Below are 72,089 nucleotides of genomic sequence, written 5' to 3' on the forward strand. Positions count from 1 at the left end.
GCAATATCATAGATTAAAAATGTAAAAGCCTAAACGTGCAATTGTAATTCTAATGAAGCACAGTTCAACAAAATGTCTCTCAATATCAGAATGGGTTTGAGGAAAGTCTTTAAAGGGCGGAGAGGTAGTGAGGTGGAGAGGTTTAGGAAGGGAATTTCTGTGCACAGGGCCTTAACAGCTAAATGCACAGTCAGCAATGCAAATGGAGGCTCTTTCTCTATTAAGTTGACTCATAGGATGCTGAAGATGTGGAATGAAAAGCTAAGGGTAGGCAATGGAGAGTATGAAAAAGTTAAAGAGAATTGGATAGATATTTATGCCAATGGGTCACCTTGAAACTTTCATTTTTGGGACCAACCAGAGACACTAGAAAGTATTTCAAAAGTATTTACAATACAGAAACAAACCATTCAGCCCAACAAGTCCATGCTCCAGGGACAGATTAGTCTTTTCTGACCCTGTTCTTTCTTATGTTTCAATTGTGTGAGCATTGAGCAAACTGGTGCAAAATTAATTTCTCTGCCACCTTGATGGAGGTGTTAACATTATAAATGGATTAACATTTCATTTAAAATTGCAGAAAGAAGCATTTGTCATGAGTTTGTAACATCGCCAATATTTTCCACCAATGCATTTTTATGTAAAGTGTTTTTGAATATCGAACGTTTACTATTCCAACACAGATTCCATTGCCAAGAGCTAAACCAGCTTACAAAAGAAAGCTGCAGAATAAAAAGATAATTGGCGGAAAGTAATTAAATGTGGATTGTGTTTTAATGTCATCAATGTGGATGAAGCGCAAATAAGGAACAGAGCAGCTGCTGGAGAAGGTGATCTTCGAAGATTGAATCCCAGGACCATTGTCTACTAACTATTCCGAGATCTACTAAAAATTCTTGTTATAAGCTATCACCAAGAGCACTGACTATCCTATGTGGTACTGAGCCACTCACACTGCAATGGCTTCAGTGTTCACTCTCTTTTCTGGGATAAGTTATCTGATTGCAGCCAGAAAGGCAGTAGAAGTTTCCTGGTCGGCTTCAGGACACCCTGCCCTGAGGAGAGGAGTTAAAAAGAATCAGCTAGATCTCCCACTGCTGATTACCGTCCGGTATTCCTTCCACGTAGTGCACACCAGCGGAGATTAAGTACCAGGCCCAGAGGTGATCCAGGATTTCCACCCAAATTTCTATCAAAGTTATGGTCAGTGGAGAGGGAGAATCCTACTGGACGGCCAGACTTGACACCTGGAGAACGTTTCTTATTCTTTGGAATTCTCTACCCCAGAGGGGAGTGGGTGCTTAGTTATTTGAGGCTAAGGCTGAGAGATTTTTGAACACTCGGGGAATCAAGGGACATGGGGGTAGGTCAGGAAAGTGGAGTTAAGGTCGAAGCCATAATCTTATTCAATAGTGGAGCGGGCTTGAGGGGGCATATGACCTATTTCTGCTCCTATCTCTTAAGTTCTTATGTTCTCCATTGCTCTTCCTTGAATAGTGCCATACGATTTTGTTTTGTGTCCTTCTCAGTTTATTACTTCATCTGGAAGACAGCATATCCGATGGTGTAGCACTCCTTCAGTACTGCACTGGATTGCCAGCATGGATTGTGTCTAAGTCGGAACGTCGGACGAGATAGGATTGGCTGGATTTTCAGGCAGGAACTTTCAAGCAGATTGGCAATCTGACTCAGTTCCCACACCATCAGAAGTTACAGCCCAAAGTATCAAGAAGAGAGACAACGTACAGGGAAAACCACACATCTGCCAGGATCCTCATAATTTATCTGCTCATAGCACAGGGAGACAATTGAGGAAAAGTGATCATCTGCAGGGTTCTGGGAGAGTGAGAAAGCATGACCATTAATATCTACCATGGCAACAAAATATTACATTTATATAGCATCCTTAGTGGCAGTGTGTTACAGTTCACTCAGGGAATCTGAGTTGCTGTGGCAGCTTGCACTTCTACATGCGTGTTGTAGCTTGGAACTATGGATAATGATGGTAGAGGCTCCAACATTCTTCCCATCACACTGGTGCGTGTTGGAAGGATTTGCCGGTTGATGCTGTTTGGCCGGGTTATGAACACACCTTCCCTAGCCATCAAGTCTTGGGTTGGGATTCAAACTAGCAACTCCTGGCTCAGATGCAGCGGTACAACCCAGTGCACCACAAGACCTCCTCCTCACACAGTGAAACACTCCCAAGGTGCTTCACAGGAGCATAATCAGATGGAATTCTTCAAAAAGATCCTGGTATTGAAGCAGGTTTCTGAGAATGCAGCAGGGACTGTGCTTTGATGTGTTATACAGTTGGAAAGAGCAGAGAGCAGAAGACAGGAAAGGTAAGGGATTGTGGATTGAAAAAGACCCATTGCCATTGTCTCAGTGTTGCCAGATCCCTGTAGACCATTCAAAGTCATTGGAGAAAGGAGTCTCTAGAGAACCTGTGTAATCTGGACTGTCAGGACCTGAGTGAGAGTGGGTTAACAGATGCCTGGAGACTTCAGATGGAATACAGTTGCTGGTGAATGCGACTCAAGGGCAGAAACATTTGAGTGAAAGTGAGAGATCCTGCATAGCGGAGACCGATTTGGAAAGACTGTGAGGAAGTAATGTGGGTACTTGTAACTATGTGAGGCGTATCTTTGTTATATTGACTATTTAATCTGAAATTTATTGCTTTATTTGAAATATCTTCGTCTGTTAATTAATGTTTGAATTATGTTGATTTCAGTCAGCTTGTTACAGTAAATGTTTTAAAAAGTGAAATCTTGACCCCCGGTTTTCTTTCCGTTGGCATCGTTGGGATTCCTTTCTTTTGGATAAGTTATTGGTCTCTACGGAGAGCATAACAGGAAGCTAGGAACACCACAGGAAGTGAAGGATATATGTCTAATAATTTCCACTCAGAGTGTTGCGGGCATGCACTGCTGCTGCCAGCATTGCTTCTACTACCAAATGCGAGTGGTGGATTTTTAGGTGGAAGTGAGCATCTTGTCCCATGAGAGAGGGGAGCACATCAGTGATTGTGTTGCGCTATGTTTGGGCAATGTGCCTGCCTTGGCTGAACAGCTGGTGGTATGTGGAGGCAGCGAGAGATGAGTATGGTGCAGGCTTCATTTGGAGATCTGTGAGGGAATGTTAGGCCTGAGTCCTGAGTGTTGAGGACTGCTGATGGGTAAATGATGGATGTGTTGTGCATTGAGCATCGTGAGAGGTTGGTGGTATGGTTTTCAGGACAGGCATCACTAGCGAGGCCACATTGATTTCCCGTCCCTAATTCTCCTTGAGAAGGTGGTTGTGCGCTCTCTTCTTCAACCGCTGCAGTGCATGTGGCGTAGGGACACCCAGTGCTGTTTGGGAGGGAGTTCTAGGATTTTGGTCCAGCGACAGTGGAGGAACGGTGATACAGTTCCAACTCAGGATGGTGTGTAATTTGGAGGGGAACTTGCAGGTGGTGGTGTTCCCAGGCATCTGCTGCCCTTGTCCTTTGAGGCCATAGAGGTCACGGGTTAGCAAGGCGCCACCGACGAAGAAGTAAAGATGCATTTCACTGACCTTGATCACCTGTATGAGGTCGCTGAATTTCTTCTGGCAATGCTGCCAGATTCACAGGGCCAGATTCCAGGAGTCAGCCTTGCTACCTGCTCCCATACCCTTCAGAGTGTGTTCCTTGAGGGCCTCCTGCCACCAACCCCCGCAGAAACATGGCATCTCTTCTCTTGTCAACCTCCAGCACCAAGGCTTCCAGCAATGCGCCCTTGAACCTGGGAGCCTTCAGCCCCCTCTGGTGCTCCGTTTGTCCTGTTTCCATTTGCTTTCAGTCACTGCAGCTTTCCTTTAAGAGGGGCAGGCTGCCTTTAAGAGCTGGAGGCCAGCTGCAACGTATGCTACCCTGGCACGCTGCCAGGCCCCCCCATTCCACCTGTGTTCAGCCAGCCGGCAGCGCAGGCTGCACTCGGCTAAAAGCTGCATTCATGGGAAACGAGGAGGTAGCACCAAGTTTGGTCTCTGCCTCCTCAACAGGACCAAGCGAGGGCGGGTCGCGAATCATGACCCACACACCCGAAAACAGGAGGAAACAAATTTTTAGCCCAAGGCGTTATTGTTGCTGTTTGTATTGAGGTACTTTGAAATAGTGTATGGGGTTAATGAGATAGGTCAGACTGGGAAATAAGGGGCAGTCTTAACCCACAGTTAGTTGGAGTCACGCATTTAGACAAGTGTTTAACAAAGTGGCCACTTATCCTGCCTATGTTTTCTCCAATCTGGAGCAGATCATATCATGAGCAGCAAGTACAGTATACCAGGTTAGACAAAGTACAGCTAGATTTCTGTCTCACAAAGAAGAGAGTGCTTGGTGCTCAGAACAGAGGTGTGGATAGATGAATGGGTAGATGTTGCAGCTCCTGTTCTTGAATGGGCAGATGCCAGGAAAAAAGTGAACCAAGGTGTCATGAAGTGTCACCCACTTAACTAAGTCATCTTTTGAACAATCAATTATGCATGGCTGATGTGGCCAGGGTGTACTCAGAAACAGGATGACAGCAAGTGCTGGGTGATATTTATCAGATGGCCCCTTTGGTGCATCTGATGATCTGATAGTCTGGGAAGTGCGTGTCACTGAAGTGAAACGGTATTGCTGTGGGAAACGGAAATATGTGGCTACAAAGCAGATTGTTGTGCAATTAGAAAGAAAAAAAAGAATTTGTGTTTATAAAGTGCCTTCCATGGCCTAAATCCAAAGCACTTTACATCACTTACCGTTGAATTATAGTCTATGTTGTAATGTAGGAGACACGGCAGCCAGTTTCCACACAGTAATGCAATAATATGATATCTTGCACAAATCTGTACATGGAAATATAACAAATAGCAGAGTGATGATGACTGGATAACCTGTTTTGCGCGATGTTGGTTGAGAGATAAACGTTGGTCAGGACACTTTGTGGATTCCCTTTAGAGTGGCCCAAAGCTGCAGCTGCCGCTGCCCCTGTACTCAGGCAGGAAGGGAAGGCCGCTAAGCCTGCCTGGAACAGTGGTTCCTCTTCCCTACACCCCCAGATTTGCCCTCGGGAGGCCACCTCCAAGCAGCTAAATGGTCCCCTGCTGCTTCCAGAAACCTAGAGGCTGGAAAATTCCTTCAACAGGTAGCCCAGACTGGCATACCAGCCAGCAGTACTAACTTTAGTACCTGCCCCACCTCCGATCCCAGCTGATGGGGCTAAAAATACAACCACTGGCTTCAGATGATGTGAGACTGGGGATTCCTAGCTTTAAGTTTTTCAGAGAAGTGAAGTGGGTAGAGGAATGGCCTGATTAATTAAAAGTCATTGTAAGGAAAGATTTTATTACTGGTATTAATCATGGACTGTAGTGGTTCAAGAAGGCAGCTCACCACCACTTTCTGAAGCGCAACTAGGGATGGGAAAAAATTGCTAGCCTAGCCAGTGATGCCACACCCCATGAACAAATTTAAAAAAAGTCTCTTCAGGTAGAAATAAGGTATAATAAGGATTCTGTTACTATATTGGGCATTATAGACCACTGAATAATGAAAAGAAACCATTAGGGACTTCTATAAGTGCTTCAAGAGGTTTAAAGTGGTGACATTGTTCGAATTACTAACCAGGCTAAAGTAGACGATGATAGGACAAATGCTTGTGGTAGAGTTCTAAAGATGCATCGAGGACTGCCCACACAGTCAGTTGCATGTCCAGCATTAGAAAGATGCAGTGTTACTGTTATGTTCCTTCTATAGGGTCTCTTGTTCAGCAAACACATTTGCACGCCTATCTACTGATGAGTGAGTTGGTAATCAAGTAAATGTAGATGAAGAGACCATTGTAAAATGCTGTTTATTCACATAAGTAACGGAGCACTCTCACATGTGTGCATCTCAAACCCAAACTTATTCTAAAACTACTGATTAACAATGTAGCCCATGCTACAGAACAATTAGGTAATGCAATCACATAGTCAATCTGCTCACATTCTCTTAAAGATGTATTGCACCTCAGATTACCACAATTACGTTAGATTCTGGGCAGTGGAGAAGGACAAATAAGGGAGGAGAACATTTGGGGCATAATTAGCCAAAACTAATCAGGCTGGCAGTCATAAATCACATCTTGATAGCTGACACATTCCTAATCACGTCATTCAATGGAATGAAAATCAGGCAGATTCTGCAAACGGTATGAGATCCACCCTGCCCATTTACCACCCAAGTGGTGAATGCAGAATTCTTCCCCATTTTTCTAATGAACATTAAGATAGAAGAAAGAACTTTAAACTACCTCTTGATGTATTTGAAGGACCTTAACTGGGAAATATTACGGAAATTTACCCAGCCAACTGGAACACAAAATGTGATAGCCTTTGAACTTGGACCACAATATATTTCATCTGAGCTATTGTCAAAAAGTTTAAAGCAGCTTCCATTTCAATGTCACTGTTAATGCCACATGTACATTACTCTTTATCACACACCCTGAATGCCTGTGTAATAAACTCATTTCAAAAGGGCAAAACTGTTTTGAAATGGAAGGTCTGTTTCATATCTGCCAGATAATTTTGAAAAATACTATTGCTTTGGAAAACCCCGTACTTTTAGCAGGAACAATATGGCTAGAATTTACCCCCTGATTTCAGACAGTATTGGGCGGGTGGAACAGGATGTGTGACAGAACAATGCCACTATTAATAATAATGCAATTCAGTGCCCTCAGACACTTAAAGCTGGCTCAAGGACAGAAAACAGCAAATTGTGATGTGTGGTTATTTTTCAGACTGGAGGATGGTAGACAGTGGTGTTCCCCAAGAGTCAATGTGAGAACCACGACTTTTTTGGTGTGTATAAATGACTGGGATCTTGGAATACAGAATAAAATTTCAAAATGTGCCGATACCAAACTTGGAGAATGACAAATGGCAAGGATGATACAAATCAACTGCAACAGGACATAGATAGGTTAGTAGAATGGGCATACAAGTGGAATTTGGTAAAAGTGTGAGGTGATACATTTGGCAGGAGGAATAGGGAGAGGCAATATAGACTTAATGGCACAGAAGAGTATGCAGGGACAGAGGGACTTGTGGGTTTATGTTCATTGACGATTAGATCTTAGCTTGATAAGTGGCGAGTATTATTCGCGCCACACAAATGCCAGGCAATGACAACATCCAACAAGAGAGAATCGAACCAGCACCCCTTGGCATTCAATGGCATTACCATCACAATCTCCCACTTTCAACATATGGAGGGTTGCCAATTATCAGGAACTGAACTGGAATAGCTATGTAAATACTGTGGCTACTCCCCACTTGCCTGGATGAGTTCGGCTCTAACAACACTGAAGAAGCTTGACACCATCCACAATAAAGCAGCCTACTAAAGTGGCACCCCATACACCACCTTACACATTCAGTCCCTCCATCACTGATGCACAGTGGCAGCAGTGTGTACCATATGCAAGATGCACTGCAGCAACTCACCAAGACTCCTTCAACAGCAGCTTCCAAACCCGCAACCTCTACTACCTAGAAGGACAAGGACAGCAGCTGCATTGGAACACCACCACCTGCTAGCCCCATCCAAGCCACACACTATCCTGATTTGGAAATATATCGCTGTTCCTTCACTGTCGCTGGGTCAAAATCCTGGAACTCCCTCCCTAACAGCACTGCGGGTGTACCTACGCCACATGGACTACACCAGTTCAAGGCAGCAGCCAACTATCACCCCCTCAAGAGCAATTAGAGATGGGCAATAAAGGCTGGCCTAGCCAGTGACGTTCACATCCCATGAAAGAATTTTAAAAAGGAATTATACTGACCTGGAACTTGCTGTGCATGAGGGTGGTGGAAGTGGAGATGATGAATAATTTCAAAAAGAAATTGGATGGGCACTTGAAAGAAATAAACTTCCAGGGCAATGGGACTAGAGATGGGGAGATGGAACTGACTGTTTTGTTTTACGGTGAGCCGGCATGGATTTGGTGGGCCGAATGGTTCATGGTTTAATCTACTAAATTTTTTGTGATATGGTAATGAGAGAAATAAATCACCTATGGTTTAAATTATGCAGCAATACTACCAGTGAGGATATCAGCAATTGCTGTTATTATGGAGTAAGTTGGACAACAATTTCCTACATCCACCTGTGCAAAGTTAGACATGGAAATCAGGAAGTTGTAGAGTCACATTTCTTCAGGTATTAATTACAGTTGGAGATTTTTTTAAAATAAATAAAATTTATTCTCTATTATTTCTTTCTGTCTCTCTTATCTCTTATGATATCCAATTTTTCTTTCCCTGTCTTGATTCTATTTTCTGTACATGATTTTATATTGAATTAAATATCCTAATTTATACTTCCAGGTTTAGGCTCTGTGGGCATAAAATTGGATTGTTTGTGCCTGTTTTTTGGGCACATTGTGTACCATTATTCCTCTAAAATGAGGTCCAGAGTGTATGCACCACTGTTGGGGCTAGTCACATCAGACACCATATTGGTGCAGGTGGTAGCACATGTGCAAGCAACAGCTACCTCTAGTATGCAGGACAAGCAGATGATCATGTCAATCGGTATTCAATACTGACGACGCCAGTGGTGCCATTTTGGAGCTCAGTGCTCCAGTTAATGCCCTCTCTTAACTTTACACAACTAAACACACGTTCAGTAGCAGGCGGGACACAAGGAATCATCAGCTGCTTACAGGTTAGTTACTGGTTGATTTCTTCTGGTTGTTGCTACAATTCTAAAACACGTTCATTTCTATAGTCATTTAAAGTGGCAGAGCCCGAACCGACTTGAACCTCTACAAGGAACAGAGGAATAACGTGTTTGATGTCTGTGCTTCAGTAAGGACATCCTCAGTAAAATCTGCCACCTGTGGATCAGCTAATAGCACATTCTCTGAGTCAGAAGGTTGTGGCTTCAAGTCCCACTCCAGGACTTGAGTACAAAAATCAAAAGCTGGCACTCCAGTACAATGCTGAATGAGCGTTGCACTGGGAGGTGCCATCTTTCAGATGAAATGTTAAACCAAGCCTGCACTCTCAAGTGGATGCAAATTAAGACCCCATGGCACTATTTTGAAGAAGAGCAGGCAAGTTATCTCAGGAGCCCTGGTCAATATTTATCCAATTATCAATGTCACAAAAACAAATTATCTGTTCATTATCACGTTGAAGTTTTTGGAATCTTGCTGTCCACAAATTGACAACCACTTTCCTATATTACAACAGTGAGTACACTTCAAAAGTATTTCATTGGCACTAACGTGCTTTTGAGATGCACTTTGTTTGTGAAAGGTGCTATGTCAATGCAAGTCTTTCTTTTCTTTTTTTGTTTGCTACCATTTCCTGAAGAATGTACTCCAGCTTTGTCTTGATGCTGATGTCAGGTTATTTGGCATGTCGTTCCCTGGTTTCCCTCCATCCTTTTTTCAATAGCGGAGTTAGATTTCCTGTCCGCCAAGCTACTAGGACCATGCCAGAATCTTGTGAATTTTGGAGGATCACAACAAATGCATCCAGTATCTCTGCAGGTACCACTTTTAGATCCATATTTAGAAAGATGTAGGCTATCTGGGAGTTTGTTGGCTTTTAGTCCTATTAATTTCTTCAGTACTTTTTCGTTGGATCCAGTGCCCTTGGTTTGTTGGGGCCAAAGGATCCCGATTGCACGCTAGTTTCAGGGTGACTGGGTTGGTACAGAGACAGAGAACATCAGTAGATTGTTGTTAGAATAAACACATGCTGTTTATTTACAAACTGAACTCAGCAGCTACACTTGTGTGCTCACAGCATAAAACTCTGTCTTCACTCATCAGTAACTAACTCAAGACTCTCTCACATAGAGGTAGCCCGCCCTACTCTGCTATTGGATATTTGGATCATGTGACTTTACATTACAACACTTGTCTTAAAGGTATATTACATTATCAGATTACGACATCCCTCTCCCTTTACGGAAAAATGCATTTAAAAATTTTTCTGTATATCAAGTTATTTACACAGATCAAGTATTTATAATGTCAGTCACTGTGGGGGTTTCCTTATGCATATAGAATATCTCAGCTCTGTAGCTTCTGAAGTTTGTTTTGGAATCTCCCTTGCCGAAGTTGTCTGAGAATACGTTCTACAGCAGGTACTGGTAAATTTTTTTCTTAAGACGCTTTCAGGTACAGTTGGCCCTTCAAATGCATTTGTACTTGGCGGAGCTATTTCAACTGGAAATGTTGATTCAATCTCGAACACTGGGGGGAATCACTTCTGAATATTTGGTTTCTCCACTTCGTATGTGATCCACATGATTCCTTACGATTCGATCTCCGACTTCCACGTGGTAGGAAAGAGGTCGCGTTACGGCACTTAAATTCACCGAACAACCATGCTGGTTCATCTCTAAAGTTTTTTGCAAATACCTTCTCTCCTACATTAAATGCCCCGACCGTGACAATCATGTTCCATTTTCTGACTTTCCTGCTTTCTTTCTACCTTCCCCCCCCCCCCCAAGTTTGGCATGATTAGGGTCAGCCTCGACTGGAGACGGCGCTTCATCAATAATTCAGCAGGTGGTCTGACAGCATCTTTGGAGAGAGAAAAACAAAAGTTCAGAGCTCCGAAGAAGGGCCGTACAGACTCGAAACGTTTAATTTGTTTTTCTCTCTCCACAGATGCTGTCAGACCTGCTGAGCTTTTCCAGCACTTTCTGTTTTTATTTCAGATTTCCAGCATCTGCAGTATTTTGCTTTTATTTTAATTCAGCAGGTGTGACACCTGTTGTCGAATGATGGGTGTTTCCATAATGAAAAGGAATTGTGCTTATTTCATCGCTAACAAATCTCCAGATAACTTCCTCATACCAAATTTGAACGTCTGAACTGCTCTCGTGGCGAGTCTGTTTGAAGAAGGATGGTATAGAGATGCATAAATTGGTTAAATTCAGCACTTGTGAATACTGTCCCATTATCTGATGCTAGCACTTCAGGTAACCCATTTATAGCCAAGCTTTGTCGTAGCTTGTCTATTATCGCTGAAGATGTGGGTGACCTCACTTCGTAAATATCCATTCATTTTGAATGAGCGTCTATGATAAGGAGAAATATTGTTCCCATTAAAGGTCCCGCATAGTCGAAGTGTACTCATACCCATGACTTTCCTGGCAACTCCCAGGGGTGTAACGGAGCTGTTGCGTAATTTTTGGACTTGTTGACACTGCATACAACTTCTCACTAGATGTTCTATTTCTCCATCCATTCCTGGCCACCACATATAGCTACGCGCTATTGCCTTCATTTTGGAAATTCCAGGATGTGCACCGTGAAGTTCAGATAACAATGGCTTTCGTCCTTTTGGAGGAACAATCACTCGAGGTCCCCACAATAAAACACCTTCTTGGCTGGTTATCTCGTATCTTCTCTGAAAATACGGTTTCATTTCATCAGATTCGTGTGCTTGTGACCAACCATAAAGAGCTTGATTTCTCACTTTGGATGAGACTGGATCTCGGTTTGTCCAACCTTTAATTTGTTTAGCATATATCGGTGATGAGTCCAGGAAGTTTAACAACAAGGCGTATTCCTGAGGAATTGGAACATCCTCGTCTTTTACTTGCAAGGGTAGACAACTATGTGCATCAGCATTTGCAATTTGACTTCCGGGTCTGTGAATAAAAATATACTCTTCCGCCGCTGCCAAGATCAATGCCCATCTTTGTACCCTTACTGAGGCTATAGGAGGTATAGCCTTGTCTTCACCAAATACTCCTAATGATGGCTTGTGGTCCATTATGATAATAAATTAACGACCATGCGCATATTGATGAAACTTTTTAACACTGAAAATGACTGGTAGGCCTTCTTTTTCAATTTGAGAGTACTTTTTCTCTACAGTACTAAGTTTTCTCGACACATATCTTAAAGGCCTTTCTGATCCATCATTCATTCGATGGGAAAGCACCGCTCCCACTCCACAAGGTGATGCATAATATGTTAACTGGGCCCGAACAATCCCCATCCCCCACTACTCTCCTCCACCTGGCTGAACTTGTTCTCTCACTGAACAATATCTCCTTAAACTCCTCTCACTTCCTCCAAATAAAAGGTGTGGCTATGGGCACCTGCATGGGCCCCAGTTATGCCTGTCTCTTTATGGGCTATGTGGAACATTCCTTGTTCCAGTCCTACTCAGGCCCCCTCCCACAACTCTTTCTCCGGTACATCAATAATTACTTCGGTGCTGCTTCATGCTCTCACCTGGACCTGGAAAAATTTATTAATTTTGCTTCCAATTTCCACCCCTCCATCATTTTCACATGGTCCATCACTGACACTTCCCTTCCCTTCCTTGACCTCTCTGTCTCAATTCCTGGTGATAGACTGTCCACCAATATTCATTACAAGCCTACCGACTCCCACAGCTACCTCGACTACAGCTCCTCACACCCCGCTTCCTGTAAGAACTCCATTCCATTCTCTCAGTTCCTTTGCCTCCGTCGCATCTGTTCTGATTATGCCACTTTCAAAAAGAGTTCCTCTGACATGTCTTCCTTCTTCCTTAACCGAGGTTTTCCACCCACGGTGGTTGACAGGGCCCTCAACCGTGTCTGGCCCATCTCCCGCGCATCCGCATCACGCCTTCCTCTCCCTCCCAGAACCATGATAGGATCCCCCTTGTCCTCACTTATCACCCCACCATCCTCCACGTTCAAAGGATCATCCTCCGCCATTTATGCCAACTCCAGCATGATGCCACCACCAAACACATCTTCCCTTCACCCCCCCTGATTGGCTTTCCACAGGGATTGTTCCCTCCGGGACACCCTGGTCCACTCCTCCATCACCCACTACACCTCAACCCCCTCCCACGGCACCTTCCCATGCAACCGCAGAAGGTGCAACACCTGCCCCTTTACTTCACCCTTCCTCACTGTCCAAGGGCCCAAACATTCCTTTCAAGTGAAGCAGCACTTCACTTGTACTTCCCTCAATTTAGTCTACTGCATTCGCTGCTCCCAATGCGGTTTCCTCTACATTGGAGAGACCAAACGCAGACTGGGTGACCGCTTTGCGGAACACCTTCGGTCGGTCCGCAAGCATTACCCAGACCTCCCTGTCGCTTGCCATTTCAACACTCCACCCTGCTCTCATGTCCACATGTCCATCCTTGGCCTGCTGCAATGTTCCTGTGAAGCTCAACGCAAACTGGAGGAACAGCACCTCATCTTCCGACTAGGCACTTTACAGCCTTCTGGACTTAACATTGAGTTCAACAACTTCAGATCATGAACTCTCTCCTCCATCCCTGCCCCCTTTCCGATCCTCCTTTTTCCAATAATTTATAATTTTTAAAAAATATATTTTTTTATATATTTTTCTTTTCCCACCTATTTCCATTATTTTTAAATGTATTTCAATCCATTGTTTTATCTCTACCTTTTAGCCTGTTTCGATCCCTGCCCCCCACCCCCACTAGTGCTATCTGTCACTTGCTCGTCCTGCTTTCTACACTTAATGTCATCATTAGCACATTCCTTAGCTAATATCATCACTGTCAACACCCCTTTGTCCTTTTGTCTATGATATCTTTGGCAATCTCTTCTTTGCCTCCACATATCACTGGCCCTCTATCCAGCTCTACCTGTTCCACCCCACTCAACCAGCTTATATTTCACCTCATTCCTATATTTCTTAGTTCTGATGAAGAGTCATACGGACTCGAAACATTAACTGTATTCCTCTCTGCAGATGCTGTCAGACCTGCTGAGTTTTTCCAGCTATTTTTGTTTTTGTTCCACCTCCATTATGATTGGCTTCTCATTCACTCCCATGGTTACATAGATAGGCTTCATTCTTCCTACCTTTAAATTATACAATGAATAGATATCAGCATCTATTATTTCAGGCTTTTCTTATTTGTCTCATTGGATTTTTGCTTTTGTCTGAAAGTCTGCCTGATTCTATCTTTACAATGTTTCATAAGGAATATCAATGGCAGAAGAAACATTCAATCTTTTTGAACTGTGGTTCATTACAAGGCTGCCTGCTTCCATCTCTGTCACTATTATACCATGTTTTTGCTGCTAAGTTTTCCCTTTTAATGTGTCTGCTAGCAGTGGCTGCTTCCCACTTCGGAGCAACTTTTGTGCTCTTTTTGGTTGAGGCTCCCCGCCCAACATTTTGCGCTCCTCGAATGGCTTCTGAGTCTCGCATTGCACCTTCCATTGTAAGAGCGATTTCCAATGCCTTCTGAAAATCTAGATTTGTTTCAACCAACAATCTCCTCTGAATACATTTTCATTTATACCACACACCAAACGATCTCTAAGCATATCCTTAATAGGTGTACTAAACTCGCAATATTCAGTTAATTGCTTCATACTTGCAATATAACAAGTGACGGACTCCCCCACAGCTCTATTTCTTGCGTTAAATTTAAACCGTTGCATCATCACCGACAGCTTGGGCTGGTAATGATTCTTTATGAGGTTCACTAAGTCATCGAAACTTTTCGAGTCTGGGGCACTGGGAGTCAACAGATTTCGAATTAATCCGTATGTCTTAGTCTCACACCTGGACAAAAGGATCGCGTGCCTCTTCTCCTTCCCCGCAATGTCGTTTGCCTGGAAGAAGAACGCGAGGTGTTCAACGTAGTGAGACCTGTCCCCGAGGTTCGGATCAAAAGGCTCCACTCTTCCAAATTGCGGCATACTCTAAGGGGATCAATTTGATGCTCAAGAAATAAATTTTCTTTTGCTTACAACTACCGTGCAAGGTACAGTCCGATTTTGGTTCTTCTGGATTCCTTCACTTTTCCTTACTTTTAACCTCATTTTTTTTCCATGCTTTTTCATGCTTTTACTCTCGTCGCCAGTTCGTTGGATCTAGTGCCCTTGGTTTGTTGGGGCTAAAGGGTCCGGGTTGCACACTTGTTTCAGGTGACTGAGTTGGTAGAGACAGAGAACATCAGTAGATCGTTGTTAGAATAAACACCTGCTATTTATTTACCATCTATATTCAGCAACTACACTTGTGTGCTCACAGCATAAAACTCTGTCTTCACTCATCAGTGACTGACTCAAGACTCTCTCACACAGAGGTAGCCTGCTATTGGATATTTGGATCATGTGACCTTACATTACAATACTTCTCTTAAAGGTATATTGCATATCAGGTGACTACCTTTTTTTAGTGTATGAAAAAAGAGATTTTTTTGTTGAAGCATTTCATCTTGCACTCATCAGGGCAATTCGCAAGAAAATATCAATGTCAGGAGAAACATCATATTTATACTGTGTGAGAAGAGTGTGCTGATTGGTTGGCAAGTGGACTCTGATTGGCAGAGGCATTGCCAATCTTCTCATGCAGTGTAAATATGTTGTTTCCCCTGACATTGGTATTATCTTGCAAATTGTCCTGATGAGTGCAAGACGAAAAACTTCGACAAAAAATCTTTTTTCGGCAATGTACGACCAAACTACTGCTTTTTCTTTACTGACAGTAATTACTTTAAGTTCCTCAATCTTACTAGGCCCATGACTCCCCATTACTACCAGATTGTTTTGTGTTTTCAACTGTGAAGACAGATTCAAAATATTTCGTCGGAACATCGGAATAGGGGTAATCCATTTAGTTCCTTGAACCGCCAGTCAATGAGACTGTGGCTGACCTGTGGCCTAACTCCATATACCCACATAATCCCCATATCCCTTTACACTTTTGCTGAACAAAAATCTCAATTTTAAAATTGAGAATGGATCTAGCATCAATTATTTGCAGAAGGGAGTTCCAAACTTCTATCAATCTACGCATATAGAAGTGTTTCCTAATTACCCTCCTGAAAAATCTAGCTCTATTTTTTAAACTATGCCCCCTTGTTCAGACTCTAATGGACCCAGATATACTTATGCTACTTTCTTCGTTTTTGCATACTCATAGAAATTCTTACAATTTGTTTTTATATTTTTTGCTAGTTCACCAGCATTATTGTATTTTTTCCGTCTTTATCGTTTTTGGTCACTTTTTGCTGGTTTATAGAACTATCACCAATCCCCAGTCTCATTATACTTTTTGGCAACATTATAAGCTTCTTCTTTTAATCTAATAATGTTTAACCTCTTTAGTTAACCACAAATGATTCACTTTTACAATGAAGCCTTCATTTCTCAATGGAATGCATATTCATTGAGAAATATGAAATATCTCTTTAAATGTTCACCATTTCTTATCTGTTATCATATCTATCATCTATTTCCTAATTTCCCAATCTACCTGAGACAGCTTGCCCCTCAGACCTATATAATTGATTTTTTTAAGCCTCTGCTTTCAGACTCAGGTATGTTACTCTGAATCTCAATGTGAAATCCTTCCATAATATGATCACTCTCCCCTAGAAGGTCCCTAACTATTAGATTGCTTGCTAATGCTGTCTCATTACTCAATCAAGATTTATAATAGCCTGTTCCCTGGTTGGTTCTGTGATGTGTTTTCCTGGAAAGCCATCTGGAATGCATTCCATGAAGTCATCCTGTAAACTACTTTAGCCAATTTGATTTGTTCAGTCTATATGCAGATTAAAGTCCACCACAATTGTTTGCATTGCTTTTGTTTCAAGCTTCTCTTATTTCTTGATTAATACTCCGTCCAACAGCATAGTTACTGTTAGGGGCCAATAATCTATTTCCACCAATGTTTTCTCCCCATTGTTAATCTCCATCCATACTGGTTCTGTTTCCTGAACATTCAAGTCAAGATCCTTCCTCACAACCAAGGCTATTTAGGACTACCAAATTTCCATTACCCCTCTCCCCTAACCCCAACCCCACAAGCCAGTATAACTGAAACATGAATTCTACCTCCTTGTATCCTATTCCTCTCAATATAAAAGTCAGCATTCCATTAGCCTCTTTAATTATTTGCTGTACTGTTCATGACATTCTAATGATCTTGCTACCTGGACCTCCAAGTCTCTTTGGACCTCCAGTGTTTCTAGCTTTCCACCATTTAGAAAGTATCCTGATATATCCTTTTTAGTTCCAAAGTAATTGACCTCACATTTACTTACATTGAAATCCATTTGCCAAAGTTGTACCCATTTACTTTATAGAACCATAGAAAAGTTACGGCAGAGAAAGGGGCCATTCAGCCCATCATGTCTGTGCCAGCTGAAAAAACTAGTCGCCCATTCTAATCCCACCTTCCAGCACCTGGTCCGTAGCCTTGCATGTTACAGCGCTTCAGGTGCAGATCCAGGTATCTTTTAGAAGAGTTGAGGGTTTCTGCCTCAACCACTAATCTAGGCAGTGAATTCCAGATATCTACCACCCTCTGGGTGAAAAATCTTTTCCTAATATCCCTTTTAATCCTTTTACCAATCACCTTAAGTCTGTGCCCCCCTGGCAATTGACCTCTTCGCTAGGGGAAATGAGTCTCTCCTGTCTACCCTATCTTGGCCCCTCAATTTTGTACACCTCAATCAAATCACCCTTCAGCCTCCTTTCTTCTAAGGATAACAACCCTAGCCTATCCAATCTTTCCTCATGACCACAATTTTCTAGCCCTGGCAACATTCTTGCAAAACTCCTCTGTACTGTCACCAGAACAATTATGTCCTTCCTGTAATGTGATGACCAGAACTGTATGCAAAACTCCAGGTGTGGCCTAACCAGCATTTTACACATTTCCAGCATTACGCTCCTGCTTTTGTATTCTACATCTCATGCAATAAAGGAAAGCATTCCATATGCCTTCTTGACCACCTTATCTACCTGTCCTGCTACCTTCACGGACCTGTGGACATGCATTCCAAGGTCTCTAGATTTACCTATCAACATCTGTGGAGAGTGAAACAGAGTTCATGTTTCCAGGTCGATGATTTTTCTGATGAAAGCTTCTGATGAAAGATCTTCGACCTGAAACGTTGGTTGGGATTTTACGAGCAGCAGTGAGAAGTGGATGCCCCCACCGAAAACGGGTGGCACTGGCGCACATGCCCCACTTCCCAATTGCACCGCTGTCTCAAACCAGTCACCAATGAACTGTAGGCAGATGGTGGCGGCTGACAATTTAGGGGATGGAGGCAGCATTGAGGCAGCAGCTGCGGTCGCAACTGATGCTGATGGATGTGCTGGTGCCAATTTGAAGAACTGCCACCAACAGAATGCAGCTAAAGCCTTCCATGAGTGAAGCCAGCCGTCCCTGAAGACCCAGGCAGCAGTCCAGGCCTGCCAGTGGGGGAAGACCAAGAGGTCACCAAGGCAAGCATGGCGAAGGTCAGCAGGACAAGGTGCTTGTCAGCATAGCAAAAAGGAGGATTCTAGATCTCATGGTTCAGTAATAACTCCCTGAATGTTCTCCTCCAGGCTACTTGGGAAAAGGCGGGAGGCTCTCTTCCCTAGGCATTAGGGGAGAGGAACTCCCGCCTAACCAAGCAAGCCTGGATGGAGATCACAGAGGAGGTCAGCACCTATGGGATTGTTGGGAGAACCTGGCTACAGTTCCGCAAACGCGTGAATGGCTTTAGCCTGGAAGGAGATGATCAGGAAGGAGGGTGCAGGATGCTCGAACTGCAACGACATCTTACTTTTGAGTAAATGCATTGAGCATGAGTTCCTAACTACCAACGCCATGTTCAGCCAATGCGACAGGTACAAGAAAATCTGGCAACACCCCGTTCCAACAATGGCACCTGATAAATGATGTCATCGTCTGCACCTGAGACCGAAGAGGCAACCACATCACAAGAGTGATGCATGGCACTGACGGCTGCTGGACCAACCATCGACTAGTTAAGTCAATCATAAACTTTTGACCTGCCCGATGTCGGTGCAGCCAGGTGAAGGCAGGCCATAGGAGATTCAACACAATCTCCCTTCAGGGAAAGACTACCCATGAGGCCTTCCAGCAAGCCCTCCACTCCAAGCTCACTGCTGTCCCTGAGGTTGGTTCGTCTGGTGCAGCCATCTGGAATGGCCTCAAGACAGGCATCCTTTCGGTCTGCGCTGAAACACGGTGCTCCACCAGTCACCGCCATCAGGACTGGTTCGATGACAACAACACTGCAATTGAAAATGTATTAAATGAGAAGAGAGCTGCCTTCCACCTATGGCAAAGTGACCCCAGAAACAACTCCAGAAAAGCTTCCCTACCGACCATCCAAGGCTGAACTCCATAGAGTGGTCCGAGAAATCAAGAACAATTGGTGGCAAGAGAAAGCCAAGGGCATCCAGCCGTACGCTGGCAAGTATGACTTAAGAAGCTTTTATTAGGTCACAAAAGCAGTTTATGGTCTGTGCCCATCTGGCCCCACACCGGCCCCAGCTTCTAAGAGGTCCATCCTGCTCACAAACAGAACCAGATGGAGAGAGAACCTCAAGGCTCTTCTCAGCCGTAGCTGGATGGTCTTGGACACCGCTCTTGACCTTGCACGCCAGCACACAGCATACGAGTCCCGTGCCGAATCTCTTTCTCTGAATGAAATTCACCAAGCCAGTCCACAAGCCAAAAACGACAAGGCTGCCAATCTGGATGGTATCCCAGCTGGGGTGTATGAACTTGGCAGTGACTAAGTTGTGCAGAGTCTACACTTACTTTTCCGGCAAATTTGGCATGAAGTGAGGCTTCCAGAAGCCCTGTCTTCAAGATAGGAACCTTCGAAAAGGGAAATAGTGCTTCATGTGACAACTACCGAGGTATAGCTTTCCTCTCCACCACAGGCAAGTGCTTTAGCTGGGTACTACTGAAGTGCCTACTTCCACTTGCAGATGTCACTCTTCCAGAATCCCAATGTGAATTCAAAGCATCGCAAGGCACAGTGCGTCCAACATTTACCACTCAACAGATCCAAGAGAAAAGCTGTGAGCAAAGCCAAGCTCTGTAGATGGCCTTCTTCAGTCTGACAAAGACCTTTGACTCAGTCAACCGGGAAGTGCTCTGGAAGATCCTGGGTCACATCGGCTGTCTGCAGAAATACATCAAGGTTGTACAGCTTCGCCATGACGAAATGGCTGCCACCATTCTCTGCAAAGGACCAGAGTCTGATGCCTTTCCTCGTCAGAACTGGCGTCAAGCAAGGATATATGCTTGTGCCCACCCTTTTCTCCACACTCCTAGGTGCTGTCCCTGACATGGTCAAGGACACCCTTCCACCTGGGCCGAATTGAGTACAGACTCAACAGGAAGCTTCTCAATCTCCAAAGGCTGAAAGCAAAGACCAAAGTCTCTCACGCTCGACCATAACAGATCTCCAATAGTTAATGACTGTGTTATCCTGGCGCACACATGAGAAGACCAACAGGCCACCATTGATCTGTTCAAGGAAACATACGACTGTTAGCGCTGCACCTGAATGCCAATAAGACAAAGGACCTCCTCCAGCCAAAACCAGGGCTTGCACCCTGCATCACGGTGACAGGTCGCCACCTGGAGTGAGTCGATCACTTCTGCTATCTCGGTTGCCACATGTCCCAGCGACCACAGGCATGGAGATCCTGCTCACGAGCTCCTCCTTTGGGAAGCTACTCAGATGAGGCTTCAGTAAGCATCACCTGCAGACAGACACTTAATTCGTAGTCTACAAGGCAGTTATTCTCCTGACACTCCTCTACAGCTGCAAAGTGTATCGCCGACACCCAAGGAAGCTGGGGGACATACCATCAGCGCTGCCTACGGAAAATCCTATACATCACCTGGATGGATCACCACACAAACACAAGCAGCCTCCAGGAAGCAGGCGCCCTGAGTATAGAGGCGACCATTCTTGCACAGCAACTGCATTGGACAAGCCACTGTATTCAGAATGACAAATACTCACCTTCTGAAGTGGGTTCTCTACTCCCAACTTATGACTGGTCAAAGGTCACAGGGCAGCCAGAGGACACATTTCAAAGATTCCCTGAAAGCCTCCTTGAAGAAGATTGGCTTTGATTGCAACAGCTGGGAAGAGAGTGTACTTGTCTGCCCAAATGGCATTATTTGCTTCACCAAGGTGCAGCTGGCTTTGAAGTAGGGCGAATGATGAAGGCTGAAGACATGAGAGCAAGAAGGAAGCTCAAGATGGGGCACAACCCATAATTGACCATGGATTGATCAAAGGACCTTTTTCACTTTCCCTTTCAACCTCTTTAACCTTGCACTGAATTCACCCCTATCTCTTACATCCTCTCTCTCTTTCTCTCCCTGTTTCCTTTTCTCTCTCTCTCCCTTTCTCGACTCTCAGACCCAGTGGAAGTGTCCTCCTCAGTTCGAGGGACTGCCAAAAGGGAAAAGGAAAGAATGACCTTCTCTGGTCTGAAAGGGTGAGTACCCCACACCTTGAGCGTGGAGTGAGTACCCCACATCAGGCTGATGACGTGTCTTTGGGGTGATCTATGAGGCTGCTGATGCTGCAGCTTCAGTGTGAGATGCATGAATGTCTTTTCAGAAGGCGTATACACCCTGGCTTGATAGTGAAGGAGTCCATTCAGGTCATGAGTGCTGCAGTCTACCTCTCATCTGCACGCAAAGCTTCCTCAATCGAGAGATTGGCAACTCTCCTGGAGAGACACATCCAGCAGACCAGTCAGTGGCTGCCAGATATGCATATACCTGGTTGCAGCCAGATGGGTCTATCCGTTCCAGGATAGACTTCCTGTTTGTGTCCCGTGCATTCACAGTCAGATCCACTGAAGTCAAGCCGGTGTTCTTCTCTGACCACTGCCTCCTACTGGCTGACTGTCACTTACAGGAAGACCAGAGGGCTGGCAGGGGGACACGGAAGCTGAACGTGCAACTGCTGACCCCAGAGAACGTTGAAGAACTCAAGAGGGATTACAAAGGTGGGAGAACCGTGAAACCCCTCTTTGAGTCCCTGATACATTGGCGGGAAGCGATCAAGGAAAACACCAAGAGGTTTTTCATCCTCAAAGGCATCCAGAAAGCTAGAAAGGAACAGAGGGAAATGTCCCGACTCCAGAAAAACATGCAGAACCTGTTCCGGCTGCAGTCGATGGGGGTCGACGTCAAGGAGGAACCCCAAGAGGTGAAAAGCCAGCAAGCCTCACTATTTGCCTCGGAGGCCTTCAAGATCATCTTCCATTCCAGAGTCCGCTCCGTGGAGCAGGATGAGACGTGCTCACGTTTCTTCTTCCAAAAGGTACACAGAGAGAGCTCTGTGATCAGCAGCCTGAAGGAAGAAGATGGCTCAGTAAAATCATCGCAGCCTGACATTTTGAGGATCAGTAAATCCTTTTATGCAGGATTGTATGACTTGAAGCCCACAGACAGCACGGCCTCCCAGCCCTTCCTGTCCTCTATCATGAAGGTCTTAGACGACAGTACCCAGGAGAGTCTGGACAAACTCCTGATGAGCTGACTAAGGCCCTTGAGTCCTTCGAGAAGATTAAGAGCCCTGGAAGTGACGGCTTACCAGCTGAGTTGTATTCGGCTCTGTGAGACTGGATCGGCCCAGACCTGCTAGAAGTGTACGAGAGTATGCTGCTGGTCAGCAGCATGTCAGAATCCATGAGGAAAGGCATCATCACTCTCATCTACAAGAGGAAGGGGGAAAGGGTGGGAATTAGAAATTAGCGACCCATTTCGCTGCTGAATGTGGACTATAAGATTCTGTCCAAGGTCATTGCCAATCGGGCCAGGTCTGGTCTGGAGTTGGTGATTCACCCTGACCAGACCTGCGCTGTACCCGGCAGGAAGATCCCTGACAGCCTCGCGCTACTCAGGGATACGATTGCCTCTCTATGGGACAGGCGTGTGGACACCTGCCTCATCAGCCTGGATCAGGAGAAGGCCTTTGACAGAATATCGCACACCTACATGGTGGATGTGCTCTCCAATATGGGGTTTGGGGAGGGAATCCGCAACTGGATCCAACTGCTCTAGACTAACATCAGTAGTGCAGCCTCAATCAATGGGTGGGAATCAGAAAGCTTTCCAATTAAATCTGGAGTCAGGCAGGGCTGCCCTCTCTCCCCTGTCCTGTTTGTGTGTTGCATTGAACCCTTTGCTGAGTCCATCAGGAAGGATCCGGGCATAAGAGGAGTGACGATCCCAGGCAGTGGAGGCACTCAGGTCAAAGCCTCCCTGTACATGGACAATGTTGCCATCTTCTGCTCGGATCCGCTGTCGGTGTGCAGGCTAATCAACATCTGCGACCAGCTCGAACTGGCCTCGGGAGCCAAGGTAAATCGTGGCAAGAGCGTGGCCATGTTCTTTGGGACCTGGGCTGATTGATCCTTTATCCCCTTCACCATCAGGTCAAATGGACTGCAGGTGCTGGGGATGTGGTTTGGAGGGACCAGGGCATGCGTTAGAAACTGGAAGGAGCAAGTGACTGTGGTGAAAAGGAAACTGGGCATGTGGGAGTGACGCTCCCTCTCCATTGTGGGTAAGAGCCTGGTCATCAGGTGTGAGGCACTCTCAGTATTGGTCTGGCCCATTCCTCACTCCTGCGTGGTAGTGATCACCTGAGCCAACTTTCGCTTTACCTAGAGGTCAAAAATGGATCGTGTTCGCAGGGACACGATGTACAAGCCTCTAGATAAAGGGGGAAAAAACATGCCCAACATCACCCTCATCCTGATGACCATGTTTGTTTGCAGCTGCATCAAGCTGCACATAGACCCTCGGTATGCAAACACCAAGTGTCACTACGTGCTGAGGTTCTACCTGTCCCCGGTGTTGCGAAGGATGGGTCTGGCCACGCTGCCGCGGAACGCTCCAAGTAGTTGGACCGTGCCGTACCACCTGTTCCTTGTGGAAAAATGTATGCAGTGAAACACCTTTGACCATAAGTCCATCAGGCAGTGGTCAGCACGTAACGTCCTAGAGACTCTGCGGGAAAAGGAGATGGTGGAGCCTGTGGGATGGTTCCCCAAGCAGACTGTCAAAGTCATTTGGCAGAATGCCTCATCGCCAGAACTTTCCAACAAGCATGTAGCTTGGCTGGTGGTGAGAAAGGCCCTCCCCGTCAGATCCTTCCAACACACCAGGAGTCTCACCCCCTCTGCATGTTGCCCTTGAGGTGGCTGTGGGAGGGAAGAGACCATTGTCCACCTCCTTGTGGAATGTGCCTTTGCAAAGAAGGTCCGGAGAGAAATGCAGTGGTTTTTGTCGAGGTTCATCCCAAGCAGTGCTGTGACACAGGACTCTGTGCTCTACGTGCTGTTCCCAGGGACACAGACCGAGACAAACATCAACTGCAGCTGGAGGATCATCAACTTGGTGAAAGACGCTCTTTGGTCTGCCCGAAACTTGTTGGTCTTCCACTGCAAAGAGTTGTCCCCGACCGAGCGTTGCAGACTGGCACATTCCAAGGTTCAGGACTATGTGCTGAGGGACGCACTAAAGTTTGGAGCAGCCGCAAAGGCGCAATGGGGAAAGGTCACTGTCTAAGACCTTTCTGCCATAGTGCACCGAGGGGCTGGGAAAGGTATAGACCCCTCGGGCTGCACGGCTCACAATAAATGTATGTGGTGAATACAAAATGTATTATAATTGTATTGAAGTACCGCAGGGTGCAACATGATGTATGTTGATAACTCCAACACCATTGCACTGTCTGACTGTCTGTAATGACCATATTGAAATGACTGTAATATTCATTGATTATATTGAAGCACCTCGTGACCCATGTGTAAAAGTTGAAAATGATTGCACTTTTGGTGATGGCAATTTAGAAATGTTTTGTAATGGTCTTTCAGATATTTTATGAAGTAAGTATATTTAAAAAAAAAACATTTTGGTTAGAATATGCGCCTTCTCCAGAACTGGCCATATTCAACTTGAAGCCTTAGCTTTATTTCTCTATCCTGAGTGTTTCCAGCACTTGCTGTTTTTATTTCAGATTTCCACAGTATATTGCTTTTGCTTAATAAGGAAGTTAAGTCAACTATTTAAGTATGAAAATTTAAGCAGATTTGAATTGGCCCAGGCAGATTTCCTAATTCCTTTCAGTTATTTGCTTTGCATGACGAGAATCAGGAAGTACAAGTTGGGGGGAGAATGTTCCTCTTCTGCATACATTTAAGTTGTTTCCTGGCAACAAAACAATTTTATGACGTCACAGGCAAAGAGATATAACCTATGACTCCAGGGTTGCAATCAGTTGAACACACAGACTTAGGTGTGATTGGAATGCACCTTCCGGAATTAGTAAATGGAGAGCTGTGCAAACAGAGTCTGGTAAGTATTACACTATACCTGTGTTTTCTCACAAAGGCTAGATAACAGAGTAAAAGCACTTTAAGGGCTTGTTTCACTCAGCAACTCACTGCTACGAGGGGCGCTTTTACTAGTCTATGCAAAGTAGGTGGAAGTCTGCAGTAAGATTCAGCCTGCCAAGGTTTACTCATCTGTGAGACTTAGAAACTAAACTCAGCTCTTCAAAAAGAACCCTGTTCTGAACCGGGCAGTACTGCGAAAGATTAGGGTACTGTTGATCAACGGGTGCTGGCAGCTACTTGCATTTAAAAGTTCATGCTTTGACAGTGAAGAAATCACTGTAAAGTTCAGGATCAGAGATCGTAAGCATCAGATCTTAACTTGGGTACAAGAAAAGGAATGGAAGCCAGTCTATCAAGTGATAGGTGTTTTTGCTCTGGTGATTACATTGTCACAGCTAAGGCATCATCAGGAATGTGTGAAATAGAGCGTGAAATAAGACGCTGACTTAAAATAAAGTTTGATGATGACATTTAGGCTGAAAGGAAGAAAAGTTGACTCTTTGCAGTTCCTTCTTTGTCTGTATAAGGCTGTAGCATTGCTCACAGTGATCTCTCGGTAATTACCATGATAATATACATTGAGACACATGCTGTGTCTTGTGCCTACAGGGTGGGTGCACATTACAAGAAGGAAGCATCAGAAGTGATACAGTCTTGCAAAACTAGTCTGTGTAACCTTAAAAAATGAAAGAGAAATGAGTGTTGATTGAGACTGGAAAAACTAATCTTGAAAGTGCATCGTGAGCATGGAGATGACAGAATCAAGGAAACCACCCCTCCCACCATCACCAACCAGCGCCCCCCCCCACCCCTCCTCCACCCCCCCCAACCCCGACCCCAACCCACCCCACACTATAACTTTGAGAATTACTGTTTGTCTGCTGTTCCTTCATGAGTTATTTTTATCTGCTGCTTAAGTGCCAACAAGGTCAATAAGTGCTCGCTTGCTTTCTTGAATTAACTGTTTCCTGTCAGATCTGATGTGTTTGTGAGTGTTACTCAGAGAGTGGTTAGAATATCGAACTTGATATCTTGTTGAGGTGAACGATACGTTTAAGGGGAAACTGGGTAAGTACACATGCGACAGGAAGGAAAGAAGGACGTACTAATAGCAAAGATGAAGTAAGCTGAGGAGCATATGCACTAATATAGGGATTTTCCGCACCCGCCCACTGCCAGGATCTTCTGATCCTGCTGCAAGTCAATGGACTTCTGGCTGGGGTGGGGGGGGGGGCGCCTCGCCTGCGGCGGGTCCCACCCGCGACAGGGCTGCAAAATCCCAGCCATAGACTTCTTTGGCTGAATGGCCTGCTACTGTGCTGTAGAATTCTATGTAATTACAAACTGGTTCTAAAGTGTTTCTGTATCCTATATCCATAACAGAGCTCTAAATGGTACCTCCTGAAAGAATCGTTCAATGAAAGCATGTAATGTGGAGACTCGAATAAGTTGTTACCCAGTCTTGAATCAAAAAGGTCAATTTTCACGTTATGTTTCAGCTCATGTGTTTTCCTGATTAAACATAGAAATCATTTTAGAAAATAACCTAGCTTCACATCACTATCTGATCAAGAAACTCCTAGCACTACCACTGCCCCCAAACCCTGCCACAACTCCCCTCCACACCTCATTTTGTTTCATTGCTTGATTGGAGGAAAGAGAATGAGAACAGGATGGGTGTGGACCCCTTTAATTCTCAGTGTAATGTGAGACCACATTAGCATTCCATGTCCAGTAACATTGCTAAATGTATAATTAGAATGTATAGGAATCATTTTCGACATTAAGAGTTAAACATTCATCACGGCGATTTTATTTTATGCGGAAGTGCTGGGACATTTTACTACATTAATGGTGCTATATAAATGTAATTGCTGTTCATATGAGAGAATGTTGTGCTATATTTCCCGGAATGTGTAAAATTTAAGGAAAGAATACATTCAACTAAACTCAGATGGAAGCAGTTAACTCAGGTTCTTCTATTATAAACACTAGTTTATTTTCAATGAGAAAGGGAAATTGAATTCTTGTTCAGGGTCGGTTAGTGACAGTGAGGTGTTTGTTAAAGGTCTACATTAAGAGCTGTGCTATTTTCTTTGTTTTTGTAGCAGGTTAAAGAAAATCATATAAGTTTAATGGAGGGCATAATCCAAACAACTAATAGATATTGTTGACAAATATTCAGTCTTGGATCTAAGAGGGAGCCAGGGAGTCACCGCATGCTGATACTAAACCAACTCTTTTTTGATTCATTCATGGCAAATGGTCATCGCTGGCAAGGCCAGCATTTGTTACCCATCCCTAATTGCCCTTGAGAAGGTGATTGGTGAACTGCCTTTCTGAAGTGTAGGTACACCCACAATGCTGTTAGGGAGGGAATCCCAGGATTTTGATCCAGCGACAGTGAAGGAAAGGTAATGTATTTCCACATAAGTATGGTGTGCGCCTTGGAGGGGAATGTAAAACTGGCGATGTCCTCATGAGCTCTGCTATCTTATTCTTCTAGGCAATAGTGTTAGGAATGTGCTGTTGAAGGAGCCTTGGTAAGGTGCTGCAGTGTATCTTATATAGTATAAACTGCTGCCACTATGAGCTGTTGATGGAGGGAGTGAATGTTTAAGGTGGTGGATGGGGTGCCAATCAATCAGGCTGCTTTGTCCTGGATGATGTCAAGCTTCTTGAACATTGTTAGAGCTTCACTCATCCAGGCAAGTGGGAATATTCCATCAGCCTCTTAACTTGTGCCTTTGGACAGACTTTGGTGGGGGGGTCAGGAAGTGAGCTATTTGCCACATAATTCCTAGCCTTTGACCTACCCTTGTAGCCACAGTATTTATTTGGCTGGAGCAGTTATGTTTTGGGTCAAATGCGATCCAGCATGTTGATGATGAGAGATTCAGTGATGGTAATGTCATTGAATGTCAAGGGGAGATGGTTAGACTCTCTCCTGTTGGAGATGGTTATTGCCTGGCACTTGTGTGGTGCCACATTGTCACTTACCAGCCCAAGCCTGAATTGCTGCATATGGACATGGACTGCTTCAGTATCTGAGGAGTTGCAAATGGTGCTGAACATTTGGCAATTATTAGTGAACATCCCCACTTCTGACCTTATGATGGAAGGAAGGTCATTGATGAAACAGCTGAAGTTGGGCCTAGGTCACTAACCTGAGGAACTGCTGCAGTGATGCAGAACATCAGTCATCCAAGAACGTAGGTTGTAAACCAATTGAAAATCTATAACCACAGAACTAATTTTCCATGGGGGTTATCTTAACAACCAAGTCATTGTTTTATCTCTTCTTTCAATTTAGATTTTGAGTTACAATTTAATTTCAGCCCTTTCACAATCATTTATTGCTTTCAGATTCACCAGTTCAGTTTTCAATTGACTCTCTACCCCTCAGATTCCCTGATCCTTCTCCATAGAGCATCCATGCCTCCATCTTAGTCCTTTTAAATCTCCTTCTTTTCGCTTTGTTTGATTATTTTTTTGTTCCTTCAGATCCCTGTGCTCTACCCCTCTTTATTCATTTTGCGCTTGTTCCTTCAGAATCTCCAACAGTTTCATTCTGACCTCTTGTTCTCACCTTTGCTCAGAATTGCCAGCATTACTCTTCTTGATTCTTTTTCACTACTCTTCCTCCACCATTTTAGAGTTAAGATGCTGAAACGCGGGTGGCATCTGTGGCACTTTGCTCACACATCGGAGTGGCGTAAACTGGAGTAAGCTGACCAGGCCTTAGGTCCTGGAATTCCCTGCATAAACCTTTCTGTTTCCTACCCCTCTCTCTTTCTTTAACATGCTCCTTCCATCCTACTTGTTTGACTAAGCTTTTAGAAACCTTTCCTAATAACTTCTCCTTTGACTTAGTGTCAACTTTACATATGCTACTACTTATGCTACCGTTTGGATGAGGAGGACTTGATGTTGAATGGGAACCAGGCAGCAGAGTTTTGGAAATGGCAGGAGGGGATGTAGGAAAGAGAGAAGGATGCCTGTTCAGGATTAGGGAAAGGTAGAAACTTAGGAGAAACGTAGCATAAATAACAAAGAGAAGGGAAGGAAGCAGCAGAGGTAGTTGAATGGGTGGTCTCAATCTTAGTGGCTGTTATGAGCTCACACACATGTGGTTGAAGGTAAATGCGGAGGAGACATAGGAAATAATTGCAAGGAGACTTGGTGGTGGAGAATAGAAACCAAGGATTATCTTTGCATTCCGGGATGATCCTAAAATAGTGAGCAGTCTTGGTACAGGTGAACAGAACCTGACAGTACTAGTTGTGGACCAGTCAGATCCGGAAATAAATGGCATCGGATTATTTCTCTTAGTTGTATTCCTATGAGCACAATCTCTGGATAAGTAAACAGTACATTATCGGTTAAGCACTTTAAAGGAAATTGCTCTTAAACGCAAGCGCTTAATCACAGCTCTACTGAACCCCAGCATTGACGGACACTGACCTCTGGCCCAACCAGTGATTTACCAATTCATGTTTATTCATTGAAGGACTTTAAAATTGTAGAGTCCCCCATTTTAGAGTGAGAAAATTGACAGGAGAACTCGGTCACCCTGTAAGGCTGTATCACTCTCTTTACAAAAGCTGTGGATAAGTCTGTGTCCCGAGCAATCTGCCATTGGAAAAAGTGGAGGTTTCATGAGATGAGTCAGGAACTGGAAGGTGGATTTGAGCTCTCCCTTGAATGGCTCTGGGTTTTCCTCTTTCTGGGAAAGCACCTAACTTCCAGTCTGCATATCACCGTAAGGACATAGAGTTAAACTGAGGTAGTTAACCATCCAGCAAGCCTATGCATTCCCCTACGGCACAGCATGTGCACGGTGACAGCGGATTAGCTTTCAGCATTGCGAGATTATTGTCCCAGAAGATAGGACTCCAAATTCAATTAAAGTACTAACCTGAGAATTTAGTGCTAGCATGCTGGTAGAGCTTTATGTATCCTGTTTGCAGTATTTGTGGCTTGGGGTCAGAGGATTATGGGTTTGAGCCAAGGTTTCTGGAATGCACGAGGTGTCACCATATCATCAGAGGTGCTGTACTTTGGCTCTGGGTGATCTGTTGAACCACTTTGGTGTTAAATAAAAATCAGGGAGTTTGTCTCCTGGCCCAGAAAAATATTTTATATTAACCAACGTATCATCAAATATACAGTTTAACTACTCTTTCAATTCTCTGTTGCTGGTCAGGCTGCTGTACTTGCCTGCGCAACAGCCATTGCTCTGAAAAATATAATTAGTTGAAGAACTTTGAGACGTTTCAACATGTCATGGTGGCATTTATCATAACCGCGCAGCACTGGGCAAAGATTGCTTTTGTAAACATGTTTTATGGCTTGGAACAATAGGAAAGATAACAACGCAGAGCGATCCTACAGCAGATCAACATAGAGAGAAGGTACAAAGTCTAAATCACTAAAACTGCAGTGTCATAAATCAGTTACAATCACAAACATGTTAGCTTAGTAACAAGATATGCAGATCCATTTAGGCTATGCATGTATGGTAAGGAGGCTTCATTTCCATTGTGTTACATTATACCATGATTTGGGATACGATGAATGGATTGTGAGAGGCATATTTTTTATTTAAAAAATGGTCGAAAGTTAATCTGACCAATGTCAAAATAAGCAAATGATGGTAGTTAGATGACTATAATTATGATTAATATTTTGGAATTATGCTAATTTGAATTATAACTTGTTGATCCATAAGTCCCTCTATCCCTGGCTATAAAATGTGATTTAGAAACGTATAGTAAATTATGTCATAAATTTTTCAACTGCCTTAAGCGTTTGCATCTGTAGCACCCTTGAAATGGAGTCTGCATTTAGTCAAGATTTAGAGTACATCACATATGATGGAAAATGTCATTAAGCTTTACAAACAGAGCTGCTTTAGTATCCAGTTATTTTTCATTAGTTTACTATACACAATATAGTGGATCGAAAAAACTTGCATTTATACCACGCCTTCCAGAACCACAGGACACCCTAAAGAGTTTTACAGACAATGAAGCCCTATGAAGTGTCCTCTGTTGTAATGCAGGGGCAGCATTTCCCGGTTGGCGTGCAGGGGCGGGGCCCACTTGCCAACACGTAAAATGATGCGAGGTGACATTGGGCGTGCATCCTGACATCACTGCGCGTCATTTAGATTTTCAGTTCAGCGGGCTTACAGCCAATTCAGCTGCACCTGTCAACGGCCAATTAAAGCCATTAAAAAAGTGATTAAAATGAGTAATGGACCTGCCCGCCCAACCTTAAGGTTGGCGGACAGGCGAAGAGCCCAGGCGGCCTTCCAAAAATGCATGAAACCTCATCCACGGGCAGGAAGAGGTTTCGTGAGGGATTTAAAATGTTTGGAAAATTTTTAAATAAAAGTAATGGACATGTCCTAGCTCATGTGACAGTGTCACATGAGGGGACATGTCAAGAAAATTTTTTCTTACCTTTAATAAACTTTTTAAAGTTCAACTGATCTCCCTGAGGCAGCAGTTTCACTCAGGGAGATCTGTGCGCTCTTCCACGTGCATGCGTGAAAGAGCACACAGACCTGCTCAGGGAATGCGCCCCTGACTGGGGGTGCCGATTGTGAAACCGCGCACTCGCGCCCGCTTCCGCACAACCCCCCCGCCCCGGAAATGCAGTAGCCAATTTGTGCATAGCAAGGTTCCACCACTATATCATTACATAATCTGTTATAATACACACATATATGTATATGTGTATATATATATATATGTGTGTGTGTGTATATGTATATATAGACACACATATATTTATATAATATATATATGTCTGTGTATTATTTATATTAAAAGCTTGATGCTAAAAGTTTGATGAAAAACTGACATGTCAAAACTTTTCATCTTGCACTCATCAGGTCACTTTGCAAGAATGCCAATATAAGGGGAAAGCAACAATTTTATACTGTATGGGAAGAAAGTGCTGATTGGTTGGCAAGTGGCCTGATGAGTGCAAGATGAACAGCTTCTACATGTCTCTTTTTTCAGCAATACTCAAGTTCTGTACTACCAAATGACTATTAAAAGTTTGATGTTATCAGTGCAAACTGTTATGTAAATGTAGTGAGATGCTGTCAGCAAATATGATATATACCACCAAACTAGTCCATTCTCATTATATTGATGTCAGCAAAGCTGGAAAAATTGCACGTAGAGGCTGAGGTCTTTCAGCTACCCCTAGGGTAGTAGCATTTATCTGTAGCATCCTTAGTTAGCCATTGAGGAGACTACTGGTGAAGAAAAGAGCTGCAACTACATGCACATCAAATTAATCCAGTTGTCATGGAAGCTATCTTGCAATGTAGACAAAACAGTTGTACAGCCAATATAAATGGGTCATCTAGCTAATTGATCTAAACTTCTACTTGGGATATTTAAGACAGCTTCAATTAAGTAAAACAGAAGGTGCTACTTAAAATAAAAACAGAAAAAACTGAAAACACTCAGTGGGCCTGGCAGCATCTGTGAAGAGAGAAACAGGCTGATGACCTTTCATCAGAACTCCAATTCTGTTCTCCAGTACTAAGCGGGACAGTGCAAATCAGCCATCAGAAACTTAGATTCCCTGGGCAATTGTGTCCGTGTGTCAGAATTTCCTCAGGGTTCCGTTGCATTAACAGAACCACCACTGCTGTTACTGGAAGATCTGGCTCATTAACTTTATTTCTCTCTGCACAGGTGCTGCCAGACCTGCTGAATATTTCCAACATTTTCAGTTTTTTCGATTTCCAGCATCTACTGTATTTTGGTTTTGTATTATCAATGACTTAATCCTTTTTCCAAACACCAGTTGGACTGAACAGCAAAGGCACGCACCAGTGAGAATTCCCTTTTTTCCATGCTTCTGAGGTGCAGTGTGAGGCAAATGTTGGGAAGTTCTTTGCCAATTTAAGTTCATTTGTTCTGTATACTAGCAATTCTTGAATAGTTCTTTAATAAAAACTCAGTTTCACGTTAACAGGGCAGCCAAAAGTTTAACCTCGATTGGCAAATATTTGAGGAATTTTGAGTTTTTTTTACAACAATATTTTGGCTACATGGACTGTGTGTAAGACTTAAGTAAATGGAAAGGTGCACTTTGTGTAGCCAATAGCCCAAACCCTGTCTACAATTGAGCAGACAAACTCCTCCACTCTGGTCAGAATTTGTAACTGCTTTGATAACCTCAGTTTTGCATTATTAGTAATACAAATGTACATCTCTATGCATCTTTCTAGGAACCAGATTTAAAAGGACGTGGGATTTATCCACAGGGAAACATGAGCTTGGCAGAACCTGCACGATACAGCCACAAACCCTCCTTGGACCTCCCTACCTGGGGCAAAAATATCCTGGTTGATTCCTCCCACACAACAAGGACTAGTACTACCAAGCAGAAACTGACTTCCAATGAAGTCCAGTCAAATAATGATTGGAAAAGTAACAGCTCAAAAGAATGCAGAACAGGCAATAAATTGGAGGTAGAGTGTGGGACCAGGCAGGGTCGTGAGGACTCCCCACCAAGTTCCCTCGACTCCTCTGAAGTGCAAATGAAAGTGGACTTCTTCCGTAAGTTGGGCTACTCAACAGAACAGATCCATATGGTTTTCCAAAAGGTGGACAGCAACGCTGATACCAACACCGTTCTTGGAGAGCTAGTGAAGGCACAAGGCACTGTGGAAAAGGAGACTGTGCCAGAGGAGGTGCCAGCGCCTACCCTAGTATCTCGTGGAGGTCCTTCAGTCAAAACCCCGACTGGTGGGCCGGTGACTGAAGAGGTGCAGGAGCAGGAAATCAACTTGCGAGCAATTGTTATAGACGGCAGCAATGTTGCAATGAGGTACGATGCTGTTATTATGCTTGTAGCCAATTTGTATTCAGAGCTTTCAGGACTATGTTGTTAACGCTCACCACGTTACTGCTCTAAGAGGAAGTGCCAGGTGTATTGCCCCAGTATTTTTGGATCTACTGTAAGGGTTTCAATTTCAATTCAGCAAAAGCTTAAGAATAGGAAAACAATGGAGGATTTTTTGAAAAGGGGAAATCTTAGATCGCACTACTTTCAGTTTTAATCTGCAAACCAACAGGACCCTTCTTTAGATATGCCAGTGACATGTGATAAGTGATTTTAACTCTGACCTAAGAAAGAGAGCAGGAATGCTCTGTGGGGCCCCACATGGGAAACTGAGGCATTCCCTTCATCATTATGTGATGCAGGACCGTTCCACACCACCTGCCCCCCCCCGCCCCCCCTCCCCCCCCCCACCCCCACCTCCCCGGCACCTCCTTCACCTAAGTCACTGTGCCCATATTTACCTAAGTGACCAGCAGCCAGCTGTGGGCCAGGCAAGTTTCCACAAGCCAGTAGGCGCACCTCACCCACTCCTGACCCGACCCATGTGGAGAGTTAACTGGCAGCATGTTAGTGAGGCTCAGTGGTTTATGTTTGAGTGACCTCATTCAGCCATGAAACTAGAGATTTTCTATGGTCTGTCAAAGCCTCCCCCCCCACCCCACCCCCGGCAACCCACCCACCAAACCGCCCCTCCCCACTCCACGGACAGAATTCCATGTATGTGATCAATGGTCTAGGTCTGGTTCTCAGCTTTCGCTGTTTCGGAAGTCATGGTTCCCTCAATTCCAAATGGGCTGGGAATGGCACAGGGAATTTCAATAATTATAAAGTAGTTCAGACTTTAAACTTTATGCAAGCTTTAAACTAATGGGAGAACTCCAGGAACCATTTGAAATTCCGGGAATCTTGTCAGTTTCCTGTATGTATTGTGTACCTTTGACCCACCGCTGACTCATCAGCCACACACATATCTTTATGTATTAACCTTTTATAAATCATATGCAAATAGGCCTGCACTTCCTTCTGAGGGGAATTTTCAGCTCTGGCATGGCCTGCAGAGGAGAACACACTGCTTCTGTCACCAGATGCTGCATAAGATAATGGTTGTGTAATTGGAAGGGTTCCAGGGAGTGTTACCTACAATAAATCGAAATGCTTTTCGCCTCATGAGGCAATGCAATTTTAACCCATTCACAACTGGCGGGAGAGGGTCAGTGGGGAGGTTAAATTGTCAAATATGCAAAACCTGACCTCAACCTGCCACAAACATGCCTGTTTCCGTTATAACCGTCCGGGTTTGAAGGGGCTGGTTCGAGTAACTTTGCTTTGATGCGGATCTATCATTATAATATTGAAATGAGGCTCTGTTCCTGATATTTTGGCCGCCATTTAAATTTGATTCTGACTGGCCAGGCTTCCCACGGCTCGGGAAATCAGGAAGCTAAAGGGAGGCGGCCGAATGCTTTTGATAGCCTTGCTTGTGGGCGAGAGGTGTAGGAGTGATTTGCTCCTGATAAAATCAAATGCCGGAAATCTGAAACAAAAACAGAAAATGCTGGAAAAACTCAGCAGGCCTGGCAGCATCTGTGGAGAGAGAAACAGAGTTAACGTTTCAAGTCCATATGACCCTTAGCACAGCATTTTCTGTGACTCTCTTCCGGCTCCTCAAGCAAAGATTCTGCTGCCATTTCTCCCTCCAGTTCTAGATGGTAGAGGTTGTGGATTTGGAAGGTGCTGTCGAAGAATCCTTATGATTACCATCTCAAAGTTGTGGCAGGGCTGTCAACCACCTCATCAAAGAACCCATCGTCAAAGCAGCTGCTTTAAGCATGTTTTGAATGGGTTTTTCCATAAGGATGAGAATAAACGTGAACAAGCTTGATCTAGATCATCTGCGAACCAGGGAAGTTTCTGTTCTGTGAGACACACCACCCTGAAACAACACAAGACTTTGAAGCTGGACCATGTTCTGAGGTTTCCAATTTCGACATTGAATGTAATCCTTGAATTTATTTAAGTTTCACTGTGAGGACAATGTGTGGAAACTCAAAGCCAAACCAAATTCACTAGGTCCTTTATTTTCATCCATACTAACGATGGCAACAGAACTACCACAGCACAGAAATTAACTTTAGCAAAATTAGGGGACAGTGAGGCCAAACACTGAGAGTAGCCCTGCACTAGGCCCAGTTTCAGTGTTTCAAATCTCTCGAACTAATGTCACCTTTTGTATCTAGTCCTTCACAGGATTTTCTTTTATGGAACAATGTCTAAAATTTCAACTTAATATTTTAGTGTAGAAAATGTAAAACTGTCAATCGGTGTGTGTCCTTAAGTTTAATTATTTTCTTACATAAAATATTTTAAACGAAGTTGGTGAACATTTAGCTTGTATGTGAGAACAACCCACACAAAACTCTGCTCAAAAAGCATCTTAATGAAGAAAAGTCTCACATCAGCAAGTATATGAAGCAATGGGTCAAATCGAGCTAAAACAATCATGCTGCTGTTCACAATTAAAATGAACATGCAGCTGAACTGGCTGTTCTCACATCCTGCAAAGTAAGGAACAGATTTGCAATACAGTGAATCATGAAGGCAGTATGTTTTTTAAATAATCATGATTTACAAAACTATGTCAAGATAACGAGCAATGTAGAAAGCACAATTCATTCCATTAAGGTTGGAATGAGGAGGAACGAACCAAAGGCAGCTCTTGGATAAAGATGAACAATCTTAACAAACAGCACCAAACTGAGAGGCTGCATTTTTCCTGTAATAGTTCTGGTTTTGAATATTCTCTCGAGCCATTAACTCAGGGTGTGAGCTCGGTGTTGGGATGGCTGGGAATGTGTCAAGCTCACATGGACACGCCAGTGAGACGTGTGCCATGTTCATAACTCAGTCTCATTACCATCTGCCAAGTGAATCCGCTGCCTAATTCCAGTAGGCGGGAGTGGGATTTGAAAGCTACCAGCCAGGGATCCAAGGGAACAGTGCTTGGCAGTTAAGAGTAGGGTTGTGCAAGCAACCTTAAATGACCATACTGGGGGAACTTGTGGGGGGTTGAGGGTGGGGAGAATGCCTGATGCAGGGGGGAGACCTTGGTTTCCTATTGGGACCCAGAGAAGCTCCCTATTCCTCCTGGCTCACAAGGAAACCAAAGATGTTTTATATAAACAATCTTCCTTGGACTTGTTCCTGCTCCTGTTTTGACCTAGATTTCACTGACAGCTCTGCCTCTGGGTATGACTGCACATTAAAATTGTCTCTAAATCCTCTTTTGGTCATAGGGTGCCAGCTTTTGCAAATTTGCCCGGCCTCCACCTTTTTGCGACAAAGTCGAATGCATCTGTTCAAATGACCGCAAGTAGGAATGTAGCAGGGACATGGGTGATAGGACAGAGCCTCAATTTTAACCCCTGTGCCCCATTCTCATTGGACCAGGAGGCATTTAAAATTAATATTTATCTTTTTAGACAGTGTCTTGAGAGGATCTCTCCCCAGTGTCTGCAGGTAGAATCAGCAAGAATTGCTAATTCATTGTGAGGGCCTTTGCTTCAATAAGGAAGCTTTTGTCCTTATCATTGATCTTGGTAATATCGTAACTGCTATATATTTGGAAACCAATTTAAACTTCTAGAGGGGATGGCTGTTTCCTTATTGCTGACCTGTTGGTGCCAAATGACCCTTACCTGGCTATGCCCTGTGGCACAAGCTGAATATACTGGCAGCTGTGCTTTAACTCCATTCTGTCTGTGACATTCTTAGTATAATTACACGACCTAAATGTTGTGATGATTGTTCCTCCTGAGGAAACCGACGAAAACTACTAATGCGCTCCCTGTTTAGGTGACGGCATTCGAGGCTGTGCTTAAACGGGTCGCCTGAGCAAACTTCAGACGCTGCACAGTAATTATAATAGTTGGAGGTTAGGAAATTGTTACGCTTTGTAAACAAGTATCATTGATGGAGATCATTTCTACTTCCTGGCGTGGGTGACATACAACCTCACAGGAAACTGTTTTGTGATGCAGCACGTCACGTTGTTTCAGCCGTGGCTCAGTTGGTTGTGTCTGAGTCAGAAAGTCATGGGTTGAAGTCCCACTCTAGAGACTTGAGCAGAAAATCTAACCTGTCACTCCAGTGCTTTACTGAGAGAGAGCTGCACTATCGGATTGCCATTTTAAGGCTGAGACGTTAAACTGAGGCACTGTCTGGCCTCTCAGGTAAACGTAAAAGATATCATGGTGCTATTTTGAAGAACAGTGTGGGAGTTCTCCTTATTGCCCTGGGCAAGAAATATCCCTCAAATGACCCATAAAAGTAGATTATCTGGTTATCATCAAATTGAAATTGCTGTTTATGGGTCCTTGCTGTGCGCAAATTGACTACTACATTTTTTACATTACAACAGATAAAAAGTATTTTATTGGCTGTAGAGTGCTTTGAGATGTCTGAGACCAGGAAAGTCTCTATAAATGCAAGTCTTTTAAAAAAAAATATTCTTGACCTTGAATTGTACAAAAAAATGTTCTCTGCCATACATTACAAGTTGTTGCTTGTTAAGTTTTTTTTTGATATTTGCATGCACTATGAAAGAAACAATAGTTTCTAAGCTGCAAGAAGTTCATTTTAAATTCAGTCATTGAAAATATTCCAGGAGATCACATTCATCCTATCCCTCACTAGACTAAAAAATCATAGATAAAATTGAATATAAAAATAGGTGACAAGACCTGTGAGTGACTTAGAATATTGAGCAAATTAAGTTATTTTCAGTCACCTTCTGAAACCAACAGGAATCACTTTTTAAAATTGAGTTGCAGCTATCATTTGTTATTGGAGCCTCATACAAAAAATTTACAGTGATCTATTTATTATTTACTTAAACAATAAAATTATTCACTGTTTGGCATAAGGGAAAGGTTAGTTATTACTAATATTATGATAGGACCTGTAGGTGTATTAGCAATGTTTCTTCAAAATTTTCTTTGTATTATTCGGGCTACAAACTCCTCTGAACACCACCTTTTTGTGCATGGACAGTTTACATTTTAAGGATTATGTCTTATAATTATACTGGAAATTTCTCCCAATGAACTGACCGAGTTGTGACCAACCAGTTTATTTTAGAACATGGTATATTCCAGACCCATGCACATTGGAGAACATTGCGCATGAGGGTCAAGTTTTACCCGTGTTTTTTCAAGGCTGGATTATGAGAAATTTCCCTCCTTCTGAACTGAGTCAGAGTTGAGCGAAATTTGCCTCATTCCTTCCCAGTTACAGTAAGTGATCGTACTGTAGTGATTGCAACATTATCTTGATAGCTATTTAACTCACCTGTCATACAATCACAGGTTGAACTCAGGTGCCTTATTCAGATTAAGTCAGATAAGAAACTGTAGCTTGGCCAATTCATAACTTTACAGTCTTATGTGTAAATCTCATTGAAATAGTGAGACACACACATGTACTCATATATATAAAAATGTACACATACAAATACTATATATATAAACACATACAAACATGCATACACACATAGGAATCTCTGGCCTTTGAATGATGCCTTTCTTGTCATCTAATTATAGGTTTCTTTCATGTGACCTAAGGATTGGTGTTAGGTAGGCTCATGTCCAATTCCAGCAGTCGAGTATGTCAAGGTGCTAGTTGTCTCAGAAACGTAGTAAATTAGAAATATTGACATATAATAATTCTATTAGGGAATTTAGAAAAGAACTCTGCCTAAACTGTGGTAAGAATGTGAAACTAGCTACCACAGGGAATGGTTGAAGCAAACAGTAACAGATGGATCAAAGGGGAAACTAGACAAGTATATGAGAGAGAAAGGGACAGAGAGTTATGATGGTAGATTTAGATGAGGAAACATGGGAGGAGACTTGAATGAAGTGTAAAGACCAACTTGGACTGGTTAGGCCAAATGGCCTGTTTCTGTGCCGTAGATCCCATATAATCCTATGTAGTGAATTATGTGATTGGAATTCAGGATCTAAATTGTAACATTGGGTGGAATCATCCCAGATTCTGGCACTAAGTACGATAGCAGGCAGGAGAAACAACATTTTACCCACCGGCCACAATGGCAGCTTTTCACGGCATATCGTCCCAAACCCGTTGCATTAATTATGCATTCCCAAGATACATAACGTTTTGATGGAGGGCGGGCTCCGATTTGCCTGTCACGCCATCACCTCACCACTTCATTATGCCAGGCACTACATTTAAATTACAGCCGCACTCAATGCTTCCAGCCCAGGACTGCAGCAAAGAAGACATGGCTGTAAAAGGCAAGAAGACTGTAGTCCTCGAGCGCCTTTTGGATGCCGTGGAGGCCCGCTGTGATGTCCTCTACCCCTGCTCTGGCCGCAGGAGGGGCAACAACATTGGCACTCCGGCTCGGTGGGTGATGGCAGTGGTGATCAGTGCCAATGCTGCACAGAAGAGGTCGGCCATCCAATGCAGATCAAGGATGAATGATCTCATATGTGCGGCCAGGGTATGGCAACCATCTCACCATCTCGTCACTCTAAACACACACACTCAAGCCCATCACATATTCACTGGCATCTCACTCACTGTCAGCTCAAGGGGCATCACCACCCATTCTCACACACATACCCTCACATGTCTATCTGGCCTCATCTTCTCTGGAGACTACCTCCTCAGCCCTCAATATTTTGAGGCCACTTGCAACGATCAACAAGTGCCCCCATACATACACTGGGACACCCTCCATCCCCAGTACAGCCCTCGTCTTGCAGCCTCTTCCCTTGCCTGAGGCCACTTCTCCCCATTCCCCAAGCAAGGACTTGCCCTGCAGCATTGAAAAGCCACCCACGTATGGCTGACCTGGTAGGTAGAGACCTACCCGTAAGCCCCACTAAAAGTGATGTGGTGCTGTGTGTGAAGCCTGGCGCTGATGACTGCGAGTGCTGCCTGAAGCAAGGTAGGCAAACAAACTTCGGAGTCCCGAGCGAAGTGCAGCCCACCAGGTGTATGCCTTTATATATGCTGTTGTGAAACATGTTGGTGTGTTTTGCTGCTGACGTGGGCGGACGATCCAGCGGGGTTCAGGCAGGATGTTTCCAGAGGGCTGACCTTATCATTATATGCAGATGTGTTACAATGAGGTTCCTGACATCTGATGGCTGGAAACACGGCCCACCATTGACGTGCTGAGCTGATGATTGTAAACTAGTTTCACAAAGTCGTGAAACCAGTTTTTGGCCTTCATGTCCGCTCACGCCACCTAGTACGCCTGATGCCAGCGGGCACGGAAAATCCCGGCCATTGTCTCCAAATAGCAAAGTCGAAAATCTTAAGATATTCTTATGTTTTCTTTTGCTCTGTATTGTACATTAAGACTTAGAAAGTTAAATGCCATCCTATACATTAGGTACCCACATCCTTTGCAATAATATAAACACATATCGCTAGTTATATAACAGGGGTTATCATGACCCAATTTTCTTTTGAAACTTGGAGCATGCCAACTCACGCAATGCCTGCAGTGCAAGTCTGAGAGCTGTTTGTATTAAGCAGCCAAATAAGCCCCCAATTGTGCTGTTACTGAGCTCTTCAGTGCCCCTTACTGCTGATGTTGCTGGAATTTGCATGTGGCTGCATACCTCTGGCTGTGTGACTCAGCAGCTGGCACAGTGGCATGCAGAGCCATGGGCTGGATAGATTCAAATTCTCATCTGTCATTTCCTGCAAGGTAAGTTTCCGAACCTCAAACCAGGCATCCGACTGAGGCAATTGAGCAAAAGAGAAAAAAAAAATCAAGATTTCAATAGCTGAAGAGGTGAAGAAAGACTGGGTGAAAGTGTATCATTTTTACACAGAAATCTTAATGTAACATGTGAACACCAACACTCCAATACACCATCAGTTAGCAGCCTTCCTGATGCGCATGCTAAGTCTGTCGCTTGCATTCTATAGTCACTAAACTCACATTTTAATGCGAGGTAAATGTAAAATTCATTGTGGAATGGTTTTATGAGCTCAGCAATTGTAAATGCTGTCAGAACTTAAGATGAAGCATGAGGTGAACACAGTGTAACTGTGAATGTATTTGGTCTTATGTTCTTTGCAGTCATGGGAATAAAGAGGTATTTTCCTGCCATGGGATTCTGCTTGCTGTGAACTGGTTCCTGGAGAGAAGTCACACAGATATCACCGTCTTTGTCCCATCTTGGAGGAAGGAACAGCCAAGGCCTGATGTGCCAATCACAGGTATACATGTGTTCCGATTAATCAGCTTGTGGTGGTTTGACATTTGCTTGCTTTCCCATTAATACTGAACCACAGTGTTGAAATCTATAAAGGCAATTAAAGTTATTGTTAAGGACCATTGTGAGCACAGAAAAATAAGATAATAACTTTTAAAGAAACTTTAAACACCTCAGCTTCTCCGTCCTTGTTGTGTCCTGAGTCAATGATCTGTTACACAAGAGCACCTTACAGCTTCAGCTGTTGGGAGATGTAATTAAGTAAAATTTATTGCAGCTTATCTATATCAACATTGAGCTAGTTGATGGCATGAAATGCACATTTCTTTAAATGTTAAATGCAAAACACTTGCAAACTGCAGTACACCATTCTTGGTGATGTGATACTGAATTGACAAAGCCTAATTATTTCCTGGATGCTTTGTGATTCTATAGCATGTAATATGCAGAAGCCTAGGTAATTATTGCAACCATGCTCGTGTCACAGATGATCTCGTCATTTACCTCATTGCCCTTTGTGGGAGTTTGCTGTGCGCAAATTGGCTGCCGCATTTCCAACATTACAACAGTTCAATAAATATTTCATTGACTGTAAAGTGCTCTTGGATGATCTGAAGTTGGAAAAGCCACTATATAAAATTCAAGAACTTTCTTTCTTGCAGTATACTGGGTGGCTTGTGCTCATGTATTCCACACCAGAAGTGCGCTGCCTGTCATATTGGTAAACAGCCAGGGCCCATGTTTGAAAAAGGTTGTTGGGCCCTTTGCACATGTAAACAGGAGGCCCAATGCCTGCTTGAGGCTCCCTTTCCAAAATACATTCCCGACTGATCACATTCGTGCATTCCACAGTCAGTATTCTCTGATGCTTGGTAGCCAAACCAATGGTTTGTTTCCTTGTACTATTTCCCTTTGTGGATTCCTGTCAGCCATCAGATGTCCTCCTCTCACCACCAACCCCCTTCCCCACTCTGCTTATTGCCTCGGTCAGTCTCCAAATGAACCCACTTTCATTCTTTCCGGACCTGCTGGCTAATTTCTGTTTTTAGTTTGCATTTTCAGATGACAGTCCCGTCAATCATAGCGCTTCAACTGCAGCTTTGGTTGAGATCAGTTATCTCAGTACAAGCCAGAGACTGACATTCTGACCTATGTGGGCATTGAACAGTGCCTTCCCTCTAAATCAGAGTGATCTTTACAACAAACCTTTACACTGCTTCAAATTCTCTTCTCTTTGAGAGTGACTAACATACCCCTGAACAGCTCAGTAAGACACCATTTTCTTCCAATTACAAGCCTCAAAGCGTTCAACATCTAGAGAACTAGTGAAACTCAAAATAAAATTTATCAACAGGCTGTGGCCATAATGTATGTAGCATTAATTTAGCACACAATATTCATTGTATTTGGCACAGCAGAGCTTCACAGGTCCTATCAGTCCCTCACAGATGTGCTGTTTGCATGAAAGAACAGGTACTCCTTTCAAAAGGGAATCATTAATTGCACAATTATCTGATAGTTTTTCTAACTTTATAGATATGGAAATGATGGAATCCTAAATCTAACTGTCAGCTGCTTTCTGGATGGGCAGAACTCTTTGGAAATAAGCATTCAATTAGAGAATTGAGTCATGCATTGTTAAAGTAATTTCTCCACCGTAAATCATAATTCTGTTGATAAAAGTATCATACAGCTGGCTCCCCATTACTCTGAAAAAGCATCTCATTTTCCTATCACTTTAATTACTGATCCATCACTATTTTTCTTTTAGACCAGCATATCCTTCGAGAGCTTGAAAAGAAAAAGATACTTGTCTTCACGCCATCACGGCGGGTCGGTGGGAAGAGGATCGTCTGCTACGACGATCGTTTCATTGTCAAGCTGGCATACGAGACTGACGGCATCATTGTTTCAAATGATACCTATCGGGACCTGCAGAATGAAAAGTCCGAGTGGAAAAAGTTCATTGAGGAGCGTCTGCTGATGTATTCATTCGTGAATGACAAGTAAGTCAATCTTCAGCTCAACCTGCCTCTTGCAATTAATTCAGGCAGACACCTCCTATTTATGATTAACTCCAGTTTATATAACATAAACTTGACATTACTTAACCACAAGTTCTAGATTTACCCCACCTTATTTCCTAATCATTTGAACTACAATGGTGTTCTGACTCAATACCTGGGTTATTAATTTTGTTTCTCTCTTAAATATGGTAAATTTAAGTTGATCTTAATTTTGTTTTATTCCAACTCACTCTCAGGATGTGGACATCATTAACAAGACCAGCATTTATTGCCCATCCTCAGTTGCCCAGAAAATTGGCCTTCTGTCTTTGTAGCAGATTTTTGAGGGCAGTTAAGCAAACTTTGAAATGGGATTGGTGTAACATTGAGGGCACACTGGTCAGGACAGAAGGTTGCCTTCCTCAAAGGGAATTACTAAACCAGTTAGGTTTTTACAACAATCTAAGCTGCACCAATATTGCTTTTTATATTTCTTTAAATAGAATTCAAATTCTCAAACTGACATGGCAAGATTTAAGCTCTCATTCTCTGTATTACTAATCGAGGACCCAAGGCACCACACCACTAAATCCCAGTTTAATACACACAAGGTAAAATATTTGCATATAACACAGAATTCAGTCAGGATAGAGATTATTAGAAAGAAGATTCAATGCACATGCAGCTACATGAACTATAGAACAGTTACCAAAATGCAAGCACAGGAATGAGATTTAAAATCCACAAGATTAAGCACAATGGTAAGCCCAACAGATTGGCGTCCAGTTTCAAGTTGAGAATTACGTTAAAATGAGCTGCACTTTAAAACCAAAATGAGTGACTTTTACTTCAGATAAGTGGGTATTATGTTTGGGGTTGGGGTTGGGGTCACTCCAAGATGCCAATGGGAATTCAGAACGAATCCCAACCTCCATAGACCCAGACACAAACCCCTAGGCTACATGAGGCGTTAACTCAAAGGGGAGGAATGCTTACTGCCATTAACTGGTAATGACAGCAAAAGAAAACCTTAGGTTGATTTAACTGTTCCTGCCAAGCACGAAAAAGGTGGCAGGGGTCAGCTGAAAGGAACACTGGGCATGGGTGTAAAGTGGAGGGAGCAGATCCGCTATCACCAGTTCCCTGTCCAGCATGGACAAGTTACAAAGTGAGACCTGCAAATCCTGTTTGCACTCGGCTCAATTTATCACTGGTATTTTGAACCAAAAAAATTTGACACCCAGCCAGCACTGTGACCAGCTGACTGAAGTTGGCTCTCTTTCTCCATTTGCATGTCCTGGACTGTGCACTGACCTTAAACACTAACAAACTGAACTGCTGGAACAGAAAAAGCTGTAAACAAACCAAAAAGGCCAGTAAGCACACAACTTGCCCAATCAATTGCTTCTTTTCTTCATTAAAATTAAACAGGTAATGAAAAACCCAGTAAACAGGACTGAATTTAAAGACGACTGAGCAATAGTGAAGTACGCATCCATATTGTTAAATTTGGGAAAAGAAACCAGTATTTGTGTTTTATCAGTAAGCAGTTTGGAAAATGTTCATTGAGTAAGACTGCAGTGCAAGTTTTAAAATTGCCCAGATTATGTCAACCATGAAGAGAGAGCAAGGTAATCATTGAACATGGCACAAATTTTCTGGAGTGAGTCTCACATAGCAAATTCAAACAATCATTTTTATTTGGTGAATGTTTGAGTTCAGCACAGTGACATGCCACAACAGGATGGAGCATAACTGCAGCTTTATCACCTGAGATCGGTATGAAGCAGTCTCAGGTTCATTGCTTGTTCTACAAAATGCCCAGAAGGACAACCATTCCAGCACCAGTGCTTCAATTTTGATATCCCATAATAATCATTTCTGTTGCCTTTGTGAGTGAAATTCCCAATCTGGACCAAATTGTGAGCAGTTTTACCTCAAAGATTCAAACTTATTTGAGAACTGGAACTAAGTGGCAAAAGTTAATCTCATTTAGGATACTTAGAGCAGAGAGAGAAGAACTTTCTTTTACCAGTTGGGACTGGATTCGGAGCCACATGCCAAGGTGACATTGTTCCTGGGTCATGGTGCCTCTCAATTGCCCCTTGATGATGCAGCTTCATCTTTGAAATTGGGCAAAACTATGTTTGCATGAAAAGTACGGTGGGTTCAATGATCTTAGCCATGTTTGATTATCTCAGTCTGACCTTGTCCTGTGAAACATTTCTGTTGCAAAATATTTTGATTACTTAATGATGATCATTAATCAGTTGCCTTGCCGTTGTCCCTTTCTAATGATGACTTTCTCCTGTTGTGTAGGTTCATGCCTCCCGATGATCCCCTTGGGCGTCATGGGCCTAGTTTGGATAATTTCCTACGGATAAAGCCTGTAATACCAGAACATAAACGACAACACTGCCCCTATGGTGAGTACTTTGTTTGACAATATGCAGTGTTTTAGACCCTTCTAGACCAATTTCACTCTCAAATTTATCTCTTTAGTAGAGGGGTAAGATCGATTTTGGCTTGCGGTCACTCCAAGATGATGCTGCAGAACTTAAGGACAAATTCAACTCTCTGTAGGCTCAGTAACCGACATCTGAACCACAGGGCATTGACAATCATTTGATCAGCCAGCCTCTGCTCTAATTAAACATGGAGTGGCAGACCTGTCAGTGGGGATATGGATAGTTAACACTCAGCTCTAGATAGAGTTTCAAGCCAATAGTTTTACAAGTAGTGTGGGCCTAGCTGTACCATGCTCCCTCTGTACCTGGATGCTGCGTGGTGTGAGCTGGTTAAATTTCAAGAGGACTCTGTAGGCTCTTAACTCTGCCAACCTGTGCCTAAACTCTCTGGATTCAGGTAACTGGTGTGCTCTCCAATGGAAGGGAGTGTGCGTGCCATATTGGGCAGATGTACATTGCAGTATCTTGGTAGAGCACAGAGAAATAGAGAGGGGCTAAGGCAGAGTTGGAAAGTCCTGGAAGGAAGCAGAGAGAGAGAGAGAGAAAGTTACATTGTAGCCTTGCCTGAGCTGGAAAGCAAAGAATCCACAGCAGTGCTAATAATGATGATAAAACAATGTGGCTGGCTGAGTGCTAATGATAGGGCAATATGGGTGGATCTTGCTGGGATACCTTGTAAGGGATTTGTTCACAGCAAAAAACCCTGCACTATTATTAATGAAATAAATATATCCCCTATGTTTGCATGCTATTAAGCTGCGCTGAATTTAGCACTGCACACTGTGGATCAAATGCTAATCTCGAGAAAATAATTGTTTTTCTCACTTTTTCACGTGTTTCACCTCAAATCATTGTTAACCTACCCTGATGCTAGCTGACTGATATGTTGAAATATGTTAGTGTCCATAGGATGCCTGTAGCATTGATTACTCCCTATGACTATAGCTTCTGTTGTGCTTTCCTTGTACAGCAGAGCTGGAATCAGGGCTTGGCAGTGTGGGGATACAGTGGCACCAATCCATGCATCATACAATTCTTTAGCACAACATGGTGGTTCTTCGACATCATTTGGCTATCCTTTGTGCTTCATTGATTGCCTTTAATTATAAATTGAACCCACTGAATTTGTTTAAAACGTGCATTTTAAGAATCCTATTTAAAGTCCAGGAAAGTTCACCCAATAGCATAATGCAATAGTCCATTGAGCCATGCACACCAGGAAAATCACAGGTTCAATCTCTTAAACTTGGTAACAATTGACCCCAGTATCCCCAAGTTAAGAAGGGGAGGATGTCAGCTAGGGTCCACCCTGATTGCTCCTGTCCAATGATGCCTGCTGGGAATTTTGTAATGTGCATCATGGTTGAGAATGGGGTAGGATTTGGCCTTTCATGGCTGGACAGGGTACATGGGCTTGGGACCAGTGAGCAGTTGGTGCCAGTAAAATTGTACCCTGGCCATGAATCACCATTGTCATGGAAGCAAGGAACAAAAGGTAAGAAATAAATACATTATGATGTTTTACTGCAGGATCAATTGTATGGCTTGAGTGTCTCAATAGCAACATCAACTTGCATCTATATAGCACCTTTAATATAGTAACACACCCCAAGGCACTTTAAAGGTCCATTATCAAACAAGATTTGCCACCAAGCCACATAAGGTGATATTCAGACAGGTGGTCAAAAGCTTGGTCAAAGAGATAGGCTTTAAACAGTATCTTAAAAGAGCAGAGAGAGGTGAAGAGATTGAGATTTAAGGAGGGAATTCCAGAGCTTAGGGTCTACTTTGAGTTCTACATGTGAAGTAAATTGCTTCTCAAAGAATTTAAAGAAAAGATTGTATTTTTTATCTTCAATTTCTTTGTTACAGGTAAAAAATGTACCTATGGAATCAAATGCAAATTCTATCACCCGGAGCGAATTAACCAGCCCCAGCGTTCAGTAGCAGATGAGCTCCGTGCTACTGCCAGGTCTTCTCCAACTAAGAGCCTCAACTCTGCAAGCCTGCACAAAGAAGAAAAAAAGGCCAGTGTGCAAAAGAGGCCACCATATTCCAATAATGGATCACCCACCTTCAATCAGGGTGAGAATGGCTCATTGCAAAGACTCAGCCAAGACAGGCAGTACCCAATGCAGAATGCAAATCCGCCTGAGAGCAGTACAATGTTAAAAGGAATTGTACCGACCAAAAGGTCATTGCCAAACACAAACACTGAGTGGTTTCATTGTGCAGCCTTTGACAATGCCACTACCAATTCAATTTGTTCAACCTCACATAAGAGTTACGATGAAGGCTTTGTGTCATTTGAGAAAGAATCTTCTGATATGTGGCCTTCCAGATCTCAAAGTCACAGTGAACCATATTCTATAAACAATGGACAATATTATTTATCGACCCACAGCTTAGACCATCATCAATACAGCTACCATTCCCATGAGTCAATGCCATCACTAGGCCCTTGTGGTTACCCCTCTCAAAACCCACCCAATAGTGCTCAGTGCTGCATGGCTATGGGTAGATTGTCAATTCAGCCACATTTCAGTCTGCCAAGTGACTTCAATTCACCAGGCTCCCAAAGGCCAAGGAGCTGCTGGTCTGACCCACACCATGCCTCACCTAACAGCAGGTCAAACAGCCTTCTGGACCCTCATGTATGGGCAGTGAAAAGCTGTGACCCACAGCTCCTGGATCCCTACTGGAAAAGTAGCCAGTGGCCATCACATGACCATTGCGGAGAGGAGCGGGAGACCGTCCGCATGAAGCTGTGTGCCATCTTCCAACCACACCTCGTGGATACTGTTATGAAGCAATACCCACAGCTTTTAGACCCCCAGCAGTTAGCTGCCACAATACTGTCTTATAAATCACGAAGCCCTAATGTTTAAGGCGCTGCCACATTAAAAATAATCCAATGTGTCCAAACAAATTGCTAAGTATTAATGTGGTAATTAGTATGAACCAAATGGATTGTAATGTACAAATTCTAGTTGCATTAATGTATATAACATTTATAGATGAATTCCTAAAATCCAGTTGTAATACAATTAGTTTTATTGTAGTATCTCTAGGGAATAGTTCAGTGAAAATACTTTCAGCTAGTCAATACACTGTTTTAGACTGTACAGTTAAATCTCATTTTACTGTACAGGATATGATGAAAGTGACTTTGTATTTCCAAAACAAACCCTGTATTTTATCAGTGAATCATTTTAAAAATGTAGAAGATAAAAAAGTTTTTATCTAAGCACCTGAGATATTTTATAGATTTAGCTTTAATGATTTGTACTATAATCTGTACATACTGTACATACTGTTATTATCTTGCGCTGTACATACTTTAATCCATACATAGTGGAATTGGTCTGCCTTGTATATACTGTAATCGGTATATATTGTATGATGTATACTTTAATCTGTACATACTGTGCAACACATACTGTAATGCATATATACTGTACTGTACATACTGAATTCCGTACATTTCATGTCACTGTTGCTGACTCCTGTATGGTGCTGTCCTCAGAACTGATTAAGCACCTTTATTTTTGTGCCTTGTTTTATACATTTTTTGGAAGCACAGTAGTGTTTCCCGTTTCTCTGAATCAAAGTTTCAAAAAGATTTGCTTTACGGTCTTGTATAAAGTTACAACTTTTAAGTTGTCAGTGTGAAACAATTGCACCTCTCGGCCCGCAAGCTGAATACGTTGATACATATTGTATCTTTACTGAATTGTTGCTTTGATCATGTCGTCCGAAATCTCTCAAAAAAGATTTGTTTCAGTGATGAATGCAGATGGCCCATTTCAGTCATAGAAAAATGACTTCATGTTACTGCTTGAAATAGTCTCAGGCATTAAATTTGTTACACATCAAGGAGCAGTTTTTTAATCCAAGTGAAATTTTCACGTAGCTAAGTCCTCACGGTGCAGAATATGCACCTGGGCATGTGAACTGTGCTTTAATAATGCAGGTTCTTTCTTAATTGGTAACCTTAACTCGTAGAAGGGTGTTTGTCACAGGAAATGAAGGAGAAAGAAGAAGCTGCCTAGCTCACATTGAAGCTGAGCTTGAATCTCGTCGAAGTGATTGACAATGGCACTAGACCATTCCTGATGCCACTCACTGTGTTGAACACAACTTCAGCTAAGCCACCAAAAATAAAATTTAGGCCTTTGGATTTTAATTGTAAATTGATCTGCCCACCTAACGTTCTTGGCAACTGATTAAATTTCCAATAACAGCGGCCAGAATAATTCTCTTTGATGCTCCTGATCTATTTATCTGTATTCAATGATTTAATAGTCATTCTTGAAGTCAATTCTGCAGTCACCACTGAATGGCAATTGCAATTGGCTGCATTGGCACCATGTGTCAGTCTGCAGGTTGTAGGAATTGCTAACCAGGTGTTCTTGAACCTTGCATAAGGGGCACCTGAAAAATTCAGAGCTGCAAAATCATTTGTAATGGTTTTGTTCTAGTTAAGCAAACTGCTTACATTAAAAAAAAAGACGATACGACTTGGTATTTTTGACTTTTTATAAAGCATGTTTCTCTCTGTAATATTTACTAACTATATGTAACTACATGTAAAGTATGAGTTTGTGCTTGAAGCTGAATTATATGCTTTATACCAAAAATGATTAATCTTAAAGGGGAAAAGTTGCCTGGTGAAGTGTTTTACGAGATTACTGGGTTTTAATCACAGGGAGGCACGATAATGTGAGGGGAGATTTCCTATGGCATCACATAGGAAATCTTCCCACTTTGCTGGTGTTGAGATGGTATCATCGCCAAACAATGAACAACTTGTTTATACAGTGCCAATTGCAGTCATGTCTGCTACCATGAAGAGCCATGATGGAGGCCTATAGCTTGAAATTTGGAATTTTTTTGTTCCCAGATCTGAACATGCCCCAAACCTGAGCCCCAACCCTTCCAATCCTCTAACAGATCAAGGACTTTATTGCGTTAGGCTTAAAATCATACCCAACATCACCAGGATCTCAAGTAAAGTGGGAAGAATCCGTGAGAGCGCAAATTATAAATAAGTTCCTGACAGGAGTGCAATCCGAGGATCACCAACCTAAATTTCTGTATGTTTGTAATGTGGCAAAGTATCTTCCAAGAGAACAATACTCTAAACATTATATATTAGATGATCAATAATTCTGTAATTTTGAAGAAAGGAAATCTATAACTGAAATGGTTCAGTAAGCTAGATGGTCAAAGGAAATCAATAATGAGTATAACATGTTTCATGTGCTCGTTTTTCTTCATGGTTTCTGAACTACTTCCTTGTATTTCTGACAAAATCAGGTCGTAAACTTATGTTATGCAGCCTATGTTATTTTTCCCAGTTTAGAAAAGAATTGTAAGTAAACAAAAATGTTCAAATGTTTTAAAGAGCAATAAAGTTTAGCATTATGCAAAGCCATCCTGTGATGTGGTGCTGTTTCTTATTTAATTAATTTCCATTTGCAATGAATAGCACGTCTCAATGAAGGCACTAGCTGTGGCTTGGTTGGTATTACTGTTGTCGTGTTGAGTGTGAAGATCAATGCTGGCACTTCAGTGCAGTACTGAAGGAGTGTTGTACTGTTGGAAGTGCATCTTTTGAATGAAATGTTACACTAAAGGCCCCACCTGCTCTCCAAGGAGTTTGAAAAAATAAAATCCCATGGCACTACTATGAAAAACAGTCAGGCCGTTTTCCTCAGCGTCTTGACCAATATTTATCCCTCAATCAACATCACCAAAACAAATCACCAAAGTCACTATCGCAATGCTGTTTATGGAGCTTACTAAATGCAACTTGGCGTCTGTGTTTTCTACATTGCAACAGTGAGTTCACTTCAAAAGTACTTCATTGGCTGAAAAGTGCTTTGGAACATCCTGTGTTCCTGAACTGAACTATATAATTGCAAGTCTTTTTGTAGCTGTGGCTCAGTTGGTAGCACTTTGGAGTCTACCCCACAGACTGATACATATATGCCTGCAAAGTAGTCTCAGTAGCGAGTTATTACAGCAAAGGTAAACCCATCTGCTAAGTTGTAGGACTCTTTTGGGCTATGGGTGATGAATGGCAAGTTAGGACATTCAGATGATCATTGGGCAATGGTCTGGAAATGTGATAAAAAGAGCCTGGTCAATCCAGTTGAGCAGGTAACAATGGATTTAGGTTGCAACACAGAAAATTACTTTTGTTGTAGCACTCCTTACTCTAACATTTGAACACACAGATCTTTCGCTGCCCTGCTGGTGACGGAAGTCAAAAGGTGATAGCTATTTAACAACTGGTGATGGCTTTGGGAATTTGTAAGATGTGCTAATCGATCTTAAATTTACCCTAATTCACTCTGCAGTAACTCTAATTCACTCTGCAGCCAATGACAACGTTGGTGCAAACGTATTCATTTGTCAGACACAAATACCATTAGGTTACAAAATACTGAATATTAACGCATTGGGAAGATCCCACCCATCACATGTACCAGCTTGTAGTGCTTATTCTGGATGTGTTTTTGCACAAGTCAAAAAATGCCAGAACTCCATATACAGCCTCCACCTACCCACCCAGTTTTGGTTGTGGCAAAAGGTGGAAGCCGTTGGTGAAATATGCTGGGTTGAAAGTCGAAAGACTTGAACTGATATAGAAATAAAAACAGAAAATGCATGGAAAACTCAGCAGCTCAGGCAGCATCTGTGGAGAGAGAAACAAAGTTAATTTTTCAACATAAAATATTAACTTATATTCATATAGCATCTTTAATGGAATGAAATGTCCCAAGGCGCTTCACGGGAACATTATCAAACAAAGTATGGCACTGAGTCACAGGTATTAGGTCAGAAATCCAAAAGCTTGGTCAAAGAGATAGGTTTTAAGAAACGTCTAATGGAGGAAAGCAAGGCAGAGATGGCAGAGAGGTGTAGGAATGGAATTCCAGAGCTTGGGGCCTAGGCAACTGAAGGCACAGCCACTAATGGTAGGGCAGTTATAATTGGGGATGCACCAGCATGAGAGGAGTGCAGATATCTCAGAGGATTGTGGGGCTTGAAGAGATTACAGAGATAGGGAGGGTCGAGACCATGATTTGAAAACAAGGATGACAATTTTTAAATCTGGGAACCAATGTAACTCAGCAAACACAGGGGTGATGGGGGAATGGGACTTGCTGTGAGTTAAAATACGGGCAGTAGAGTTTTGGATAATCTGAAGTTTACAATGGATAGAATGTGGGTGACCGGCCAGGAGTGCAATGGAACAGTTGAGTCTAGAGGTAACAAAGGCATAGACGAGGGTTTCAGCAACAGATGAGATGTGACAGGGCCAAAGTTGAGCAATTTTATGAAGGTGGAAATAGGTCTTGGTGACAGCATGACTATGAGATTGGAAGCTCATGTCAGTGTCAAATGTGATACCAAGTTTGCGTTCAGACTGGCTTAATCTCAGACTGTTGCCAAGGAAAGGGATGGAATTGTAAACTAGGGAACAGAGAGGGTACTGAAAACAATGGTTTCAGTCTTCCCAATATTTAATTGGAGGAAATTTCTGCTCATCCAGTACTGGATGTCAGATAAGCAGTGTGATAATTTAGCAACAGTGGCGGAGTCAAGAGAGGCCGCGATGAGGTAGGGCTAGGTGCAGTCGGCATACACATGAAAATGTAATGTCCTGTCTTTGGATGATGTTGCTAGTGTTGGAGATTTCCCTCTCAAAAGATACTACCAGACATGCTGAGTATTTCTAGCACTTGCTATTATTATTTCAAACATTTCCAGCATCTGCAGTATTTTGGTTTTGAATGTATATAGCAGTTTAGGACGTCAGGACATCCCAAAGCACTTCGCAGCCAATTAAATACTTATAAAGTATTTCTTTTTGAACATTCTAATATGAGAAGTAACTTATTGGCATTCCCTTGATGGTTGAGTTTCTTTTATATGCTGGGTATATTGTTCCCATCTATTTGCTGCCCTTGTCCTTCTAGATGGTAGCAGTCATGGGTTTGGAAGATGCTGTCTAAGGAGGCTTGGTGAGTTCCTATGGTCACTAAGGCATAAAATCCATTCTCTCTTCCTCCTGCCATATTCAACAGGAAGTGAATAGCCTGTGTGCAATGAACTTGATGTACGGACAGGTTTCTTACTTGCAACAGATAAATTTATTACAGAGCTCTTTTAGAAGCTACATGCTTGAGCCAGGTCCACGACTAAAAAGCTCTGAACCTCGGATTACCTGCAGTTAGGGCTCATTCGTCAGAACAATCATGGGACTCCTAAAGGTAATAGAAAAGATGATACCTACAATCACTATATTTCCTCCCCTTTAGTTTTTTTACATTTCCTATTTACAAAGAATATTTTAATCCACAACATATACATATATGCACAGATCATATGATTAAAGATGAAGTATCTGAGGTGGTTTTCTAATTCGGTTGGAGTGGTGTAGCTCTGCCACTTGAGATTCTCCCACTGGATCGACATGATCAGGAACTGCAGCATCAAGTACATTCTTAGAAAGTGGCAGTTTAGGATTAGGCAATTCAACAGAGACATCAGGTATGTCTATTCTAAGTCGACCTGTCACCTCAGGGATTAAAGGATCAACATCAATCACAGGTGGAATAATTGGCTGTTGGAATGTCACTCTACTCCTTAGATGATCCATATGTTTTTGAACAATCCAGCCTTCCACTTCCACTTGGAATGGCGAAGGTCCAGTTTCAGAGACAATTATACCAGGAACACAACTAGGTCCATATCCAAAATTCCACATGAAAACTGTATCTCCTACAGTAAATCTTCGAGCTTTGCTATGAATATCATGCTTCAATGTTTGACTACTCTGATTCTTCTCTACCTTCCCCTCCAAGTTTGGAAACACCAGACTTAACCTTGTGCGTAAGCAATGTTTCATCAATAATTCAGACGGAGTTGCATGAGGAGTCGTAAGATAATTGGGAAGAAAACGTGAAAGTCGAGTTTCTAGAGTACCTTCAGATAACCTCTTCATTCCAGATTTGAAAGCTTGCACTGCTCTTTTAGCTAAACCATTTGATGAAGGATGATTAGGTGCTGTTTTAATATGCCTGATTCCATTTAAATTCATGAATCTCTGAAACTCGGAACTGGTAAAGACTGTACCATTATCCGAAACAATGACTTCCGTTAGGCCATGTATACCAAAACATTGGCGCAGCTTTTCAGACTTGAGTTCAGTGACGCTGGAAGAAAGGGTGCCTTTTTGGTTGCCCTGACTTTCCTCTACTGAACGTAATCCCATGGCATCCACCCGGTGACCCAGGTAAGTGACTCTGGCACTTGGCATGTACATTTCTCTTTCTTCAAGCGTACACCCACTTCCAAAACCCTTCTTAAACTTCTACCAGGTTGGCCGAATGTTCGGTTTCCTGTGACCAGGACATCATCTAGGTATGCTATGTCTCAGGGAAGTCCTTGCAATAGACTTCCCATTGTCCTTTGGAAGATTGCACATGCAGATGATACTCCAAAGGGTAGGCATGTATATTGGTACAGGCCCTTGTGAATGTTGATGGTTACATGCCTTCTAGATGTGCTGTCTAGCTCTAGCTGTTGGTATGCATGGCTCATGTCCAGTAGGATTTCCCTTCAGCTAGCTTAGTGTACATATCTTCTATTCTCGGGACAGGATATTTATCTAGTTTGGCTGTGTTGTTCACAGTTAATTTGTAGTCAGCACAGATATGAATAGCTTGATCTGGTTTCATCACAGGGACTATGGGCACTGCCCATTCCAAAAATTGGGCTGGCTGGACGATGTCCAGCTTCTCTAAGTGGCACAATTCTGCATCCACCTTCTCCTTTAGGGCATAAGACACAGGTCTGGCCTTAAAGAACCGGGGTGTCGTCTCAGAATCTACATATATTTTTGCTTGTAAGCCTTTTATCTACCCCAATTCGTTACAAAATACACTGTCATACTTCCTTAACAGCTCAGGAATTCCTCCTGTTCTCAAGTGAAATGTTTCAGACCAGTTCAGCTTAACATTTTGTAACCAGCCATGGCCCAGAAGACTAGGCCCTTCACCTGCCACTATAATCACTGAAATCTGGGCTGTCTGTTGCCTATAGGACACAGGTACAGCATCAATGCCTTTTACCTGTGTTGACTCTCTAGTGTATGTCTTCAGCTGAGCTGTGGTTTGCTCCAGATTCAGTGGCTGGGTACCTTCATTTATGTATTTAAATGTGCGTTCTCCCACCAATAAGGTTGAGGCTCCCGGGTCTACCTCCATGACTAGAGGTTTCCCATTCACTTGAAGGGTGACAGTTATTGTGGAAGTAATGGCATTCTGCCTCCTTGAATCTGCAGGTTTCTGGTGTCTGTAACAGATTAACTTCAGAGTCACTGCTGAAATGCTTCCTCTAGGTCTTTTCATTTTTCGAGCAGCAGAGACTGTCTCCCGCTTTGCTGCTGTCTCTTTGGTTTTCACGCCACGCTTGGCGGTAGGTTCCTGCCCCAACTGAAGAATGGTGCCAATTTGCATATTCTGTAAAGTCTGCGAATGCCTTGCAGCACTTTCCATGCTATTTCAATGGCGCTCTTCAAATCGATGTTAACTTCTGCAAGTAAACGGCACTGAATGGCATCATCGTGAAAGCTGCAAACTAACCAATCCCGCAATGTGTCATCGAGTGTGTCTCCGAAGTCGCAGTGCTCAGTCAGCTGCTTCAATTTCACTATATAGGTTGCGACGGACTGTCCTGGGGCCCTGACTCGAGTGTTAAACTTAAACCTCTGCATTATTACCGATGGCTTCGGCTGAAGATGCTTCTTCAAAAGACCAACCAACTCGTTAAAAGATTTAGAATTGGCTGCATTCAGGGCTCTCAGGCTGTGGATGAGACTTTATGTCTTGCTACCACAGGCACTCAAAAGAATCACTTTCTGCTTCTCCTGCACGTTTATTTCATTTGCCACGAAATAAAATCCTAGGCGCTCTACATACTGGCTTCAGTCTTCCGTGGCCATGCCATAAGGGCTAATTCTGCCGAAGAGTAGCATGACTGGTGAGTATGCTTTTCTTTTTTTCTTAAGAACTGATGTATTCACATTCAAAAGGTGAGGTGCAGCATTAGAGTTATTTTACCCAGGTCACCAAATGTAATGAACTTGATGTAGTGGACAGATTTCTTACTTGAAACAGATAACTTTACTACAGAGCTCTTTTAGAAGCAGCATGCACCCCACCCCGCCCCCCCAATCCCCTCCCTCCCCTGGATTACCCGTGCTTGGGGCTCATTCATCAGAACAATCTCGTGACCCCTAAAGGCAGTAGGAAAGGTTATACCTACAATCACTGTACTGTGGCAGTTCAAGCAGTGCCACACAAACAACAATGTGTTAAGACCAGATAATCTGTTTTAGTTATATTGGTTGAGGGACAAGTTATGGCCAGGGCACTGAGGTGAACTATGCTGTTCTTCTATAAATAATGCCTTGGAACTTTTACATCCATCTGAAAGGGACAAAACCTTGTTTTAATGTCTCATCCAAAATATGGCACGTTAGATACTGCAGCATTCCATCAATACTGCACTGGAGTATCCACCTTGATTTTGTGCTCAAGTTTCTGGAGTGGGACTTGAACCTATTCTCTACTGACTCAGAGTCAAGAATGCTACTAACAGCCACGGCTGACACCAACCAACTTCTCATATGCAAGGGTGCCTGATAGGGTGCCTGGGTATCAATTAGGAATCTAAAAGCTTCCCACTATAGAGTAATTGAAAGTTATTATCAGTAGCCAGTCCACACATATGTGTTGGACAAGAGCCTACTCTCGTTGTGTCACTTCGAACCAGTTTTAGTAGATAATCCAAGCTGGAACTTCAGTGCAATTTAGAGTGCTGTACAGCTGGAGGTGCCATCTTTCAGATGAGACGTATAAACCAAGGCCCCATCTGCACTCTCAGGTAGACCTAAAAGATCCCATGCCAAAGATGAACGGGGTGCCATTTGTGGAAGTTTGCTGTGTATAATTTAGCTGCCATATGTGCACTGTTACAAATGCAACTACACTTTGAAAATACTTCATTGGCTGCGACGTGCTTTGAACATGCTGAGATTGTGAGAGATGCGATATAATGTTTTGTGCATGTGTGTGTGTGTGTGTGTGTGTGTTGAGAACCACTTAGAGAAGTTGCGCTTGACAATGATCATGCATCGCTCCACTGTGTTCCTGCTTCACTGAGGAGAAAAAGTGCACTCATTCTCTGAGCTAAAACAGTCAAAGCAGCAGTCCCATGGCTGTCCGGGGCGGCCAGCTGGTGTCTTGCCAGAGAATGAACAATGTTTGCCTTTGTAAGATATTTTAATAGCCAAGCAATTGGAGAGCCAAATAACTAATTTCATTCCTGCAATTGTATAAGGCTGGTGCCAGTGTTTAGAATATTAAAAGTAAGGAGAACACTAAGTGAATGGTTTAATTTGGAAAGGCTCCGAGCATACTTGAGAGGAAAATTAGGGCCATTCACACTGAGGAGTTGCTTGCTATGGAGGGAACAGATGTTTGGCAAAATGCTTTATTTCCTCTTAATTTGAATACATCAACATTACAAGATAAAATGTTATTGTGCCACTTAGCTCACTGATGTAAGGGTTTTCCCCATGTTCTCCTTTCCGGCAATCAAGAACTTTCAGCCTCGGTTGTTTTGCTCAAAGATGAGACTAGGTGAAGGTGGAAATGGTTTGTGTTAGTCCAAAGAATAAAAATTCAGCTGGAAAAATATCAGCAGCAAATACATAGGTGAAGACTGCATTAAGGCTTAGAACTATCTGCTACTGTTGATGCAATTTTAGCAATTTGGTGTGATTAAGGCAAGTAACTTTTTTGACAACAGAATGGGTAGAGGCCATTTATATTAATTTTCCTCTGTTTATTCTATATTTTTTCACCTCTACCCTATATTTTCACATGTTTTTTGGCACTTCCCACAACACAAATGTCCACATCAGTTCCTTCACGTGTAGTATACTGAGGACCAGGGGCAATGTAGATCCCTGCTCCCTGATTTTGCACAATCAATGAAGTCGTGATAAGTTTGACTGAGAATTTTGAAATGCAGCCAATGCCAGAGTCAGTTGAACGTGGAGATTCCTGGGGAGATGGTCTCACCTTCATTAGAGGACAGCACCAAGATGTTGATCGCTCCAAGTGTTGGTTCCTTAGTGACATCTGCAAGGGTCATCACAGATCAGCTCCATGTAGCATTCTTGTTTGTTTGACACAATCTATCATTGCTGACAAACTCCTTCCCCACTTTAACTTCCTTAGTCTTAAATAATTATGCATGTATTTTTCAGCTAGTTCAATAAATCAGTGGGCCTTTCCTGTACACTATAATTGCTAAGAGTAACAAAATGCAAATCTGCCTTTCAAATATAAGCTACTCAATGGTGACCATAAGACAAACTGTTCTTTCCTGACACTGAAAGCAATTTTGTCCTATCAGCATATTAGGTAACTGATAGGTTTGGGTGGAACACTGGTTTTACGCCGGCTGAATTTTACCCTCCACTGAAATCAACATTGAATGGGGTGTGCACCAGTGTTCAACCAGACATCCTGGGTTTCTAGCCTGGTGAGTTAGATTAAAATCAAGGGTGTCCTGTCTGTCTAAGCATTCCTATATTTCACCTGTTGCGGTGCTTTTCCTAAGCGGCAATCTTTAAGCGAATATGGTGAGAAGTAGTTGGACGCCCTTGCGGCACAAACATGGAACGCAGGTGGACCTCTGCTTATGGCAGCTTGGTCCGAGCTGGTGTCAGGGTGGTTTCCCATCAACTCCTACACATTGCTTGTTTGCTGCATTGAAGGAAGAGGATTGGATGGTTGGCTTGGGCTGCTGTCCTGAGGAATGGCAATCATGTTGAGGCCTCCTCCAGCCATTCTACTGGGCCCTGGATCCGTCTCCCCACTGATCAGTGGGACTGGTTATTCTAAGGTCAAATATCAGATCCTGAAAATCTGAGAGCTTGAGATGATTGCAGCGCGGGGACCATGGAACAGAATCTCGCTCCTGGGACTCCTATGTGAACATGTCCTCTTCACCCTCATCACTACCATTCTTGTTAATTAGGAATCATTTTCTTCCCTCTCACTGCTCCTTCTCTTCTTCTTCATCATCATTATCCCCTCACCCCTTAAAATTACTTTGTGTGGGTCTGTGGGAAAGGAGCCATCATTTTAGAATGGGTAAGCTTAACCTTTTGGAGGCTAACGAAACTAGATTGTAGAAGCCGGCAAATCCAGCTCTGTCGACCCTGCAAAGTCCTCTGAACTAACACCTGGGGGCTTGCACAGAAATTGGGAGAGCTGTCCCACAGACTAGTCAAGCAACAGGTTGACATAGACATACTCATGGACAATGTCCCAAACACCGCCATCACCATCCTGGGTATGGTCTGTCCCACCGGGCACACAGACACACCTGTGTGAAAAGCCTCAAGTTGCTGTCCACAAGGAGCTGAAGCTGAGGAAAACTCACTTTCAATTCGACTGCCCAGGATGTTGTGCTTTGCCTGGGTCTGTTTAAGTCTACGGCCAGGATTTTTACCTTGTCGGGCGGGCGCGTGCCTGACCCGAACAAACGTAAAATGGCATGTGATGACGTTGGGTGAGCGTCCCGACATCATCGCGCACTCGCATGATATTTCACACGGTGGGCGCAACACAGGGCTCAGCAGCACGCCTACTGACAATTAATAGGCCCATTAAGGCCACTAAAGTACCAATTAAAGGTAATTTTTCAATGGCGGTCCAACCTTATAGTTAGCAGGCAAGCGGAAAGGCCAAGTGTCCTTTGCATTTTTTAGGAAACCTCATCCAAGGGTGGGATGAGGTTTCCAGCAGCAATTAACAATAAAATGAAAATTTTAACTTTTCATTAACAACATGCCCCTGCTCATGTGACAGAGTCACATGAGGGGGCACATTTTGTAACAGTTTTTAATTACAGATTTTTGATTTTTTTATACCTTCAGCTTCCTGAGGCAACGCTGGCCTCAGGGAGCTTTTCCTGCGTGCACCCACGCGCATGCATGAAGTTCCCCCCCCACACCCGGCCTCCCACACAGGCAGCGCCAAGCACTGCAGCACGGGTTTCAGGCTGGGCAGGCAGCCTGCCTGATGAGGGCAAAATCTTGGCCTATATATGTGTTTTACTGTTGCCTTAACAGAGGTGTAACTGGGAGTCAGATTAATTATGGGATTTAGGAGTTATTATAGTAGTAATTCATAGACATGTGTATGTGCTTAAAATCTTTTTATTTATTAATAAATGTTTAATTTACTTTTGTAAAAAATCTCTAAGCCTTGATGGCCTTTTATTTACTGAATTCAAAGCCTGCATCTCAAAATAAATACAAATTGCAAATAGTAGTGGCAACTGTTTCAAGTTTCCCTCTAGGATTTCAGCAGCTTGGCATTTACTATCCGCCTGCCATAACAACAATTAAATAAAACTCACTGAAGGAGAAGGATCCACAAATATCTGCATCCTCAATGATGGGAGGAGCCCAGCACATCAGTGTAAAAGACAAGGCTGAAGCATTTGCCACAATTTTCAGCCATAAATTCCAAGTGGATGATTTATTTCCGACTCCTCCTGAGGGCCCCAGCATCACAGATGCCAGTCCTCAGCCAATTCAATTCACTCTCCGCAATATCAAGGAGTGGCTGAAGGCACTGGATACTGCAAAGGCTATGGGCCCTGACAATACTCCGGCAATAGTACTGAAGACTTGTGCTCCAGAATTAGCTGTGCCCTTAGCCAAGCTGTTCCAGTACAGCTACAACACTGACATCTACCTAGTAATGTGGAAAACTTCCCAGGTACTGCCCTTGGCTTTATTAATAGCGGCATAGAGTACAAGAGCAGGGAAGTTATGCTGAGTTTATATAAGACACTAGTTAGACCTCAGCTGGACTATTGTATATAGTTCTGGGCGCCACACTATAGGAAGGACGTGAACACATTGGAGAGAGTACAGAAGAGGTTTACAAGAATGGTTCCAGGGATGAAAAACTTGAGTTATGAAGATAGATTGGAGAGGTTGGGACTGTTCTCCTTGGAGAGGAGAAGGCTAGGAGGAAATTTGATTGGGGTGTTCAAAATCATGAGGTGTCTAGATAGAGTAGAAGGGGAGAAACTGTTCCCGGTCGTAAAAGGATCGGGGATGAGAGGGCACAGATTTAAAGTGATTTGCAAAAGAAGTAAATATGATGTGAGAAAAACCATTTTCATGCAGTGAATGGTTCAAGTCTGGAATGCATTGCCTGGAAGTGTGGTGGAGGCAGATTCAACCGAAGCATTCAAGATGGCATTAGATGGTTATTTGAATAGAAAAAATTTGCAAGGCTACACAGAAAAAGCAGGAGAATGTCACTAAGTCATGATGCTCATTTGGAGAGCCAGTCCTTCTGCCCCAAAACAATTCTGTGATTCTGTCCACAAAAAGCAGGACAAATCCAACCCAGCCAGTTTGAGACTACTCTCAATCATCAGCAAAATGATGGAAGGGGTCGTCAACAATGCTATCAAGTGGCACTTACTCAGAAACAACCTGCTCACTGATGCACAATATTGGTTCTGCTGGGGCCACTCAGTTCCTGACCTCATTACAGCCCTCGCCCAAACACAGACAAAAGAGCTGGAAGCAAGAGGTGAGGTGAGAGTGACTGCCCTTGACATCAAGGCTGCATTTAACCAAATGTGGAATCAAGGAGCCCTAGCAAAACTGGAGTCAATGGGAAACAGGTGAAATCTTTCACTGCTTGGAGTCATACCTAGTGCAAAGGAAGATGGTTGCTGTTGTTGGAGGTCAATCATCTCAGTCCTAGGATGTCACTGCAGGATTTCCTCACGGTAGTGTCCTAGGCCCAAGCACTTTCAGCTGCTTCATCAATAACCTTCCCTCCATCATCAGGTCAGAAGTGGAGATGTTTGCTGATGATTACACAATGTTCAGCACAATTCATGACTCCTTATATATTAAAGCAGTCTGTGCCCTTATGCAGTGAGACCTGGACAGTATTAAGGTTTGGGCTAATAGGTAGCAGGTAACATTAATGCGACGCAAGGGGCAGGCAATGACCATCTCCAACAATAGAGAATCCAACCATCTATCCTTGACATTCAATGGCATTATCATCAGTGAATCCCCCACTATCAACATTTGGGGGGCTACCATTGACCAGAAACTGAACTGAACCAGACATATAAATACTACGGCTACAAGTGCAGGTCAGAGGCTGGGAATTCTGTGGAGAGTCTCCTGACTCCCCAAAGCGTGCCCATCATCTACAAGGCACAAGTCAGGAGTGTGATGGAATACTCTCCACTTACCTGGATAAGTGCAACTCCATCAACACTCAAGAAGCTTGACACCATTCAGGACAACGCAGCCTGCTTGACTGGCACCCCAACATCCAACCCTTCCACCACCGACACACAATAGCAGCAGTGTGTACCGTCTACAAGATGCACTGCAGCAACTCACCAAGGTTCCTTCAGCAGCACCTTCCAAACCCACGACCACTACCACCTAGAAGGATAAGGGCAGCAGATGCATGTGAACACCACCAACTGCAAGTTCCCATCCAAGCCACACACCGTCCTGACTTGGAAATATATCGTCGTCCCTTCACTGTGGCCGGGTCAAAACCCTGGAGCTCCCTCCCTAACAGTACTGTGGGTGTACTTACATCACATAGGCTGTAGCGGTTCAAGAAGACAGCTCATCACCACCTTCTGAAGGGAAATTAGGGATGGGCAATAGATGCTGGCCTAGCCAGCGATGCCCATATCCCGTGGAAGAATATTAAAAATCCTATGGTTATATTGTTCTTCAAAACATACTGTGACAATTGTGTAGGTGTGTGAGCATTACTCTGCTGCTCACCAATCTTGCCTTTTCTGACTGCTAGAGATGAATGCCTCTCTGTCAACTCCATGGCCTGTTCCTCATTGTGAGGTAGCTCACTGGTGCCCAGAATGCCACCTCCGGTCCCCTATTTTTCATGGGTAATTTGCACACGTTTTCTCTGGAGAGTGAGTGCCTTAGGAGAAGGCTAGGTGATATCAGAGAGCAGATGTAAAAGATCTGTTAAATTAGCAGACGGAACATTAAAATTCAGTGTGGAAATATTTGTGTTGGGTGAGAAAGCAGCAGATAAGGTGTGAGGATAGCAATCCCCTTAACCGTGCTGCCTTGTGAAGTTTGACTTGTGTAGTTAATCATTTCCAGGTGTGTGCCAGTGCTCGAGATGCTCAAGGAAGTAAAAAAATAGCCTGCTACATTGCTTGCTCTCAGCAAGTTATTAAAGTTTTTCCAGCATTAGCCTAGAGCACTAGATGTGAGAGGTGTCACTCAGCTCCCTCTACATGGCATACAAGACATTTTCCTGAGATTTCTGTTCATGAACAACAATAATAATTCCTTTCTACAAGAGTAAAATACTGTGAATGCTGGAAATTTGAAGTACAAACAGAAAATGCTGGAAATATTCAGCAGCTCTGGCAGCATCTGTGGCAAGAAACAGGGCTAATGTTTCACATCTGGGAAAGTTCTGATGAAAGGTCACAGATCTGAAAGGTTAACTCTGTTTCTCTCTCCAGACGCTGCGAGACATGCTGAGTATTTACAGCATTTTCTGTTTTTATAACAGTTTCTTTCTGCATCTCAGTCAGACAGTTTGAAAAATTGGTCTGTTTGACCTATTTTTTTTCTTTCCATCTCCCCCTTTGCTGTGTCCTGCATTCTTTTCCAGGGAACATTTGCCAGGGTCTCCACTTGAAGATGCATTTTAAAAGTACCATAAAAATATTGCAATCCTCAGTCGCATTTCAACTTAAATATGCACCAGAACTCTTCAATACATTAAAAATTCAAATTTGGTTTGATCAGCTCATTTATGCTCTCATAATCCACAAAAGTAAAAGTCAAGAATTATACTATTCCTGAATTAAAAATAATTTATAATGTAATGGCTTAAATTCACTGAGAATAAATCAAAAAAACTCGAAAAGGGAGATGACAGCTTCAAATATTTGTAGATTTCAGTTTGTCTAAGAAATTGCATTTCCGTTCACTCGGAACCTCCCATAGCCCCAGATGATGAAGGTGCCAACACTTCAGCAATGTTGAATCGATGTTGAATGTTAGGTTTGCTGCTATTCCCAATGCAACTAATAAGAAAAGCAAGAAACTTGGAGCAAGTTACTAACACTGGGATTGGTGCACTAGGTGATGTGATATATGGTGCAAGTCACCAAACTCACAAGATCTGGGCCATTAATCTTGGCTATGTAATTGACCAAGTCTGCACTTAAAACTGTAATTATCTCTGCTCGTCCACAAAATTACACAATCCTGTTTCTAGAGTGAGAAATAGTAGAGGAAACTGAAATAGCTACACAAACCTCCTGAAGAACCTTGAGCCGAAAGATGAAATTGGCTGCAGGCATTGCATTTTAATAATGATCCATCACTGAGAACTATTAAAAAGGAGCAAAATATCATTTAATGTTTCATATAAGTTTTGTATTTAATCTCGAGATGCGTTTCCAAGCAGCTATCCATACCGCCTCCCTAGCATCCCTCAATTCCATTGCTACCTCAGCTCATCTCCTGCTGAAACAATCACCGTCAACGCTCTTCTTAACTCAAGAATTTACTATTTCAATGCACTCCTGCCCAGCCTCCCTTCCTCCATCCTACCTAAAATTGAGCTCATCCATTGCTGAAGGCCTGTGCCCTAACTCGCACCAAGTCCAGTTCACCCACCAGCCCAGTGTCCACTGACCTGCATTGGCTCCCGATCTGGCAATGCCTCAGTTTTAAAATCACCTCCATTTCCATGGCCAGTTTCCCGTTTCCCCTCCAAATCTCTGCTGTCCTACAAACCTCATCCTGTCCTACAACCCTCTGAGATTGCTACACTCCTCCAACTCTGCGCACAAGCCCCAATTTTAAGTGCTCCACCATTGGCGGTCACTTCCTGGGGCCAAAGTTCTGGAATTCCCTTCCTAAACCCCTCGACTTTTACCTGTTCTCCTCTGAGTCTCTCCCTAAAATCAACATCTTTGGCAAATCTTTTGGTCATTTCCGTAGTAGCTTCTTATGCTGTTTAGTGTTAAATTTGGTTTGATAATGCCCTGTGAAGTGCCTTGGGATTTTTTACAATGTTAAACGTTATGAATGCAAGTTGTACTTTTAAAGGGCAGGATTTTGCCCTTGATAGGGGTGCTTGGCGGGGGCGGGTGGAGGCAGTTGGGAAGGCGACCGCTGCCCACGATCGGCTCTGCACCATGATTTCACGTGGGCGGGCCAATTGAGGCCCACCCAGTGTGGATCACGAGCAGCAGTGCTGAGTGCTGCTTGTGCGGGCGGGGGGAAGAGGGAGAGCCGGGCCTAGCGCGCAGTTCACGCATGCATGAGAACGAGCGCTTCAATCTCACTGAGGCACGGAGCTGCATCAGGGAGATTGAAGCGCTGTGTAAAAAAAATAACGAAGAGAATAAAAATTTAATAAAGCATGTCCCCTCATGTGCCTCTGTCACCTGAGCTTGGACATGTTTTTATTTCAAAAATAAAGTTTTTATTTAATGTTTATTTGCTTTAGGATACCTCATCCTGCTCATGGAAGAGGTTTCCTAAAAAATTAAAAGGCCGCTTGGCCTTTTCACCTGCCTGCCAACCGTAACATTCTGCCCATAGAGTCCTTCATCAGAACTGACAATTCATTTTCTTTCCTTCTTGATCTTAAAGCCTATTGCACAGTAAATGATCCTTTCGCGAACACCCCTGATCTTTCATGTTAATAATTTTTCTTTCCTGCTCCCCACTGCCACCAATCTCCACATCTCTTGTCCCCTCATCACGACAGTGCAATGACTGTTTCTACTTTTGTCCTTATATTTATCCAGCAGGCTTGACTTAGAAAATCCATTCTTTCATCTTACTCCTGTCCCTGGCAGTTTTTTTATTATTCACTCTTGGAATGTGAGTGTAGCTAGCAAGGTTTATTACCCTTGAGAGGGTCGTGGTGAGCCACCTTCTTCAACTGTAGTTCCAAATTAGGATGGTGCATGGCTCGGTGGAGAACTTGCAGTTAATGGTGTTCCAATGCATCTGTTGCCCTTGTCTTTCCAGGTGGTAGAGGTCACAGGTTTGGAAAGTCCTGTCGGAGGAGGCTTGGCAATTTACTGCAGTGCATCTTGTAGATGGCACACACTGTCACCACTGTGAGTCGGTGGTGGAGGGAGTTTAATTTGGTGGATAGAGTGCCAATCAGGCGGATTGCTTTGCCTTGGATAGTGCTGAGCTTTTTGAGTATTGTTGGAGCTGCATGCAACCAGGCAAATAGAGAGCATTCCATCAAATTGATGACTTATTTCTTGTAGATGGTGGACAGGATTTGAGGACTGAGGAGGTGAGTTACTCACCACATAATTCCTAGCCTCTGCTGTTGCCACAGTACTTATATGCATGTCTAATTAAGCTTCTGGTTGATGGTAATCCCCAAGATGTTGTTGGTGAGGGATTCATTGATTTTAGTATAGTGGCTTTATTATGGACTTTTAATGTAAAGGCCTGGACTATGAGGATTTTAATCAGCCTGTGTCATGCCCACCTAAAGGAGGGCCTCCTCAAAAATCACAAAGAGAGGAAATCGAGCAGTTAGTTTTTGAAGGCTATTTTAACTGTACGGTTCCCACCAACCTTGTACTTGTGGCTGGTGGCTTAAAATAGCCAACCTAGTCCCCCAGCCCTAAATCCCATCATCCATGGGTGTCAACTATTTTAACTGCTTTAATAGCTCATTATTGCAATAATGGTAAATTGACTAGTTCCTATTTCATTTCCTCTTTCTTTTTTAACCACAAATGTTTCATGCTCTCAATAGTCACTGTCCACTGAAGGCAGAGAAACAAAAAATAATGGAAACCTGGTGGGTTCAAATGGAAAAAAAAATGAACAGCTTGCATTTATTTAGCACTTTTCTCAACCTCAGATCATCCGAAGTTCCTTCCAGCCAATGAAGTATTTTTGAAGTGTATTAACTGCTGTAATGTAGGAAACATGTCAGCCAACTTGCACACAGCAAGCCCGCACAAAGAACGAGGTTATAATGACCAGATAACATGCCGGTTGAGGGATAAATATTGGCACTAAATATTGGATATGTCTTCTCTGCTCTTCTTCAACTAGTGCCATGGGCTCCTTCGCGTCCACCTGACACAGCAGATGGGGCCTCGGTTTAACACCTCAGACAGCACCCTTGACAGTGCAGCAGTCACTCAGTACTTCGCTGGGATTAGCAATCTGCTCAAATCTCAGGAGTAGGACTGGAGTAAACTCACAACAGCCTGACTCAGGGGCAAGGGTGCTGCCCACTGAGCCACATCTAACATGCTCAGTTCTTACAAAATATTGAGTTTGCATGGACAGTTTCGTTATGAGTCAAATAAGCAACAGGAAAAAGAAATGTTTATGTATTGTAAATTTTACAGCCCTCTCAACAGCATACTCAACACAAAGCTATAGGCTGAATATTTTACTTCCTTGTATGTCACAAAATTCATGCCTGCAGTGAACAATGTTTATTAAAATTACATGAGCACACCTTTTATTAAAACACACTTCGTTGAGTCCAATGTCCGGCCTCAGCAGGTAGGGTACAGTCTTGGACTATGAACTCGAACCTGCATCTTGTTAGTTATTTCCATCACGGCATTTTAACATTAGTGTGTTATCCATGTTTAACATGAGCGGTATTACGTCCTCACATCCATGTAACTAATCAAAGTCGTACATTGGTGCTTTTAACAAGACATACCAGGTGCCATAAACATATTTTTGGTTTTATTCAGCTCTTTGTGGATAATTATTTTCTGCTATCTCACTGACCAATAAACACATAAATAATTGCTGCGGGCCTTATCATACATACATATATATCCAGGACATTGCACTCGGGAATTTCAGGGAATGAAAAACAATATTTAATATTTGGTCCAGTAGGGATGCTCTAAATATTTTCAGGAAGCTTGAGTTTTTTGAGTTTTTCATAAGTGTCATTTTCCGGGCCAATTTAATTCGTGCTTGTCTTCTTGGTTGTTTCGCTGTTTTTTCTCTATTGCGCTATTCTCCGAGATTAATAATAATAGCACATTATGCTGTCAGATTTCAAGAATGTCAAAATACAGGTTCCCATCTATCACTCCCCTTTATGTTTGCAGCAGGCATTCCCATGAGCTTTAATACAAAAGCAAAACACTTCAGATGTTGGAAATCTGAAATAAAAACAAAAAATGCAGCAGTTCAGGCAGTATTTTAGGAGAAAAAAATTGAGCTAATGTTTCAGGCATGTGACTTTTCATCTTTTGGTTCTGTGCACTTTAATTGAGCAGCTTGTTTTAGCCTGGACAATATAATCCAACAGTGTCATGTTTTTGAAGAGATCAGCCCACAGGGGCAACACTGGAGTTTAAGGCTACCTTAAAATGGTAATGGCTAGTTTTGCAGCAAACTACCCCTTTCATGTGGCATGTAAAGTTGCAAGTTTCAAATCAGTCAAGGTGCAGGTCATGGAAATAAAAACAGAAAATGCTTGAAGTGCTCAGCAGTAGAGGCAGCAATTGTGCTGAGAGACACAGGCCAGATTTTCATGGAGACTTCATGGACCTTTAAACATTAAGGATGGAACCAGGATCTGGAAGGCTCACCCCCATTTCCAACAGATCCCATTTTTGCCAGTAGGGGAAAGGGGGCATGGCATGACTCACATGTGAGGGAAAGCCAAAATCGGCAGGGCAATTTGAACTTAGTGCACAGTTCAAACAGATTCAATTTTCAATGTAACAAGTTTGCAAGAGTCACGAATTTATGGAGGAGATGTTAATCCCCATGAAGGGCAGATAAGGTTTGTAGAACTGTCGATCTCTCAAATTATTTAAATTCCCATCCTCTTAAAAATTGAAAAACAGCCTGACTGACTCAATGAGAGTTGAAAAAACTCAAGTTGTGAATTTATTTAAACCCTCAGCTCTTTAAAAATTTGGGGGAGAAAGTCTATCTGTTCAAAAATATCTGTCCTAGTAGTTACAATAGCTGTAATGATACCCAAAGGGCTATCATTATATCATTTTAATGTTTAGCTGCTTTCCACAACCTACAATTATCCTAGCAGGGGTGGGGGGTGTAAGTTCACAGTTTGATTGACAGTTCAAAGAGATTTTTAAACAATTAGCTGTCTCTGATGTGGGGTTATGAATACAATTCTGTTTGTTTTGATAAGAGATTAAATACATGAGGGGCTTTTAAAGTTTTGAATGGGCTTTCATGAATTGGAGTGTTTGGTTGTTATTGTGAAAGCTGCAATAGGTATTTTAATCTTTATTTTATTCCATCTCAACGTAGCTCCTGAGGTCTGCCCATGGTGGATATGGGTAAGTTGGCATGGAAGGTGTAAGGGCAAAAAGTGGTGGGTGAATTGGCATGAGTTGACATTAAGTTAGCATGAAGTCTATAAGGGACATGGGGGAATCAATTCGCATGTAGGATATGAGGGGCCATGGTGGTTGGGGGGGCATGAGTTGGCATGGATGGGGCATGGGGAATGGGGGAAATGGAGTGATCGAATGTGAGGGGTAAGGGCTAGAGACTGCAATATTTAACAAGATAACTGGGACAAAGTCTCAGGAAACCAAGGTGGGCCTCAGCACTCGGCAGCTCTTGTGACCACCTCCGATCTGCATCCGGGGGCAACGGGTCAATTCCATCTCACAACTGTCCCCCCACGGAGCACCATTCAGGGGAGTTTTATCCCGAGGCAGTTGCACCAATCTGGGAAATTTTCCAAATCAAGCTAGCGCCTTAAGAGTGAAAATCCAGCCCAACATTTCAAGGCAATGGCCTTTGTCAGATCAACCTGAAACTGTAACTCCCTCCAATAACCATCCCAGGACCGCTGTCCAGATACATCTTTAAAATCTTGAATAACAACCAAATTCTAGTTAATAGGCTAGTCACAAGAAAATTATTCCCACTAGCCAATTAAATAAGCTGCACCTACAACAACAATCCACATTTATATAGTGTCTTTAAAATGATGAAAACCTTCCAAGGCACTTCATATGAGCCCTATCAGACAAAATAAAGCACATTAACAGGTATTAGGACAGGTAACCAAAAGCC

The 72,089-nt window shown here is 43.1% G+C and overlaps 1 protein-coding gene across 2 annotated transcripts; it reads left to right on the plus strand.

Moving 5' to 3' along the window:
* The first annotated feature begins 25,070 nt into the window (after positions 1-25,070).
* On the plus strand, positions 25,071-52,220 carry zc3h12aa (zinc finger CCCH-type containing 12Aa). 2 transcript variants are annotated; one of them, XM_078566958.1, is made up of 7 exons: positions 25,109-25,187; positions 26,612-26,703; positions 33,489-34,090; positions 42,228-42,367; positions 44,135-44,369; positions 46,689-46,795; positions 48,710-52,220. In XM_078566958.1, the coding sequence occupies exons 3-7, from the start codon at positions 33,531-33,533 to the stop codon at positions 49,723-49,725; spliced, it is 2,058 nt and encodes a 685-aa protein (XP_078423084.1). In that variant the 5' UTR covers positions 25,109-25,187; positions 26,612-26,703; positions 33,489-33,530; the 3' UTR covers positions 49,726-52,220. The 2 variants fall into 2 exon arrangements, with proteins under 2 accessions (XP_078423083.1, XP_078423084.1); XM_078566957.1 differs by lacking the exon at positions 26,612-26,703 and having other exon boundaries at positions 25,071-25,187.
* Positions 52,221-72,089: the final 19,869 nt, after the last annotated feature.

The sequence above is a fragment of the Cetorhinus maximus genome, chromosome 21 (genome assembly GCF_964194155.1).
Source record: "Cetorhinus maximus chromosome 21, sCetMax3.hap1.1, whole genome shotgun sequence".
Lineage (NCBI taxonomy): Eukaryota > Metazoa > Chordata > Chondrichthyes > Lamniformes > Cetorhinidae > Cetorhinus > Cetorhinus maximus.

What these genes read in the sequence shown, in the direction of transcription:
- zc3h12aa (XM_078566957.1), top strand. Translation starts at nt 25,089, where the DNA reads ATGACTCCAGGGTTGCAATCAGTTGAACACACAGACTTAGGTGTGATT. An exon ending in TATTCATTCGTGAATGACAA is followed by an intron (nt 44,370 to 46,688) that starts GTAAGTCAATCT and finishes CCTGTTGTGTAG; the next exon opens with GTTCATGCCTCCCGATGATC. An exon ending in ACGACAACACTGCCCCTATG is followed by an intron (nt 46,796 to 48,709) that starts GTGAGTACTTTG and finishes TCTTTGTTACAG; the next exon opens with GTAAAAAATGTACCTATGGA.